This window comes from Rutidosis leptorrhynchoides, chromosome 4 (assembly GCF_046630445.1).
Source record: "Rutidosis leptorrhynchoides isolate AG116_Rl617_1_P2 chromosome 4, CSIRO_AGI_Rlap_v1, whole genome shotgun sequence".
NCBI lineage: Eukaryota > Viridiplantae > Streptophyta > Magnoliopsida > Asterales > Asteraceae > Rutidosis > Rutidosis leptorrhynchoides.
This window is the reverse complement of record NC_092336.1, coordinates 70,179,778-70,251,866: the sequence shown is the minus strand read 5'-3', so window position 1 is coordinate 70,251,866 and position 72,089 is coordinate 70,179,778. Positions and strand designations below refer to the sequence as shown.

The 72,089-nt window shown below is 32.3% G+C and overlaps 2 long non-coding RNA genes across 14 annotated transcripts; one reads left to right on the top strand and one right to left on the bottom strand.

The window, feature by feature from the left end:
• Positions 1-33,282: 33,282 nt before the first annotated feature.
• Positions 33,283-36,042, bottom strand: LOC139840057 (uncharacterized). 9 transcript variants are annotated; one of them, XR_011757207.1, is made up of 6 exons: positions 35,824-36,042; positions 34,758-35,709; positions 34,357-34,540; positions 33,735-33,848; positions 33,522-33,633; positions 33,283-33,439 (listed from the first exon to the last, which is right to left on the bottom strand). It is a non-coding gene; the product is annotated as an uncharacterized lncRNA (long non-coding RNA). The 9 variants fall into 9 exon arrangements; XR_011757206.1 differs by having other exon boundaries at positions 33,522-33,630; XR_011757208.1 differs by having other exon boundaries at positions 33,522-33,571.
• Positions 36,043-38,677: 2,635 nt separating this feature from the next.
• LOC139841811 (uncharacterized) lies at positions 38,678-55,396 on the top strand. Of its 5 annotated transcripts, none has more exons than XR_011757431.1 (8): positions 38,678-38,832; positions 39,530-39,618; positions 39,807-39,883; positions 40,016-40,096; positions 40,453-40,532; positions 41,161-41,330; positions 54,346-54,774; positions 54,909-55,396. It is a non-coding gene; the product is annotated as an uncharacterized lncRNA (long non-coding RNA). The 5 variants fall into 5 exon arrangements; XR_011757430.1 differs by having other exon boundaries at positions 39,530-39,641; XR_011757428.1 differs by having other exon boundaries at positions 39,530-39,883; positions 54,346-54,523; positions 54,713-54,774.
• The last annotated feature ends 16,693 nt before the right edge of the window (positions 55,397-72,089 follow it).

Here is a 72,089-nt window from a genome sequence, read left to right as displayed (position 1 = left end):
AAAATGCTAAGAGGTTGTCCAAACCATGGTTTGGATACCTTTCAAAAAGTCCAAATCTTTTACAAGGGTTGTGATGTTGCAACCCGAATTTCCATTGATCAAGCGTCCGGAAGTTCACTCATGGACAAAACCGAGCAAGAGGCTTATGAGATAATCTAGAAGCTAGCCGATTATTCTCATGAGTGGCATCAAGAACGACCAATTACTCGTAATGCTCAAGTCGAAAGCGCCGGTGCTTATGATGACCTTAGTTCCCTAAGTGTGAAAATAGACGGAGTTGCTCGAAACATGGACAAAATCACCAAGGAAATTCATAGTATGAAAGTAGGTTGTGAATACTGTGGTGGACTCCATTTAGGGAAAGATTGTGATGCCGGTCTAACAATGGCTCAAAAAGAAGAAGTGGCTTTCATAAGCCAAAGAAATAATAATCAATTTCAAGGAAGAGCCCAGTTTAACCGAAACTTCAACAACCCCTACAACCCTCAAGGTCAAAATTCAAATTACCAACAAGGGTTAAGTAGTGGGTAACAACAACAAACTCTGGGTTTTTATCAAAAACCCTAACAAGAAGAAAAAAAGTCAAATTTAGTGAGTATGTTAGAAAAGTTGATTGCCTCACAAACCCAGCTTGTTACAAACATAAATCAAACGAACGAGAAAAATGAACACCAATTTAGGAACCAACAAGCCTCAATTCAAAATTTGGAGAAGCAAATGAGTGGTTTAGCTAGTTTACTTAGTGAGAGAAAACCAGGAAGTTTACCTGGCGATACCAATAAGAACCCCGAAAATGAGCACGCCAATGTTATTTTCACACAGAGTGGTTTAGCATACGATTCTCCAAGAATGCCCGAAAATTTTGATTTTAGTGTTCCGCTGAACCAAAATGATGAACCGGTTAAGGAGCCGGAACAAGTGGTTGAAAAGGAAGAATGGGAGAAACCCGTAGTGAAACCATATCAACCACCGCTCCCATACCCAAGAAAGCAACAACAAGAAAGGCTAGAGACCGAAAGGTCAAAATTCCTAGATATGTTTAAACAAATTAACATAAATATGCCTTTCATTGATGTAATCTCAGGTATGCCCAAGTATGCTAAGTTCTTAAAAGACTTACTTACTAATCGGAAGAAAATAGAGGAACTTTCATCCGTCACCATGAATGCTAATTGTTCCGCAATTTTGATGAACAAAATACCAAAGAAGTTAGCAGATCCTAGAAGTTTTACCATACCATGTCTCCTAGGAGATTTGGAATGCATTAAAGCATTAGCGGATTTAGGGGCTAGCATTAATTTGATGCCTTATTCATTATATGTTAAGCAAGACCCCGGGGTATTAAAACCAACCCGAATGGCAATTCAACTAGCGGACCGCTCTGTTAAATTCCCTCGTAGAATTTTAGAAAATATGTTAGTAAAAGTGGGTACTGATAGTGCTCCAAATAAACATATATTTAGTAGTAATATCCTCCCAATATGTAAATTATTTAGTTGTAATTGTCCTATTTTAAGTTGTAATCGTTTATATTAAATAAGTGCTAAGACAAAAGGCGAAAACGACGATTTGAAGACGCCAACATCCAAAAAGCTCAAATGTACAAGATACAATCCAAGTGGTTCAATTTATTGATAAGAAACGTCTAAAAATGACAAAAGTACAAGTTGCGGAACGCAAAGTACAAGATATTAAATTATACGAAAGGACGTTCGAAAATCCGAAACCGGGACATGAGTCAACTCTCAACGCGCGACACAACGGTGCAAAAATTACAAGTCAACTATGCACATAAATAAGATATAATATTTAAATAATTCTTAAAATTATTTATATATTATATTATTATTTAATTACGTCGACAAGCTAAGATCCAAAAAAATTGTGAGCTGAAAAATCAAACTCCACGACTCGCAGAGTTTGAAGGCCAAAAACTCCACGACTCGCGGAGCAGCCAGATTCCAAAATGCCTATAAAAGGCCACGAGCTTCTGCAATTTTAAAAAAATATATATATACATAATAATAATAATAATAATACTCTGTAATAAATAAATAAATAAATAAATATATATAATATATATTGTATAGGGTAGTTTTATATTAGATTAGTTCGGGTTATGTAAAGGTTATTTTACGGGTTTTTGAAGTCGAAATTCTGTCCGTGTAACACTACGCGATAAATACTCAATGTAAGTTATGTTCTCCTTTTTAAATTAATGTCTCGTAACTAAGTTGTTATTATGCTTATTTAAATTGAAGTAATCATGATGTTGGGCTAAAAATATTAAAATTTGGTAATTGGGCTTTGTACCATAATTGGGGTTTGGATAAAAGAACGACACTTGTGGAAATTAGACTATGGGCTATTAATGGGTTTTATATTAACTAAACAATACGTTGTTAATTTAATATACAAACTTATAATTTGACGTATTTATATATAACCACATACGCTTGACTGGGTACGGTGGGCGGGATATCTATAAATACCAATAATTATTCATTTTACCGGACACGGAACTGGATTAATAGTTAATAGACTTGTTGAAACAGGGGTAAATTACATTCAAGGGTAATTGGTGTAATTGTTAACAAAGTAGTAAAACCTTGGTTTACACGCAGTCGATAACCTGGTGTATTCATTAAACAAAGTATTAAAACCTTGTTACAATTCGAATCCCCAATTAGTTGGAATATTTGACTTCGGGAATAAGAATAATTTGACGAAGGCTTTCGCTCTTTATATTTATGACTGATGGACTATTATGGACAAATCCGTATGGACATATTAAATAATCCAGGACAAAGGACAATTAATCCATGGGCATAAAATTAAAATCAACACGTCAACCATCATGGCTACGGAAGTTTAAATAAGCATAATATATTTTATTTCATATTTCCTCGTACTTTTATTTATTGTAATTTTAATTATTGTTATTTATTTTATATTGTTATTTAAATATCATCATTTACTATACGCTTCGCTTAAAATATAAATCGACAAACCGGTCATTAAACGGTAAACCCCCTTTTATATATTATTATATATAATTATATATATTTTATACAAATATAGTTGTTTAAAAATATAGTGTGTAATAGGCCCGCTCCCTGTGGAACGAACTGGACTTCCTAAAAACTATACTACTCTACGATTAGGTACACTGCCTATAGTGTTGTAGCAAGGTTTAGGTATATCCCATTTGTAAATAAATAATTAAAACTTGTGTAAAATTGTAGCATATTTAATAGTATTTCCTAGTAAAATATAGTACTATCACGTACCCCCACGCTACCCATCAAGTTTTTGGCGCCGCTGCCGGGGAAGTGGGCGAAACTCTATATTTTTAATTTATTTTTGTATAAATATATTTATATATATTTTTAGAAAAACAATATAAAATTTTAAAAAAAACACGTTTTTCAAACTCCACGACTCGCGGAGTTTGCAGGCTTAAAACTCCACGACTCGCGGAGCCGCCCTGACAGACGCACCCAGAACCCTAATTTGGCATTTATTACGAGTATAATTTAATTATTATTATTAAAACTTAATTAGGTTTATATTTAATATTAATATTTAGTTTTAGTTTTTAAATTAATTTGTATTTTAAATATTAATTAGTATTATTAAATATATGTTTAAATTAATACTTTTATAAAATATAATATAAAAATAATATTTTTATAAAATTTGTATTTTTATCATTTTAATTATAATTTGTATTTTTATCGTTTATTCGTTCGTAATTAGTTTTAAGATTAGTTTTTGCCGTAGTTTATTTTTATTTCTAGTTTTTTTTTTAGGCTTTGCCGTAAAACCCCTTAAGTGCTTTTTCTTGAGATTAAGATTTAGGCGCTTTGGAATTTTGCGACGCCGTTTTTCGCTTTAGTTTTAAATAGATTTTAGTGCCTTTAAGTAATTGCCGTTTTCTGAATAAAATTGCATTTACCTTTAGACCTTTAGGCGTAACTTTTTAGGTTTAATTTTTAGACTTTTAAGTTATGACGCGCTATTTTCTTATTTTTATTTTTCGACGTTTTTCGACGCACATTCTTTTTCTTTCTTATTTCTCGACGCTTTAGTTTTTAGGACTTAGAATTTTCTCTATTTCTTCTCTATAATTTCTTTAAAATTTCAACGAAAAATTATTTTAAGCGGTTAAATTGATAGACATCCAAATTTTCTGCTTCGTAGTAATAGTTGGATTTGTTAGTGGCTGAGTTGTGAGCTTCCGATTTAAAGGGTTCTGGCTCCCTGCTACATCTTTTGGCTATTCGAAACGTGGGCAAAAGCAGAAAAGTCTATTAATTTGATAACTTTAAATAATTTTTATCTTTTTATAACTAATAGGATAATTAGTGAATGCACCACATTGTAGCTAAAATTTGGCCATCGCAATAAAATGGAAAATTTTGAAAACAAGGCCTTGGAAACTCTTTATGACATCCGAAATCAATTTAATCAATACTCTCAAACGGGTGTTGATGACAATTCGTTCGGTCAATCTTGGATCACGAATGATAAAACAATAACTGGTTGTGAAATCTGTGGAGATTATCACTCAACATGGGAATGTTATTATTACGTTCCTATGGAAAATTATGCACCCATGGAACCTGAGTGGAACGATTATGAGGAATACAATTCTAATTGGGATTATTCACAAGAATATATCCAAACTCAACAACCAGAAGACGAGAAAAATTATGTGCCTGAAAATTCTTTAGATTATATGAAAATCAAACTCGAAGAACTTGATGCTCAAAATGAACAAATGAGAGAGTTTGTAAATCGGCAAGCTGAAACTCTATTAGATTACACACCTATTGATCTGAGGAGTCGTGTGCAAGAAAATCTCATATCGTCGAATTTTGATGAATTCGAGAGCTCCGAAATCACCAACTATCCCGATGATACTTTTTATTCAGCTTTACCAATTTCACAACATATCGACACATTAGCCTCTACTGATGAAATCATCAATCCATCAATGGATGATGATGAAGAAGTAAGGGTGACAAATTGGTACTCTTGGGAAAACGATAACGTTGAAAATTTTACCCCCGAGGCCAAACCGAACTTCACCATTACACAACCTTCCAACCCAATATTCTCAATAGACGAGTCATCTACCGAAAATGAACTACGAGCTGTAATAGATAATGACACCTCGGATTTCACCCAATTGGGTAATAGAGGTGAAAACTTTGATCCCGAGAATAAACGGAAGGAAATGTTAGGAATTGTTCACCCTATAGAAATATGTATGTCGGTGTATATCGATCCATTTGACCAAGAACCAGAAAAGAGACATATCCATTTACTAAAAGCTACACTTAAAAAAGAATTAAGTAGTGACGATCGGGTGAGTCTAAACTTTAAACTCATTGATATATTATACACCACCCGAGATGTAAATAACTGGCTCACTATTTTAATTCGTGGAACTTATTCGACTGACTTCACATGTCGTCAGCTAAGTGTGGGGAAGTTTAACCCCACTTAACGTTAAATTAGTGGTTCGGGTTAGTGCATAACTCGTTAATAAAAATGCATGATAATTTAGGGTAAAATACGTATATTCAAAGATTAGCAAACAGTTCAGAAAAGCAACCGTTTTTGAAGAAAAATATGTGTGATAAAATAAGAAGGAATGAACGACGAGGCACGCCATCTATCATTCGACGAGCTTTGTAATTACAAACTGGGTATTTTTAATCACTTTTCTACACTTATCACCCTCGTGAATTTATAATTATAGTCTGATTTTATGCAAATGAGGGCATTGCATGATCTCAAGTGTGGGGAAAGGTTATAAATTCTCTCGGGTTTGCACTTAGTTTATTTGCCAAATTTTGTGAAAATTTTAAAAATTTTCAAATAAATGAATTCAAAATCATGTTTATACATATTTATGAACGATGAAAATTAGGTGTTAATACCGAAATTATCGTTACCTCGGAAAGGACATAAATTGAGAAACACCCTAAAACGATTGAATTCATTTAAAATGGAATAAAGGATAATAAAAAGGCAAAGAAAGAAACTAAGTGTGGGGAGAATGTACCAAGTTATTCAATTAAAAACTATCTATCACATGTTTCTGTAAAGTTTATTGCAGGTGCTTTTGTTTTGGACTAAATTAAATGTTTTACCCGATTTACTGTAATGAAAGATGGATCTACACGATGAATCAATTCCATCATTAAAAGGAAGTAAAGTCTTTCGAAAAAGACACGCGCTTCTTGATTTAGGTCATGAAGTTGTCGTCCAGACCAGCTGTAGGTTGACGAAAAATCTAGAAAAGTCATCACTAAAATCAGCAGGAAATCCACGGACCTCGGCATCAAACAGGGTCGCCAGGTGGTCAGATTTATCCTAACCATGAGAAGGATTTATCTCGTAAAATGGGGAGGACGCCGTGCAAATTAGCTGGATAAGACTAATGAATCAGATCCCCAGAAAGGATAATCTCCTTAAAGATCAAAAATCAGCTTTTAAGACTGATATTACTCAATCCTTGAGATTGACCTTAAAGATTGAGAATTCAAACTCATGGAATTTAATGATATCTAAACTCGAGCTTGAACGAGAAAATATTTTGATCAAAATTACAAACCGATTTGTTTTCTAAAAACCCATTTTCAATGCGTTCATTACCATTGAACGTAAAATCCTAGGAATTCAACTGGAATTCATTAGGTCATCTGAACCAAATCGGGTGTCAACCGTAAGAACGGTGGTTGCATAGTATGGTCAAAGACAGGACCTTGTGCCAGACCGAAAAATTATAAGGGTGAGCTTTACTATTGCTCCTACCAAGGATAGTAATTGCGTTCGACACGTTATAGACCATAATTAAAAGCATGTCAGGGGACATTGCCTTAACAGTTGCTTGTTCATCGCTTTCCTTTACAACCGGACGGTAGTTTACCGAAAGGTAATATACGGGACAAGTAAACTGGATGTGTTGCTTTCTTAATACAAGGTTAGCAAGTGGGTGACACAAAACCATAAGTTTTGAGCTAAAATTTTCAAATCTGAAACCCACAAAACCCACAAAAATATTTTGCAACACCGGTGAAGGGTTATTCAGGAAAACTTATCTAGGGTAAAAGCTAGATTTAATTTTCAAAAGATCAAATGTTTTCATAAAGATCCAATTTCCTTAAAGGATCTAAATTTTTATAGTCATGTGGGACTGTAAACCACATCGTTACTATCATTGTTTATGCCGCCGTATCAAAATCACTAATGTATAAAGTGTGAAGAATAAAGAAGTGATTCGTGTGATTTAATTTCAAGTTTTGTATTGCTTGAGGATAAGCAACGCTCAAGTGTGGGGATATTTGATAGTGCTCCAAATGAACATATATTTAGTAGCAATATCCTCCCAATATGTAAATTATTTAGTTGTAATTGTCCTATTTTAAGTTGTAATCGTTTATATTAAATAAGTGCGAAGACAAAAGGCGAAAACGACGATTTGAAGACGCCAACATCCAAAAAGCTCAAATTTACAAGATACAATCCAAGTGGTTCAATTTATTGATAAGAAACGTCTAAAAATGACAAAAGTACAAGTTGCAGAACGCAAAGTACAAGATATTAAATTATACGAAAGGACGTTCGAAAATCCAGAACCGGGACATGAGCCTACTCTCAACGCGCGACGCAACGGTGCAAAAATTACAAGTCAACTATGCACATAAATAAGATATAATATTTAAATAATTCTTAAAATTATTTATATATTATATTATTATTTAATTACGTCGACAAGCTAAGATCCAAAAAAATTGTGAGCTGAAAAATCAAACTCCACGACTCGCGGAGTTTGAAGGCCAAAAACTCCACGACTCGCGGAGCAGCCAGATTCCAAAATGCCTATAAAAGGCCACGAGCTTCTGCAATTTTAAAAAAAATATATATATACATAATAATAATAATACTCTGTAATAAATAAATAAATATATATATATAATATATATAGTATAGGGTAGTTTTATATTAGATTAGTTCGGGTTATGTAAAGGTTATTTTACAGGTTTTTGAAGTCGAAATTCTGTCCGTGTAACACTACGCGATAAATACTCAATGTAAGTTATGTTCTCCTTTTTAAATTAATGTTTCGTAACTAAGTTGTTATTATGCTTATTTAAATTGAAGTAATCATGATGTTGGGCTAAAAATATTAAAATTTGGTAATTGGGCTTTGTACCATAATTGGGGTTTGGATAAAAGAACGACACTTGTGGAAATTAGACTATGGGCTATTAATGAATTTTATATTAACTAAACAATACCTTGTTAATTTAATATACAAACTTATAATTTGACGTATTTATATATAACCACATACGCTTGACTGGGTACGGTGGGCGGGATATCTATAAATACCAATAATTATTCATTTTACCGGACACGGAACTGGATTAATAGTTAATAGATTTGTTGAAACAGGGGTAAATTACATTCAAGGGTAATTGGTGTAATTGTTAACAAAGTAGTAAAACCTTGGTTTACACGCAGTCGATAACCTGGTGTATTCATTAAACAAAGTATTAAAACCTTGTTACAATTCGAATCCCCAATTAGTTGGAATATTTGACTTCGGGAATAAGAATAATTTGACGAAGGCTTTCGCTCTTTATATTTATGACTGATGGACTATTATGGACAAATCCGTATGGACATATTAAATAATCCAGGACAAAGGACAATTAATCCATGGGCATAAAATTAAAATCAACACGTCAACCATCATGGTTACGGAAGTTTAAATAAGCATAATATACTTTATTTCATATTTCCTCGTACTTTTATTTATTGTAATTTTAATTATTGTTATTTATTTTATATTGTTATTTAAATGTCGTCATTTACTATACGCTTCGCTTAAAATATAAATCGACAAACCGGTCATTAAACGGTAAACCCCCTTTTATATATTATTATATATAATTATATATATTTTGTACAAATATAGTTGTTTAAAAATATAGTGTGCAATAAGCCCGCTCCCTGTGGAACGAACCGGACTTCCTAAAAACTATACTACTCTACGATTAGGTACACTGCCTATAGTGTTGTAGCAAGGTTTAGGTATATCCCATTTGTAAATAAATAATAAAAACTTGTGTAAAATTGTAGCATATTTAATAGTATTTCCTAGTAAAATATAGTACTATCACGTACCCCCACGCTACCACATCAGGAACCCTAGTATTTCCGGCCGATTTTATAATTTTGGACATGGAGGAGGACACACGTGTGCCTCTTATGTTGGGTCGACCTTTCCTTAATACTGCTAGAGCTATGATAGATGTTCATGAGCAGAAATTGACCCTTAGCATTGAGGATATTAAGGTCACCTTTTCCGTTGACCATGCCCTGCAATACCCTGAGTCTACTGATGATCAATGTTATTATTTGCAAACCGTAGACACATATTCAGAGTTGTTGCAGGAATTTCCAGAATTGCAAGGTTCGGGAGAATGCATTTTTGCAGAAGGTGATGAAGAGAACATGGTGGAAGAAGTGGAGATGTTGACCGCTTTGATGGCTAACGGCTATGAGCCAAATGATGAAGAATACCGAAAGTTGGATTTAAAAAATGAGTACCGATGTAAAACATCGATTGAAGAACCTCGCGTTTTGGAACTGAAGCCACTTCCAAGTCACTTGGAATATGCTTACCTGCAAGAGGATTCTACTCTCCCGATTATCATTTCATCCGAACTCTCTGTAAGTGAGAAGTCTAAACTTTTTTCCATGTTAAAAGCCCATAAAATGGCTCTAGCGTGGAAAATTCATGACATCAAGGGTATAAGTCCTTCTTATTGTACGCATAAGATTTTAATGGAAGATAACTATAAGCCATGTGTACAAAGACAAAGGCGACTGAACCCTAATATGCAAGAAGTCGTTAAAAAGGAGATTGTCAAACTCCTTGATGCAGGTCTTATTTACCCAATTTCGGATAGTCCTTGGGTGAGTCCGGTCCAATGTGTACCCAAAAAGGGTGGCATGACCGTTATCACCAACGAAAATGATCAATTAATTTCCACTAGGACTGTCACGGGTTGGAGGGTATGTATTGATTACAGAAAATTAAATGATACTACCCGAAAAGACCATTTTCCCCTTCCTTACATTGATCAAATGTTGGAAAGGTTGGCAGGAAAGAATTTTTATTGTTTTCTTGACGGTTTCTCGGGATATTTCCAAATCCCTATAGCACCCGAGGACCAAGAGAAAACCACCTTTACATGCCCTTATGGTACTTTCTCCTATCGACGTATGCCCTTTGGCTTATGCAATGCTCCTGCCACCTTCCAAAGGTGTATGGTAGCTATTTTTCATGATATGATTGAAGACTTTATGGAAGTATTCATGGATGAATTTTCAGTCTTCGGTGATTCTTTTGACTCATGTCTTCATAATCTTGAGCGTATGTTGATTCGGTGTGAAGAATCTAATCTTGTTCTTAACTGGGAAAAATGCCATTTTATGGTAAGAGAGGGCATTGTTTTAGGTCATAAAATTTCCTCTGCGGGACTGGAGGTGGACAGAGCTAAAGTGGAAGTCATAGCCAAATTACCACCACTGTCAAATGTGAAAGGTGTAAGAAGTTTTCTGGGGCACGCCGGTTTCTACCGTCGGTTCATTAAAGATTTTTCTAAAATTGCAACCCCAATGAACAAACTTCTTGAAAAAGACGCTCCATTTGTCTTTACAGACGAATGTCTTAATGCCTTTAACCTCCTTAAAGTAAAACTCACGCAATCACCCATTCTCATATCGCCGAATTGGTCAATTCCATTCGAACTTATGTGTGACGCTAGTGACTTTGCTATTGGTGCCGTCTTGGGGCAGAGAATTGAAAAATATTTTCAGCCCATTTATTATGCTAGTAAGACATTGCAAGGAGCCCAACTTAATTACACTACCACCGAGAAGGAACTCCTGGCAATTGTCTTTTCGTTTGATAAATTCTGATCTTATTTGGTACTAGCAAAGACGGTTGTCTATACAGACCATTCAGCATTAAAGTACTTTCTTGCTAAGCAAGATGCTAAACCCCAGTTAATACGTTGGGTCTTGCTTCTGCAAGAATTCGACATTGATATTAAAGATAAAAAGGGGGCTGAAAACTTAGCTGCCGATCACCTTTCTCGCCTTGAGAACCCGAATCTTGAGGTTCTTCATGAGACTGTTATCCAAGATAACTTTCTGGACGAAAATCTCATGAAAATTGAGAAAATCGATGATCCTTGGTTTGTTGACATCGCCAACTATCTTGTAGGAGGGTACTTAGAAACCGGTTGGTCACATCAGAAAAGAAAAAAATTCTTTAGTGACCTGAAATACTACTTCTGGGAAGACTCGTATCTTTTTAGGCGTTGCGCAGATGGTATGATTCGGAGGTGCGTTTCGGGAAAGCAACGCACTCAAATTCTTCTTGATTGTCACCGTGGTCCAACGGGTGGGCACTTTGGTCCCCAAATTACGGGGGAAAAAGTCTACGAGGCCGGGTTTTATTGGCCTACAATATTCAAAGATGCCTACGCCGTTTGTAAGACTTGTGACGCGTGCCAACGGGCCGGTCAAATCACTAAACGGGATAAAATGCCTCAACAAAGCATCCAAGTATGCGAGGTGTTCGACGTGTGGGGAATTGACTTTATGGGGCCCTTTCCAAAGTCTCATTCTTACCTCTATATACTCGTTGCCATAGACTATGTGTCCAAATGGGCGGAGGCAAAACCTCTACCAGCAAATGATGGCAGAGTTGTAGTTACATTTTTGATGGAACTTTTCTCAAGGTTCGGCACGCCAAAAGCCCTTATCAGTGACCGCGGCACCCACTTTTGTAATAAGCAGTTAGAGAAAGTGTTGAAAAGATATGGGGTGACCCATAAAATTTCAACATCTTATCATCCCCAAACAAGTGGGTAGGAGGAGAATACCAATCGATCTTTAAAACGCATACTTGAAAAGACCGTTGGTGCAAATCCAAAAGAGTGGTCTGTTAAGTTAAACGATGCATTGTGGGCCTTTCGTACGGCTTACAAAACACCCATTGGAACCACTCCTTTCCGAATGGTATACGGAAAAGCATGCCATATCCCTTTGGAGATTGAACACAAAGCGCATTGGGTGCTAAAGGCATGTAATTTGGATTACCAAGAGGCGGGTCGGTTACGTTTGACCCAGTTAAATGAATTAGACGAGTTGAGGCTTGAAGCCTATGACAACTCTCTAATTTACAAAGAAAAAACCAAACAATGGCACGACAAGAGATTGAAAAATCCAAAGGAATTCATGGAAGGGGATCGTGTCCTTGTTTACAATTCTCATTTCAAGTTATCACCAGGAAAGCTTAAGTCCCGATGGTCGGGACCATTTGTTATTAGAAGGGTGTACCCTTATGGTACAATTGAAATGGTGAACTGAAAGGGCGATACTTTTAAAGTGAATGGCCACCGGGTCAAGCACTATGTTGATGGTCCCCTGGAAATCAAAGATGAGGTTAGCCTCAACTTCGAGAACAAAGCTTAAATCGAAATGGGGACGAGTTGGGTGAACGACTCGTTAAAAAAATGGTTCACAGGTGTAAATATTTTGAATTATGTGTACGATTGTTTTTAGTTTTGTGCAAAATGATTTACGTTTGGATTATAAACTGGCGAGTGTCGAAAAATTTGGTCAGAATGTTGCAGTTGATCTGAACGCCGTCCCACTCATCTGGACGCCGTCCCATTTTTAAAACCTGGACGCCGTCCCATTTTTAAAACCTGGACGCCGTCCCAAAATTCTGGACGCCATCCCACGCTTTAAAGTTGGACGCCATCCAGCAATCTGGACGCCGTCCAACGTGTCTAACTCAGAAAAAAAAAATACGCGTTTTAAACCCTATCCACCCCATTTTTCAACCACAAAACACACTTCTATCAAATTTTCTCTGCCAAACACGAACCCACTCCCAAAAACCCCAATTTCTTACTTCAAATTCGTGATTTCTTCTATCAATTCTAAGCTCCAATCATGTTTTCTAGGGTATGGTTACTTCATTTTCACACTTTCCTTTCTCAATTACTTGAATTGTATGTTTATATGTATACATTGGTGAAAGATAAGTGTGGGGTGTTTGATTTTCATGATTCTTGTTAAGATTAACATACCTTAGTTGTTTAATTGCCCATATTGTCTTGATTTTGCAAAAATTACATGTTTTTAAGGGTATGCTCATGATTATAGGGTTTGTAGTAATTGAATCCGAATTTAGGGTAATTAAGTCAAGATATTGAGTTTGTGTATGATGTTTATGAAGCGTGTGAAAGGTTTAATTGTAGTTGATGATGAAGATGTTAATTTGGCCGGGTCATAAATTGAATTGTGGTGAATTTCTAGCATGCTTTGAATTGTTATGTTCTTATGAAAGATGTATGCTAGTTTCTCACATGTTTAAGCCTTTTAAAGTGGATTGATGGTATGGAATGCTATAATGTAGTGGCGTTATAATGGTACTTTTAAGCTAAAATTGTGAAAATTTGTGTTATGATTTGTGATGAATATCATTAAAATGCAAGTTTAAATGCTATGACCTATGAACGCAACATGCTTGAGTCCTAAGTTGATGCTAAATTGTGAATTTGTGATTTTCATTTTTGAAAGTGTATTAGCGAGTTTGTGTTGACTTTGGTTGACTTTCGTTAAAAATTTTGACCATACGCTTTTACTTAAATGAATCATAATGCTTTTGAACTATGAATGGAATGACTAAGTGTTCTTGCTATCCGGTTATGTTTTTAGCTAACATTAACACAACGGTTTCTATGTTCTTTTGGTTTGGTGTTATTATGTTTTGCAGGGACAATCTAGCAGAAGAGGACAACCAAAAAGAGGGAGGACCTCAGGTTTGGTTCCACCACCACCACCACCGCAACAACATTCATCATCCTCATCTGGAGAAGATGAAGAGGAGGATCTAAATGATCCTCGAGTTTGGTTGACACATGTTCAAAATGACAACTATTACGTAGAAACATTTGAGAGGATAAACAGTAGGCCCATAAATGCAACGTGGTACTTTATTTGGGGCCCATTGGATGAGGCAAATATGCACCAACATGTTTCCCGTTTGCTACCCATCCCCTACGATAGGATCGTTACCTACGCATGGGAGCACGTTTTTAGCATCCGCGAACCAATTTTTTCGGTGTTGTTAAAAGAATTTTACTCAACTGTACGGTTTAATAATGTTCGGGATTATCTGTCGAATGATTTTCTTCGGTTTCGGTTAGGGGGCGAAAATAGAGGGATGAGCAGATTTGAGTTGTGCAGAGTGTTGGGGATTTTTGAGGAACTTACCGACAACAAATTGGGTGATTACTTGCGGGGTTCTGATTACGTTAGTCGAGAGCCCTTTAATGAGATTGCTTATTGGCGAAGAATTTGTGGGCCGAATGCATCTACACCATTCAAATCGAGCAGACACAGTGAAATGTCCCGTTCTTATTGATTAAAAACGTTCCATATTAATTGATTTCGTTGCGAGGTTTTGACCTCTATATGAGACGTTTTTCAAAGACTGCATTCATTTTTAAACAAACCATAACCTTTATTTCATCAATAAAGGTTTAAAAAGCTTTACGTAGATTATCAAATAATGATAATCTAAAATATCCTGTTTACACACGACCATTACATAATGGTTTACAATACAAATATGTTACAACAAAATAAGTTTCTTGAATGCAGTTTTTACACAATATCATACAAGCATGGACTCCAAATCTTGTCCTTATTTAAGTATGCGACAGCGGAAGCTCTTAATAATCACCTGAGAATAAACATGCTTAAAACGTCAACAAAAATGTTGGTGAGTTATAGGTTTAACCTATATATATCAAATCGTAACAATAGACCACAAGATTTCATATTTCAATACACATCCCATACATAGAGATAAAAATCATTCATATGGTGAACACCTGGTAACCGACAATAACAAGATGCATATATAAGAATATCCCCATCATTCCGGGACACCCTTCGGATATGATATAAATTTCGAAGTACTAAAGCATCCGGTACTTTGGATGGGGTTTGTTAGGCCCAATAGATCTATCTTTAGGATTCGCGTCAATTAGGGTGTCTGTTCCCTAATTCTTAGATTACCAGACTTAATAAAAAGGGGCATATTCGATTTCGATAATTCAACCATAGAATGTAGTTTCACGTACTTGTGTCTATTTTGTAAATCATTTATAAAACATGCATGTATTCTCATCCCAAAAATATTAGATTTTAAAAGTGGGACTATAACTCACTTTCACAGATTTTTACTTCGTCGGGAAGTAAGACTTGGCCACTGGTTGATTCACGAACCTATAACAATATATACATATATATCAAAGTATGTTCAAAATATATTTACAACACTTTTAATATATTTTGATGTTTTAAGTTTATTAAGTCAGCTGTCCTCGTTAGTAACCTACAACTAGTTGTCCACAGTTAGATGTACAGAAATAAATCGATAAATATTATCTTGAATCAATCCACGACCCAGTGTATACGTATCTCAGTATTGATCACAACTCAAACTATATATATTTTGGAATCAACCTCAACCCTGTATAGCTAACTCCAACATTCACATATAGAGTGTCTATGGTTGTTCCGAAATATATATAGATGTGTCGACATGATAGGTCGAAACATTGTATACGTGTCTATGGTATCTCAAGATTACATAATATATAATACAAGTTGATTAAGTTATGGTTGGAATAGATTTGTTACCAATTTTCACGTAGCTAAAATGAGAAAAATTATCCAATCTTGTTTTACCCATAACTTCTTCATTTTAAATCCGTTTTGAGTGAATCAAATTGCTATGGTTTCATATTGAACTCTATTTTATGAATCTAAACAAAAAAAGTATAGGTTTCTAGTCGGAAAAATAAGTTACAAGTCGTTTTTGTAAAGGTAGTCATTTCAGTCGAAAGAACGACGTCTAGATGACCATTTTAGAAAACATACTTCCACTTTGAGTTTAACCATAATTTTTGAATATAGTTTCATGTTCATAATAAAAATCATTTTCTCAGAATAACAACTTTTAAATCAAAGTTTATCATAGTTTTTAATTAACTAACCCAAAACAGCCCGCGGTGTTACTACGACGGCGTAAATCCGGTTTTACGGTGTTTTTCGTGTTTCCAGGTTTTAAATCATTAAGTTAGCATATCATATAGATATAGAACATGTGTTTAGTTGATTTTAAAAGTCAAGTTAGAAGGATTAACTTTTGTTTGCGAACAAGTTTAGAATTAACTAAACTATGTTCTAGTGATTACAAGTTTAAACCTTCGAATAAGATAGCTTTATATGTATGAATCGAATGATGTTATGAACATCATTACTACCTTAAGTTCCTTGGATGAACCTACTGGAAAAGAGAAAAATGGATCTAGCTTCAATGGATCCTTGGATGGCTCAAAGTTCTTGAAGCAAAATCATGACACGAAAACAAGTTCAAGTAAGATCATCACTTGAAATAAGATTGTTATAGTTATAGAAATTGAACCAAAGTTTGAATATGATTATTACCTTGTATTAGAATGATAACCTACTGTAAGAAACAAAGATTTCTTGAGGTTGGATGATCACCTTACAAGATTGGAAGTGAGCTAGCAAACTTGAAAGTATTCTTGATTTTATGAAACTAGAACTTTTGGAATTTATGAAGAACACTTAGAACTTGAAGATAGAACTTGAGAGAGTTCAATTAGATGAAGAAAATTGAAGAATGAAAGTGTTTGTAGGTGTTTTTGGTCGTTGGTGTATGGATTAGATATAAAGGATATGTAATTTTGTTTTCATGTAAATAAGTCATGAATGATTACTCATATTTTTGTAATCTTATGAGATATTTCATGCTAGTTGCCAAATGATGGTTCCCACATGTGTTAGGTGACTCACATGGGCTGCTAAGAGCTGATCATTGGAGTGTATATACCAATAGTACATACATCTAAAAGCTGTGTATTGTACGAGTACGAATACGGGTGCATACGAGTAGAATTGTTGATGAAACTGAACGAGAATGTAATTGTAAGCATTTTTGTTAAGTAGAAGTATTTTGATAAGTGTATTGAAGTCTTTCAAAAGTGTATAAATACATATTAAAACACTACATGTATATACATTTTAACTGAGTCGTTAAGTCATCGTTAGTCGTTACATGTAAGTGTTGTTTTGAAACCTTTAGGTTAACGATCTTGTTAAATGTTGTTAACCCAATGTTTATAATATCAAAAGAGATTTTAAATTATTATATTATCATGATATTATGATGTACGAATATCTCTTAATATGATATATATACATTAAATGTCGTTACAACGATAAACGTTACATATATGTCTCGTTTCAAAATCATTAAGTTAGTAGTCTTGTTTTTACATATGTAGTTCATTGTTAATATAATTAATGATATGTTTACTTATCATAATATCATGTTAACTATATATATAACCATATATATGTCATCATATAGTTTTTTTACAAGTTTTAACGTTCGTGAATCACCGGTCAACTTGGGTGGTCAATTGTCTATATGAAACCTATTTCAATTAATCAAGTCTTAACAAGTTTGATTGCTTAACATGTTGGAAACATTTAATCATGTAAACATCAATCTCAATTAATATATATAAACATGGAAAAGTTCGGGTCACTACAGTACCTACCCGTTAAATAAATTTCGTCCCGAAATTTTAAGCTGTTGAAGGTGTTGACGAATCTTCTGGAAATAGATGCGGGTATTTCTTCTTCATCTGATCTTCACGCTCCCAGGTGAACTCGGGTCCTCTACGAGCATTCCATCGAACCTTAACAATTGGTATCTTGTTTTGCTTAAGTCTTTTAACCTCACGATCCATTATTTCGACGGGTTCTTCGATGAATTGGAGTTTTTCGTTGATTTGGATTTCATCTAACGGAATAGTGAGATCTTCTTTAGCAAAACATTTCTTCAAATTCGAGACGTGGAAAGTGTTATGTACAGCCGCGAGTTGTTGAGGTAACTCAAGTCGGTAAGCTACTGGTCCGACACGATCAATAATCTTGAATGGTCCAATATACCTTGGATTTAATTTCCCTCGTTTACCAAATCGAACAACGCCTTTCCAAGGTGAAACTTTAAGCATGACCATCTCTCCAATTTCAAATTCTATATCTTTTCTTTTAATGTCAGCGTAGCTCTTTTGTCGACTTTGGGCGGTTTTCAACCGTTGTTGAATTTGGATGATCTTCTCGGTAGTTTCTTGTATAATCTCCGGACCCGTAATCTGTCTATCCCCCACCTCACTCCAACAAATCGGAGACCTGCACTTTCTACCATAAAGTGCTTCAAACGGCGCCATCTCAATGCTTGAATGGTAGCTGTTGTTGTAGGAAAATTCTGCTAACGGTAGATGTCGATCCCAACTGTTTCCGAAATCAATAACACATGCTCGTAGCATGTCTTCAAGCGTTTGTATCGTCCTTTCGCTCTGCCCATCAGTTTGTGGATGATAGGCAGTACTCATGTCTAGACGAGTTCCTAATGCTTGCTGTAATGTCTGCCAGAATCTTGAAATAAATCTGCCATCCCTATCAGAGATAATAGAGATTGGTATTCCATGTCTGGAGACGACTTCCTTCAAATACAGTCGTGCTAACTTCTCCATCTTGTCATCTTCTCTTATTGGTAGGAAGTGTGCTGATTTGGTGAGACGATCAACTATTACCCAAATAGTATCAAAACCACTTGCAGTCCTTGGCAATTTAGTGATGAAATCCATGGTAATGTTTTCCCATTTCCATTCCGGGATTTCGGGTTGTTGAAGTAGACCTGATGGTTTCTGATGCTCAGCTTTGACCTTAGAACACGTCAAACATTCTCCTACGTATTTAGCAACATCGGCTTTCATACCCGGCCACCAAAAATGTTTCTTGAGATCCTTGTACATCTTCCCCGTTCCAGGATGTATTGAGTATCTGGTTTTATGAGCTTCTCTAAGTACCATTTCTCTCATATCTCCAAATTTTGGTACCCAAATCCTTTCAGCCCTATACCGGGTTCCGTCTTCCCGAATATTAAGATGCTTCTCCGATCCTTTGGGTATTTCATCCTTTAAATTTCCCTCTTTTAAAACTCCTTGTTGCGCCTCCTTTATTTGAGTAGTAAGGTTATTATGAATCATTATATTCATAGATTTTACTCGAATGGGTTCTCTGTCCTTCCTGCTCAAGGCATCGGCTACCACATTTGCCTTCCCTGGGTGGTAACGAATCTCAAAGTCGTAATCATTCAATAATTCAATCCGCCTACGCTGCCTCATATTCAGTTGTTTCTGATTAAATATGTGTTGAAGACTTTTGTGGTCGGTATATATAATACTTTTGACCCCATATAAGTAGTGCCTCCAAGTCTTTAATGCAAAAACAACCGCGCCTAATTCCAAATCATGCGTCGTATAATTTTGTTCGTGAATCTTCAATTGTCTAGACGCATAAGCAATCACCTTCATTCGTTGCATTAATACACAACCGAGACCTTGCTTTGATGCGTCACAATAAATCACAAAATCATCATTCCCTTCAGGCAATGACAATATAGGTGCCGTAGTTAGCTTTTTCTTCAATAACTGAAACGCTTTCTCTTGTCCATCATTCCATTCAAATTTCTTCCCTTTATGCGTTAATGCAGTCAAGGGTTTTGCTATTCTGGAAAAGTCTTGGATGAACCTTCTGTAGTAACCAGCTAGTCCTAAAAACTGGCGTATGTGTTTCGGAGTTTTCGGGGTTTCCCACTTTTCAACAGTTTCTATCTTTGCCAGATCCACCTTAATACCTTCTTTGTTCACTATGTGACCGAGGAATTGAACTTCTTCCAACCAAAATGCACACTTTGAAAACTTAGCGTACAATTCTTCCTTCCTCAATACTTCTAACACCTTTCTCAAATGTTCACCGTGTTCTTGGTCATTCTTTGAGTAAATAAGTATGTCATCAATGAAAACAATGACAAACTTGTCAAGGTATGGTCCACACACTCGGTTCATAAGGTCCATGAACACAGCTGGTGCATTAGTTAAACCAAACGGCATGACCATAAACTCGTAATGACCGTAACGTGTTCTGAAAGCAGTCTTTGGAATATCATCTTCTTTCACCCGCATTTGATGATACCCGGAACGTAAGTCAATCTTTGAATAAACAGACGAGCCTTGTAGATGATCAAATAAGTCGTCGATTCTCGGTAGTGGGTAGCGGTTCTTGATGGTAAGTTTGTTCAACTCTCGGTAGTCGATACACAACCTGAATGTACCATCTTTCTTCTTGACAAACAAAACAGGAGCTCCCTACGGTGATGTGCTTGGTCGAATGAAACCACGCTCTAAAAGTTCTTGTAATTGGCTTTGCGGTTCTTTCATTTCGCTGGGTGCGAGTCTGTAAGGAGCACGAGCTATTGGTGCAGCTCCTGGTACAAGATCTATTTGAAATTCAACGGATCGATGTGGGGGTAATCCCGGTAATTCTTTCGAAAATACATCGGGAAATTCTTTTGCAATGGGAACATCATTGATGCTATTTTCTTCAGTTTGTACTTTCTCGACGTGTGCTAGAACAGCATAGCAACCTTTTCTTATTAGTTTTTGTGCCTTCAAATTACTAATAAGATGTAGCTTCGTGTTGCCCTTTTCTCCGTACACCATTAAGGGTTTTCCTTTTTCTCGTATAATGCGAATTGCATTTTTGTAACAAACGATCTCCGCTTTCACTTCTTTCAACCAGTCCATACCGATTATCACATCAAAACTCCCTAACTCTACTGGTATCAAATCAATCTTAAATGTTTCACTAACCAGTTTAATTTCTCGATTCCGACATATATTATCTGCTGAAATTAATTTACCATTTGCTAATTCGAGTAAAAATTTACTATCCAAAGGCGTCAATGGACAACTTAATTTATCACAAAAATCTCTACTCATATAGCTTCTATCCGCACCCGAATCAAATAAAACGTAAGCAGATTTATTGTCAATAAGAAACGTACCCGTAACAAGCTCCGGGTCTTCCTGTGCCTCTGCCGCATTAATATTGAAAACTCTTCCGCGGCCTTGTCCATTCGTGTTCTCCTGGTTCGGGCAATTTCTAATAATGTGGCCCGGTTTTCCACATTTATAACAAACTACATTGGCATAACTTGCTCCGACACTACTTGCTCCACCATTACTCGTTCCGACACCATTTGTTCCTTTTGTTCTATTAACCCCTGGTCCATAGACCTCACACTAAGCCGCGCTATGACCATTTCTTTTACACTTGTTGCAAAATTTGGTGCAGAACCCCGAGTGATACTTTTCACACCTTTGGCATAGCTGCTTCTGATTGTTGTTATTGTTGCGGTTATTATTGTTGTTGGGATGATTGTTGTAGTTGCTATTGTTGTTGTTGTTGTTGGGCCATTTGTTGTAGTTGCGTTTGATGTTGCGATTGTTGGGATAATTGTTGCGATTATTGTTGTAATTGCTGTTGTTATTGTATTGGTGATTCTTATCACCGTTTTCCTCCCACTTTCTTTTGACTTGCTTCACATTGGCCTCTTCAGCAGTCTGTTCTTTAATTCTTTCTTCAATCTGGTTCACTAGTTTGTGAGCCATTCTACATGCCTGTTGTATGGAGGCGGGCTCGTGTGAACTTATATCTTCTTGGATTCTTTCCGGTAATCCTTTCACAAACGCGTCGATCTTCTCTTCCTCATCTTCGAATGCTCCCGGACACAATAGGCACAATTCTGTGAATCGTCTTTCGTACGTGCTAATATCAAATCCTTGGGTTCGTAACCCTCTAAGTTCTGTCTTGAGCTTATTGACCTCGGTTCTGGGACGGTACTTCTCGTTCATCAAGTGCTTGAATGCTGACCACGGTAGTGAGTACGCATCATTTTGTCCCACTTGTTCTAGATAGGTATTCCACCATGTTAACGCAGAACATGTGAAGGTATGCGTAGCGTACTTCACTTTGTCCTCTTCAGTACACTTACTTATGGCAAACACCGATTCGACCTTCTCGGTCCACCGTTTCAATCCGATCGGTCCTTCGGTTCCATCAAATTCCAAAGGTATGCAGGCAGTGAATTCTTTGTAGGTGCATCCTACACGATTTCCTGTACTGCTAGATCCAAGGTTATTGTTGGTATGTAGCGCAGCCTGTACTGCGGCTATGTTTGAAGCTAGAAAAGTACGGAATTCCTCTTCATTCATATTCACGGTGTGTCGAGTAGTCGGTGCCATTTCCTTCAAAATAGTCAAATGGAACAAGTTAATCATACAGAATATTAAGAGTAGTTAATAGTATTTCGTAGCATAATATGAACTCATTTATAAAAGCTTTTTCTTTATATTAGCGTTTTATAAGTTTAAATTCGGGTAGTACCTACCCGTTAAGTTCATACTTAGTAGCTAATATACAATTCAACTACTACAATTCTATATGAAAAACTGATTATAATAATATTTCGCGTTCAAACTTTTATACAATATTTTACAAACTTACAATACCGCTTATTTTACATAAAGCATGAAATATAGCACACAATAACTTTGATACAAGATAGTTGTGAAGATAATTCTAGTTAGTACACAAGTCGTTCAGCAAAGGCAATAAAGACACGTAATTCATACGTCCAGAAACAAGTCATGCATTCTGGTTTTACTAGGACTACTTCCCATCCTTGGTCTTGTGGAACATAACCGTTATGGCCGTTGATAAGACAGCGTGTTGTAACGTCGTCAAAGGGACGAGGGTTACGTAATGTCCAACAGTCCCGTAACAATCTAAAAACCTCATTTCTTACCCCAATTACCGACTCCGTCACTTGTGGGAACGTTTTGTTTAATAGTTGTAGCCCAATGTTCTTGTTCTCACTTTGGTGAGAAGCGAACATTACTAATCCGTAAGCATAACATGCTTCTTTATGTTGCATGTTAGCCACTTTTTCTAAATCACGAAGTCCAATATTCGGATATTTTGAGTCAAAATAATTTCTTAACCCATTGCGTAAAATAGCATTTGGGTTCCCCGCAATATATGCGTCAAAGTAAACACATCGTAACTTATGGATTTCCCAATGTGATATCCCCCATCTTTCGAACGAAAGCCTTTTATAAACCAAGGCATTCTTGGAACGTTCTTCGAATGTCTTACAAACTGATCTCGCCTTAAATAGTTGTGCCGAAGAATTCTGACCGACTCTAGACAAGATTTCATCAATCATGTCTCCGGGTAGGTCTCTTAAAATATTGGGTTGTCTATCCATTTTGTGTTTTTATACTGTAAAATAGACAAGAGTTAGATTCATAAAAAAAATACTTATTAATACAAGCAATTTTTACATATATCTTAAAGCATAAGCACACTATATTACATATATTACACCACACGAATACAACTATCTTATTCCGACTCGCTTGTTTCTTCTTCTTCGGTTTTGGTTCATTTTGCCAAGTTTCTAGGGATATATGATGTTCCCCTAATACGAGCCGTCGTTGTCCACATTGGTTTAGAAAAACCTGGTGGTTTAGAGGTTCCCGGGTCATTGTTACAACTTAAGGACTTCGGGGGTTGACGATACATATAAAGTTCATCGGGGTTGGAATTAGATTTCTCTATTTTTATGCCCTTTCCCTTATTATTTTCTTTTGCCTTTTTAAATTCAGTTGGGGTAATTTCTATAACATCATCGGAATTCTCGTCGGAATCCGATTCATCGGAGAATTGGTAATCCTCCCAATATTTTGCTTCCTTGGTGGAAACACCATTGACCATAATTAACCTTGGTCAGTTGGTTGAGGATTCTCTTTTACTTAACCGTTTTATTATTTCCCCCACCGGTTCTATTTCTTCTTCCGGATCCGATTCTTCTTCCGGTTCTGATTCTTCTTCCGGTTCCGACTCTTCTTCCGGTTCCTCTTCGGGAACTTGTGAATCAGTCCACGAATCATTCCAATTTACATTTGACTCTTCATTATTATTAGGTGAGTCAATGGGACTTGTTCTAGAGGTAGACATCTATCACATAATATTCATATGTTAAAAATATATAGTTTCCAACAAAAATGTTAAGCAATCATTTTTAAAGAAAATACGGTCGAAGTCCAGACTCACTAATGCATCCTAACAAACTCGATAAGACACACTAATGCAAATTTTCTGGTTCTCTAAGACCAACGCTCGGATACCAACTGAAATGTCCCGTTCTTATTGATTAAAAACGTTCCATATTAATTGATTTCGTTGCGAGGTTTTGACCTCTATATGAGACGTTTTTCAAAGACTGCATTCATTTTTAAACAAACCATAACCTTTATTTCATCAATAAAGGTTTAAAAATCTTTACGTAGATTATCAAATAATGATAATCTAAAATATCCTGTTTACACACGACCATTACATAATGGTTTACAATACAAATATGTTACAACAAAATAAGTTTCTTGAATGCAGTTTTTACACAATATCATACAAGCATGGACTCCAAATCTTGTCCTTATTTAAGTATGCGACAGCGGAAGCTCTTAATAATCACCTGAGAATAAACATGCTTAAAACGTCAACAAAAATGTTGGTGAGTTATAGGTTTAACCTATATATATCAAATCGTAACAATAGACCACAAGATTTCATATTTCAATACACATCCCATACATAGAGATAAAAATCATTCATATGGTGAACACCTGGTAACCGACAATAACAAGATGCATATATAAGAATATCCCCATCATTCCGGGACACCCTTCGGATATGATATAAATTTCGAAGTACTAAAGCATCCGGTACTTTGGATGGGGTTTGTTAGGCCCAATAGATCTATCTTTAGGATTCGCGTCAATTAGGGTGTCTGTTCCCTAATTCTTAGATTACCAGACTTAATAAAAAGGGGCATATTCGATTTCGATAATTCAACCATAGAATGTAGTTTCACGTACTTGTGTCTATTTTGTAAATCATTTATAAAACATGCATGTATTCTCATCCCAAAAATATTAGATTTTAAAAGTGGGACTATAACTCACTTTCACAGATTTTTACTTCGTCGGGAAGTAAGACTTGGCCACTGGTTGATTCACGAACCTATAACAATATATACATATATATCAAAGTATGTTCAAAATATATTTACAACACTTTTAATATATTTTGATGTTTTAAGTTTATTAAGTCAGCTGTCCTCGTTAGTAACCTACAACTAGTTGTCCACAGTTAGATGTACAGAAATAAATCGATAAATATTATCTTGAATCAATCCACGACCCAGTGTATACGTATCTCAGTATTGATCACAACTCAAACTATATATATTTTGGAATCAACCTCAACCCTGTATAGCTAACTCCAACATTCACATATAGAGTGTCTATGGTTGTTCCGAAATATATATAGATGTGTCGACATGATAGGTCGAAACATTGTATACGTGTCTATGGTATCTCAAGATTACATAATATATAATACAAGTTGATTAAGTTATGGTTGGAATAGATTTGTTACCAATTTTCACGTAGCTAAAATGAGAAAAATTATCCAATCTTGTTTTACCCATAACTTCTTCATTTTAAATCCGTTTTGAGTGAATCAAATTGCTATGGTTTCATATTGAACTCTATTTTATGAATCTAAACAAAAAAAGTATAGGTTTCTAGTCGGAAAAATAAGTTACAAGTCGTTTTTGTAAAGGTAGTCATTTCAGTCGAAAGAACGACGTCTAGATGACCATTTTAGAAAACATACTTCCACTTTGAGTTTAACCATAATTTTTGAATATAGTTTCATGTTCATAATAAAAATCATTTTCTCAGAATAACAACTTTTAAATCAAAGTTTATCATAGTTTTTAATTAACTAACCCAAAACAGCCCGCGGTGTTACTACGACGGCGTAAATCCGGTTTTACGGTGTTTTTCGTGTTTCCAGGTTTTAAATCATTAAGTTAGCATATCATATAGATATAGAACATGTGTTTAGTTGATTTTAAAAGTCAAGTTAGAAGGATTAACTTTTGTTTGCGAACAAGTTTAGAATTAACTAAACTATGTTCTAGTGATTACAAGTTTAAACCTTCGAATAAGATAGCTTTATATGTATGAATCGAATGATGTTATGAACATCATTACTACCTTAAGTTCCTTGGATGAACCTACTGGAAAAGAGAAAAATGGATCTAGCTTCAATGGATCCTTGGATGGCTCAAAGTTCTTGAAGCAAAATCATGACACGAAAACAAGTTCAAGTAAGATCATCACTTGAAATAAGATTGTTATAGTTATAGAAATTGAACCAAAGTTTGAATATGATTATTACCTTGTATTAGAATGATAACCTACTGTAAGAAACAAAGATTTCTTGAGGTTGGATGATCACCTTACAAGATTGGAAGTGAGCTAGCAAACTTGAAAGTATTCTTGATTTTATGAAACTAGAACTTTTGGAATTTATGAAGAACACTTAGAACTTGAAGATAGAACTTGAGAGAGTTCAATTAGATGAAGAAAATTGAAGAATGAAAGTGTTTGTAGGTGTTTTTGGTCGTTGGTGTATGGATTAGATATAAAGGATATGTAATTTTGTTTTCATGTAAATAAGTCATGAATGATTACTCATATTTTTGTAATCTTATGAGATATTTCATGCTAGTTGCCAAATGATGGTTCCCACATGTGTTAGGTGACTCACATGGGCTGCTAAGAGCTGATCATTGGAGTGTATATACCAATAGTACATACATCTAAAAGCTGTGTATTGTACGAGTACGAATACGGGTGCATACGAGTAGAATTGTTGATGAAACTGAACGAGAATGTAATTGTAAGCATTTTTGTTAAGTAGAAGTATTTTGATAAGTGTATTGAAGTCTTTCAAAAGTGTATAAATACATATTAAAACACTACATGTATATACATTTTAACTGAGTCGTTAAGTCATCGTTAGTCGTTACATGTAAGTGTTGTTTTGAAACCTTTAGGTTAACGATCTTGTTAAATGTTGTTAACCCAATGTTTATAATATCAAAAGAGATTTTAAATTATTATATTATCATGATATTATGATGTACGAATATCTCTTAATATGATATATATACATTAAATGTCGTTACAACGATAAACGTTACATATATGTCTCGTTTCAAAATCATTAAGTTAGTAGTCTTGTTTTTACATATGTAGTTCATTGTTAATATAATTAATGATATGTTTACTTATCATAATATCATGTTAACTATATATATAACCATATATATGTCATCATATAGTTTTTTTACAAGTTTTAACGTTCGTGAATCACCGGTCAACTTGGGTGGTCAATTGTCTATATGAAACCTATTTCAATTAATCAAGTCTTAACAAGTTTGATTGCTTAACATGTTGGAAACATTTAATCATGTAAACATCAATCTCAATTAATATATATAAACATGGAAAAGTTCGGGTCACTACACACAGGTATAATGAGATTGCGTCCCGGGATGATAGACTTCTTCATCGACTTATTGCATGCACTTTCAATGCAAGAGTCGAAGGCAACGAAAAGGTTAAAACGTTGGATCTATGGATAATGGATCAAATAAAACGAGGTTACTATACTGATATTCCTGTATTGATAGGAAACTATTTTCTGGCCATCGCTACCGAGACACGGAGAGAAAAGCCACTTCTTGGAGGCTACTATATCACGAGGATTGCTCGTCGCTTCGACATAGATTTCAGCCGATTGATGGAGTGTACTAACGTCATGAAACCATTAAAGAAAATTTCTTATATCAACGCTAAAATTCTCATGAAGGATGCAAATGGGCATTTAGTACCTTTTGTGGCAGGTGGCGCAGGTGGCGTGAGTAGTAGTGGAGCAAACGTGCAGCAGGAACAGCAGGTAGAGGAATTAGCAGAAATGGAAGCCCAGACAAATGTTCAAGGTCAAGGTCCTTGGTATCCGTCTCAATCTGGTTGGGATGATTTGGTCAACAGTATGAACAGTATTAGGTTGGGTCAGCAAGATATGGAGCAACGCCAGATTGCTCAAGTGCTTAACCAGGGATGGAACAGTTATGGTATTGACTGGAATAACCATAACACCGAGTTATATTATTCCAACCCCGATCAGTACTATGGAACAACACGTCTGACGCCCCAATAATACACTGATCCGCAAAACCCACCTCCACCTTACCCAATTTATGATACTAACGCTTCAATGCAGGATGCCAGGAGCCGATTTGAGCAGGAATACCCCCGAGGACGCCGAAGCAGAGATGGCTCAGAAAACTACTTTTGGCCTTACAACAACTGAAGGCCTGCGAGCTCATGATCATTTTGTTGAAACATTTTCGAATAATTTATTTGTTATGGTGTGTTTTTAAACAATGTTTGGTTTGTAATATTAACTAATCGTGTGGTTTGATCAACGGTTGTGGTTGTAAAAACACCGTTATTTTTATTATTATGTGTGTAGTTTGTTATTTTGTGCAGCGTGGTTGAACTTCAAATACTGGCATTAAGTTCAGCAACATTTGATATTATGATGTATGTATGTTGATAATCGAGGAATGGACGATGCTCTTATGCTAGCAGTAAGTTCAGCGGCATTCGTTTACATGTTTCACGATTTACAGGTCAAAAATTTGAAAATTTCTAAAAACACCCTATCACTTTGCCCTCTAAATTTAATCATTTTTCTGATTTCATGCAATGAGGGCCTTGCATGATCTTAAGTGTGGGATGGGAGATAGAAATTTATCGGGAATTCGTTTAAAAAAAAAAAATTAAGGCGTTTATGATAAAAAAATTTAAATTTTTCAGGTAGCCTTAGAAACGAAATTTGTCCAAAACCATTTTTACATACATTGTGTTCTAAAACTAGAAAAGAAATGTTGAGTTATGTTTTAAATTATTAATAGTCTTTGAAGTTGCACTATCATTCAATTATTTGGATGAAAATCCTACTAGTTTAGTAGAGCTAACTTGTAGGTCACTTATACCAAAACGAGTGTAAACCGTGAGAGAGCGGTGATTGTATAGCGTGGTCGGAAACCGGATCTCGCGCCAGATCAAAAACCCTAAGGACGATCCTCATTGTTTCTCCTAACAAGGACAATGTTGCGTCCGACTATTTCTTATGACCAATAGGATGTATCTATTCCATCCTCAAGGAAGTAAAGTCTTCCGAATGACACGCTTACTGATTCAATTCAGAAGATGTAGTCTAGACCAGTTGTAGAGTGATGAAAAATCTTGTAAAGTCATTGCTAAAATCGACTGGAAATCTACCAGGCCTCAATATCAAACAGGGAAACTGGTAGTCGAAGCTTTTCTCAGTGAGGGAGAATTGCTGGCCAAATGGGAAGCGCACCATGATACACAAAATGTTAGTGAATTGATCAGATTCCCAGTGGATAACCTCCGGAAAGGTAAGATATCAGCTTTTAAGCCTGATGAACCTCAATCTTTATGGTTGATTTAACGAATTAGATGATTACCTCATAATTGTCAATGATGTTCGGACGTAATGTGTATCCTCCTAAGCACATTATTTTCTTACCGACATCTCATGATGTTAGGTACCGTGGGAGGGATTGGCTTGACCAGTAGCGGGAAACCCGCACTCATTTTTCAAAATTCAGAAAATCCGACAAAATCGGAAAACGTGCCTAGTATTAAAACTAGCATGATATTTTCAAAACCATAAAACGTTTTCATCAAGGTACTGATTTCCCTAGGATCAAATTTTTCGGATACTTGACTCTAATCTCTCAAAAATGTGTGTGTGTGTTTTCATTGTGTATATAGCGTGAGTGTGATTATAATATATGTGTGTGTTATACTTAAAGCGTGTGTTAATATAGCGTGAGTTGCGTTTCAAAAGAACGTGTGTGTTTCGTGTGCTTCGAGTAATTTGTGAAAAGTTTGTAATCTATATTGTGTAAGTATGTGTGTGATATTGTTCTACTTTGTAAAGAAAGAATTGCTTGAGGACAAGCAAGGTTTAAGTGTGGGGTGTTTTGATATTGCTCAATAACAATATATATATCTATCGCAATATCGTATAAAATACTCTCGAATCAAGGTTAATGAAAGCATTTCTACAAGTGATACGCCAAGATATGCAAATTTATATCGGAGAGTGATCTGTAAAGAGTTTTGATGATTTATAACCGTGGTTGATCCCGATACAAGTTAAAGTCTAATTAGTGCTCTAAAATAGTAAAACAAGGCTTCAAATGATTGGGAATTCGGCCAAATGAAAGAAGATTGAAAAGAAAACGAGACAGTCAATTTTAGTACAATGGGACGCCGTCCAAGGAAGTGGGACGCCGTCCAGGTTTTTTTTACTTGGACGCCGTCCAAACTTTTGGGACGCCGTTCAAGCCTTAACAATGGGACGCCGTCCAAAAGCTAGGACGCCGTCCAGAAGTAGGTTTCAGCGAACTTTTGACTTTCTGACCTACTTTCTCCACTTTATAACTCATGATTGAAGGCCAGTTTTAGAGAGTACGAACCAGAGAATACAGAGACGAATTTTGGGAGCAATATTGGAGAACTCCAAGCTCTTGGAAGAGGCTCAACATCAAGGCATCAAAGATTAAAACCTTCTTCATCCAAGAACTCATTGTTCTTGTAGGTTATTTCTTGTTTTAAAGCAATAATTTCCATTGATAATCTGATTATTATGTTGTCTGTCACAATGATTGTTGGCTAGTTTCTATAATGTTTGTCTAGATTAATAACCGAGGTATTGGATGTAATCCTATTGATTGTATGTATTATGCGTGAAAGATTGAAGCTTGAATTAAAGAACCATGCTTATTGATGTTTAATCATTTGTATCTAGTTAATTGATATGTTGTTTATAAAGAGAACTCTTGTTGATGTATCATATTGATTTACAATCAACTTGTCTTAGATTGATTGTTTACTAAACCGAACCAAGGGGGTAAATTAGATCAATACGATTAAACGATATAGGAATGAATTGTGTAGAGCGAACGCAAAGACAATTGTTATTTAAGTCTTCGATCTTGCTAATCAACTAGTCACAAACGAAAAGGTCTAGGTAATAGAAAACCCTCACTTAGTACTTCTAGTTTGAGTACTCACTAAAGAGAACTCTTGGCGGGTCGATTTAGGTGATTATCATATTTCATAGTTATTTGATTACAAACACAAGAACTTTAGAGAAAAGGGAACCCTTGATCTTGTAATTGTGTTTGCGTGTTTATTTAAGAGAACTCTAAGTGAACCTATTAGATAACTTACACACATAATCATTCAATCAGGCCTTAATAGCAAAACTTACATCCAATACCGAGGGTAAAATATCTAGACGAACATTTCATTTCTTTGATCCAAATCAAACTATCTTACTTGCTTTCTTTGCATTTGTTTTCATTATAAACTTAAAAGACCAAAAATATTGTTTTTACTTTTTAACCTTCTTTGATTTGGCTAAATCGTTAAATAGCCACAAAAACATAATATCTTGTACTTTTAAGTTTCATTTACTTAGTTAATCATAATATAGTTTCTAATTCTAGTTTGGCTAATATAACTGTCCATGGAACGATACACGGAACTAAACCATTATTTATACTACTACACGATCGGGTACACTGCCCGTTAGTGTGTAACAGTCTTTTTAACCGGTATTTTTCCATACATTAATTTATATACCCAATTTCGCACATCAATACCTTTCCAACGATATAAGATACATGTCTTAAGTGTTTTCGGTTCATAAATTGCGTTTGATTGAAGTTTGGCTCGACACTTAGAAAATTTTCAGCAACTCATCAGGTCTGTTATTTGGACGTCGTCCCACACTGAAACAACCCAACCCGTATTAAACAAGAGTAAATTTTTTTTAAAAGTAATTAAACATTTACGCGCCATTCAACGATGTAAACCATTCCATACGATCCATTAAAACAATACCACAAGTTTAATGTTTACAAAAAGGCACGAAGGCCATTAATCAAAGGTAATACAATTCGACCCACTTAAAATGATAGTTTTAATCCAAACTACACCTGAGCATGGTTTGGGGCTAAACTACCCAAAACTCTAGGTCGGCTTCAAAAGCTTCAACACAAATCCAACATGGGGAACTAGTATCCAACAACCCCCTTTCCCTTCTCCGCACCTGCATCTAAAAAGATAAACAACGAGAGGGGTAAGTTAACGCTTAGTGAGTGCAATAAGTATACACATGCATATATAACCTACTTACTTGCAATCTCAAACACAATACCGCATACAATCTAGCAATTCGACAACCATACAAACATCATGCCACTACAACAAAAGTGTACATATAGGACACCCAAATTGGTCCTATAATGTCACTTTATAGGACCTTTTGGCCTGATAGGACCAACATGAGGTGTGTATCAACTAAGGCGGTCGTATAAAGTATAGACGCAAAAAAGTGTCGTAAAAGGTAATAAGATTGTGAAACCAATTATCGGGTCCTATAATATAATTAACGACCACACAGAAAAGTCCTTACAAGTACATATCGAGTGACTTTTATTTAGATTGAGACATACAAAAGGGTCCCAAAAGTAAAAAAAAAAAATACGTTAGTACCAACAAAGGGGTCCTAATAAAATTTTATATTTCTTAAGGACTAACAAAAATGGTCTCATTATAAGTATATAGTATATTAGTACCCAAATAAAAGTCCTATTATAAAAAAATACTACAAAAGTACTAATAAAAAGAGTCCTAATATATCGACATATTCGTTTAGCACCAAGAAAAAAGGTCCTAATGCAATGATTTTCAAGGTTAGTACCACTAAAAATGGGTCTTAATATAACGATATAATATCAAATTTATTATGACATAATTATATGTCCTATAAAGTCATAGCAGTTCTGGATCCAGTTTGGATATTCGGTTCCGGTTCAGATATTAAGATCCGGTTCGAATATTTGGGTCTGGGTTTTGAGTCCGGTTCGGATAATCAGATCCAGATCAGACATTCTTGTCTGGTTCAGTTAATCGGGTCTGGTTCCAACATTCAATCCGGTTTGGTTTTCAGATTTTGAGCGGTTTTATTGAATCCGGTTTTTATTTAACATGATCATGGACACCTAATTAATAATTTATACTAAAACAAATATAAAATAAAACAAAATTATTTTTCAATAAATTATTCTCATAACACAAACAAAACTAAACATAAAAATTCACAATTAATCCCAATATATAAAGACTTCGAATAACATTTAACAAGAACGTAAAATTAATGACAAGCAGCGCATAACGTCATATGTCAACATCTATCTCTATCAATCTCCACGTACCACCTACAAATAAACCATCCATGTATAAACATAAAGGTACACGTTGAAATTAATGTTAATTATTACAAGTTTAACAAGGACATACCGATATAAACAGACAAGGCCAAGTGAGAGATGTACCAATAGCGTCTCCAACTATCACAAATAAACCATATAGTCCAATAATATATTCATCTAGCATAGCATTTAGGTTCCTACTATAACGACAAATTAAACATCTACTACAATAACTAATTTCACAAAATTTGGAAGTGAGAAATAGGTAACTGATTAAGCAGAAAAGAACACAATTATATACCTTAGGGATAAAGGGCGATGGAGGTTTCAGGCAATGATGAACACTTATAGTTAATAGCTTGACATAGCAATAGCATAGGTCGCTGAAACAAAGTAGTAGGAGCAACTGTTGCAGCTGCAAACAATAAAAGAACATGAAGTTGCAAATTTAGGAAACATACAATAGAGAATGACTAGAACTCATAATTTAAATGAATAAAAAGTTAATACCAGCTGTTGAATGGTGATTCTCAGGAAGTAATCCAAATGAATATATGAAAACTAAATGTGTAAACTAAAAAGCTACATGAAAAACTAAACTATAATCTCAATCACTTTTATTAAAGATCTCAACATGGTATTTAAACTGCCATTCTTTTCCAAACACAAAACAGCCACAATACGCCTTGTATTTTTTCATTCCTGTGATCATTAGTTAGACAGTCAGCTGGTACTATTTAGTGATCCTAAATTTTGTATAACAGGTTTTAATGTTTAATAAAAGAACAATTTATATAACATTAGTTGTGTATACAATTAGAAACAATGGTATTGGGCCCGCGCTTCATGTTGTTGTTTGTTACTTGGAATGATATGGATGCATGAGACTTATTAGTGCAACTGATTATAACTCTTAACATAACCTTTGTGGTCTTTACATGGATTTTGTGTTGCCTTTTGTGTTGCTGGCCAGTGTGTCTGCCGTTGGTGTTGCGGCTGTTGTTACATCGAATGTGTGATCAATGATAAATTCTAGTGGTGTCCTTGTGGATGAGCTGTTTCGGAACAGTAGAATTGTTTTTTGGTGTTCGATTCTCTTGATGATACCTGGAAATTTGAACGAAAAATGAAATCAAAATAACTTTTATAAAAGATAAATATGATTCAGATTGGAACTATGAACTATATGTAATAAAGTCTAAATATAGAACTTTATATCAACTGAAGTTAACAAACCTCAAAGATCATGACTACAACAGTTATGCATACCAAACTTTTTTAAGATTTTAAGTTCTATTTTACTGGAAGTTTTATAGCTTCATACCAGGGATATCTACTTGACCTTGGTATCCTGTTGGATCTATGAAGGTGTTGTAGTTATAAGCAACTAATGAATCTCGAACTTCACTGTTGGTCCGAAGTTGCAAAGTATTGAGTAGAATTTGCTTTTCTGTTTAACTTTAAACTGCTAAACCTCTAGTATATAATATAATCATTCTTGAATAAAAATACTCCAACTATTATCAAACAAAATCAAATGCGGTAACAATATTTATCGAGAGAAAGGGGACGGATGTAAGTGGGAATGCCCAAGAGGACCAATGATTAGAGTTAGTATACTAAATGTATAGAGCTAATTTATACTAAATGTATACTTAGTTGACCACATTTAGTACACATAACATTAGCTCCAAAATGTTGGTGACACGATTTAAGAAACAGAATATCGACATAAAGTGATATGCAACTGACTGCAAACGTTTTATGAGTTGTTACTGTGTCTTTTTTTTATGAGTTGTGACTAAATCTTTGGTCTTGCAAACGATAAATGCAGTACTTGAACTGCACATCAAGAACAATACCTATTTCAAAAATGAAGTGATAAGTAAAATGGGAAGCTCAGTGAACTGCACATCAAGAATAATTTCGTCTAATTATAATTGTAAATTCGTCCATAAACCCATTTTTTATGTCAGTTGTACTAAATTAAACATACAAAATATTATCGTTTGGTGTAAAATTTACATCACTTAATAATTAAAATTTTGATAATATTTTTACATCACTTCATAGTTAAACATAACAAATCAACAACCATAACCCTAATTCCACCCGATTAAGCATAACAGTTATAAATTTATAAACAGTTAGTATGCAAAATTCAGTGACATACCAAATTCAAACGGGATAGTCGAGTTAACGAAAACAGCAGCAATAGCAGGTAAAACAACGGCAATCGCCAACAATTAACAGTTTGAAGTCAATAGCTTTAAACCCTAATCTCCAATTTAAAATATACGTAAGCAAGAAAAAAGAGACACCTATTAAATCAAACAACAATTATATATCAAAACTTAGAATGAATTATAAGGTATTGATATGATACATACCATCGGCGAAGATCGTATTGTAATTGCGGAACAAAGGATTTTTGGAATTAGGTCAAATAGATAAGGGAGAATAAACATCGAATAATCGTATAAAAATAATCGAAATAACCATAATCATACTGATGGATTGACATTCAATATCTGATTATTGAATAATAGGATCAGAAATCTATATACCAGTGAATTTAGGTAGATAAAGAAAGAAGATAGATTAAGGAATATTAGTGACCTTTTAGGAAGTTAGAAAATTAAGGAATTTAAAATGTTTTAGAAAGATGGGAGGGAATACCCAAATAATTTTGGCCGCCATTATTTTCATTGATTATTACTCTGTATTATGTTAATATAATTTATAATTAATTAATTAATTACCATATTATAATTATAATTATAATTATAATTATAATAAATATATTCAATTGAGATTTCATACGAGTACTATTCAATTGGGACCCAAGTGTAATTACCCACAAACTCCTTGGCTAAAAAAACTATGGCTGCTAACCATGAGGGTGGTGGTGGCATGGTAAGACCCTGACCTTCCAATGTGGAGGTCTAGGGTTCGATTTCTTGCACTCACAAAGTTATTCCCCCTCATGGCCACGGAGGTTCGCCTGCAATGACTCTGGGCTGCTCGCAAAGCGGGTAGACACCCTGGGATTAGTCAGTTAAAAAATGTTGGATACCCATGTTACAAAAAAAAAAAAAAAAAAACACTATGGCTGCTTTTGTCTTCTTTCAAAAAAACCCAGCTTTTACAAGCATTATTTAATTTAATGAGTAACACACATATATAAATACAATGTTGATGGAGTGGTTAGGTGCTATGATTGGTTTCCTAGTGGTCTTGGGTTCAAAACACGGAAGCTTTTTTTTTTTTTCATCCAACCATCCTCAAAAGTAAAATATTTTTTTTATGCCCATCCAACCATCCTAAAAAGTAAACTATATAATGTATATTACGAGTAACTGTTTCATGTTAAATATATTATACATATATTCAAAGAGAACATGATAACCGGAACTCTTCAATTAGGATATAATTACAATAACAATCACTTCGAAGGGTAAAAAACAACTGTTTGGCTAATTTAAAAATGAGATTTCTTAGGTTAAATACTAAACATTGTAAATTCAAAACAAATGCAACAATGGCTTACTGGCTAACCATTCGAGGTATATACCGAAGGGTAAACCGTTTGATTCTTGGCTCCCCCTTCCATGTCTCTCTTTTTATTCTTTTTTACTTTTCACCCATTATTCTCTCATTTTATCAATTTTTTCATAATGCACCCCTTAACGTTTTTTATTTCTAATTTAGTCATCTCACTCCGATTCCACTATTTTTAAACTCTTTTTCCAAACTACATTTTCTTATAACGCGTCGGGGGTAAGGGACGTTGCTATCTATTCAGAATCTTCAAGCCTATCGCAGATGACAGTAATCCTTTTTGCAGCAAAACATTGAATGCTGCAAAAAGGTTGACCTTTTTGCAGGTGGACTGTTCATGATTATCTGACCTATTGTTACTACTCATACACTGAAGCATTAAACGCGTTATAGTTTTGCAACAATCGAGACGTAATAGTCCCGACTATTTATTTTATCAAGTGATTCGCATTTAAAAGAATACTCATCGCATTGACAATAAGTGCTATGGAGACCTCTTCATACAATTTTTCATGACACGACATGTTTTGTTGCCGATAGTATACGTATGGAAGTCACAACGATGGATCTTGACGAGTTAGATATGTAGTGCCTCAACGTCAGATTACTCTAAAGTGACGGAACGGAGTTTAGGGTTTAGGGTTTACGGTTAACAATCGCACCGTTGCTCCCTTATTTTGACTTGTTTTTCGTTGTTTATCCGAATATTGGACTGTAGTTTGGAAAATCCCTACTTGCAACAATTGATTAACTTCCGCGTCTAATGTGTATTGACAAGTTACACTGCCAACAACGGAATGATATTGGCAGACCTCTTCATAATTTATGCTATGATTTAAAGTTTCGCATGATAAACCCTAAACCCTAAACCCTAAAATGAATAAAATATCATTTTCGTCATCTAAACGAACTCTAATCGCAAGAGAATTTCCACCTAAACTTATTAAGTGTGGTAATTATATTTATATTAACCATTATATAGGACAAGAAAATATAATACTTAATTAGGATGTGAAAATATATTTCATCCGTCCTTAATTAATTGCTCAGTATTTGATTTTTGAATGTCTCAAATTAATTGTTAATTTTCAGAAATAGATAAGAATAAATATGTAAAGTTTTTTTTTATACCCCTTGTTTTGTGTATACAAGATAAAAAAAAAATAGGTAAAAATTAAGGAGTAAACTATAATGTAATAAAAATTATAGTGTAATAATAAACTTTCTTTAACTGTAACAATTAATATGGTAATAATATATATTTAACTACTCCGTATATTATAATAAATTAATAAAAAAATAAATCTTAAAAAAACTGATTTTTTAATTAAGAAAAGATATACGCCTTCCTTCCCATATTAATTGTCCCAAGACAAAAAAACATATAGTTTAAGAAAATGTTAGAAAAGTACTGTACTTTCTGTTTAATTTTCAGTTTTACCCTTACTTTTTCTTTCTCATTTAATCATATCCACATACATTAAGGGTATAATATAACTTATTCTTCTTATATTATTATTTATGAAAATAGACAATTAATTTGGGACATTAAAAAATGGAATACTGGACAATAAATTAGGGACGAAGTGAGTTTTAAAACAGTATACTTGTCGACGCACTAGCTTAACCGGGAAAATATTTATTTTACGCGCTGAATGAAAATATTGAGCGCTACCACAAAACCCTTAATTCAATCAAACACATTTCACCTACACCTGCTCACCCCACCCCTTTTCTCTCCCAACTGCCGACCCATCTACCAAATCCGGGCATAACTTTAGTAACTTGCCATTTTTCAAAGACTCAAGCATCAATCCACACTCCTAAAATTATCCAAGGTATTTACCATCTAAAATTCTTACTTTATTTCAACTTTTAGCTCTATTTTGTTCTAGTGGTTTTAGGGTAAAGATTATAAAATTTTTGTTATTTGCTTGTATTTATGAATAATACTTGGTATATCCGTACACAATAATTTTGATACAAGTTATATATAAAAGACCCAATGATGTTAATGTTTTTAAAAATTTTAGTAACTTAAAAGTCTGAATGACGTTTTCAAACAATGAGTTATGTGAATTGTTAGCTTTGTCTGAGTTCCTTAAGGAATTTTAGTAACACTATAATTTAGGATTTTTTGAAACAGTATAATTTGCTGAGTTCTTTTTCTGAGTTTTAAAAAATATAGTAACATAATAATTCAGTAATAGTATGTATGAAATTACATGCTTTTTTGTTGAACAAGAATTTGCCGAGTTCTTTTAGGATTAGCATGTGTAATAATTTAGTAACAGTATGTATAAGTTATCACCCGTTTTGTCCCTTTCCCTTTCTAACTCCAGTTGTTTAGTGTATAACCCGTATGACCTACAAGGATATTGTGGTACAATATTTTTTGAATCCCATAATCATAAGTTGTGTATTTATTCTTGACTTTGTATAACTGTTGTACAACTGATGACAATCATACCCCCATTTACTTATGAATGGGTTGATTGGGGTTATGATATTAATATCATTAATGTATCCCTTTAGAGATGAGCAGATTAACCCTAAAGCTAGGGTTGCTGTTGAACTCGGGGTGGAACTCTTAATCGGTACTGTGGCTTCAAGAGTTGCATAGGGTAATGTTGATGACATTATTCAGGTTACTTCACTTTTATCCATTCTCATGTTTGCAGGACTCGAGTTTTTTTTTTTTTTTCCTGTAAGAGTTGGCATATTTAAAAATAGCCAGTAGTTTTTCACTAATAATATGTTTTTTTGAATAAAATGATTCATGATGCTTTACACATCACGGAAAACACTTTAGGGTGAAAGCTAATGCTCAAATCATTCAATGGCGGGTTATGATTTAGTCAAGGAAGATTTTTGCTGATGAAACATAAAGTAAGTATTATGTTCCTGAATGCAAATTTAACTGGGTCAGGTAACTATCTGTATTATTTGAAATTAAACATGATGTTCCTTTAAATTTTCAGCTAAGTGATGTTTTTGTGTTTGCTCATTGTATGTTAACAGGGCCTACGGAGCATTTTGACTATTTTGTTTTTAAAATGCGAGAGCTGATAAGAAAGAATCTTGTATGTTCGTTAGAAATTTGTAAGTGCATTATGATCGTGTTTAACATTACTAATCAATTAAATCAGTTGTTTTCATATTACTTAAGTGCAACATGCTATAATAACCGGAAGTGAAAATTCTGTTTGTTGCGTTGAGTTAAGGTGAAATTGTGTTTACCGTATATGTATAGAGGTGTTAAAACGGGTGGGTTCAGTGGTTCACCAAATTTAGTACACTACAATTTGTCCAGTTGTACACTTTCGGGACTGCATTTTGTACAATTTTGGGCAGTTTGCCCACTTAATTTAATACACTATAGTTTGTCAAAGTGTAGATTTTGACCTAACTGTTATGCAGTGTTATTTTGACCCAACTTTTATGCTTGTGTTTGTTAGGGTTCTAAAAACTAATTTCCAGTGAAGAAAAACGAGAAGAATGGAAGTTTGCACTTGTTTAGTGTGGTCAACAAGTTGAGGTATAAAATGATAAGGATTGAATGATGATGATAATTAGGGTTACTATATTTCTATATTTGTGTATAGATATGTTAATTGTTTGCTATTTAGCTCTCGTTTGCTCCATCAGTTGCGATTTCTCTGCTCTAATGTCATGATATACATCTATACTTGTGGTTTTCATGAAACCAGTTGGATCTCAATAGGATTTTCTGCTAGACATGATACTTTGACTGGTTATTTCTATTAAGTTCACTAATAATCCAATACCATGGCTATATGCTTTAGAAAGTATAGATACATATTACCATCATTTGTGTATTAAAACATTTCATACATCATTTGTACATTATAGTTGATGTGATATAAAAATTGTAATGTTTGATAATGTAATTTACGTGTTCAGATTATAGAGGTGTAGTAACTTGTAACTAAAACACTCAAGAGTGATTTAAAACTTATAATCAACATTGTTCTAGGACATGTCTACTTCCTGCATAAGTGTTATGGTAAATGGATAAAGGATTTTCTTTTTCAGACTACCCGAGAAAGGGAGTATTTTCTACTGTTGATGATGATCTCAGCCGTTTCTAAAGTGTATTTTCTTTGTTGATTTAGTTTATTCAATTTTTACTGTTTTTGTTTCAGATTTCATATAGACCACCAGGTTTTCCTTTCAACTCAAATCGAAATTTTATATTGCATTTGAAGAGGTGACCTGTGGTTCATCGGTCTTTATGAGGATGGTTATGATGGCGATCATTTTGGTGGTAGCTATGGCTGGCTTCATGTCGCCTTATTACGACGGTTATTGGTAGGTGTGTGAAGACCCGTCCTAATCCATCCGGACTAAGTCCATATCGATTATAAACGATTCGCAACAGTTGATTACATCGCGAGGTACTTGACCTCTATATGATACATTTACAAACATTGCATTAGTTTTTGAAAAGACAATCTTTCATTACATCGAAAATTGATGGCATGCATTACTATTTCATAATACATCTAACTATAATTGACTTAGTAATAATCTTGATGAACTCAACGACTCAAATGCAACGTCTTTTGAAATATGCCATGAATGACTCCAAGTAATATCTATAACATGAGCAAATGCACAGCGGAAGATTTCTTTCGTACCTGAGAATAAACATGCTTCAAAGTGTCAACCAAAAGGTTGGTGAGTTCATTAGTTTAACATAAATAATCATTTTATAATTTTTAATAGACCACAAGATTTCATATTTCCATTTCTCATAAACATACGTCCCATGCATAAAGATAAAATATCATTCATATGGATTGAACACCTGGTAACCGACATTCACAATATGCATATAAAATATCCCCATCATTCCGGGATCCTCCTTCGGACATGATATAAATTTTGAAGTACTAAAGCATCCGGTACTTTGGATGGGGCTTGTTGGGCCCGATAGATCTATCTTTAGAGTTCGCGTCAATTAGGGTGTCTGTTCCCTAATTCTTAGATTACCAGACTTAATAAAAAGGGGCATATTCGATTTCGATCATTCAACCATATAATGTAGTTTCAATTACTTGTGTCTATTTTGTAAAACAGTTATAAAAACAGCGCATGTATTCTCAGTCCCAAAAATATATATTGCAAAAGCATTTAAAAAGGGATTAATGAAACTCACGCATATAAATATTGTAAAACAGTTAATAAAGCATTTGCATGTATTCTCAGCCTAAAAACGTAAAGAGTAAAAGGGGCAAATGAAACTCACGCATATAAATATTGTAAAATAGTTATTAAAACATTGCATGTATTCTCAGCCCAAAAATATATATAAAAAGGGAATAATGAAACTTACGCATATAAATATTGTAAAACAGTTAATAAAGCATTTGCATGTATTCTCAGCCTAAAAACGTAATGAGTAAAAAGCGAACAATGAAACTCACCTAATGTATTTTGTAGTAAAAATACATATGACTATATTAAACAATGCAAGGTTGGCCTCGGATTCACGAACCTATATCATTTGTGTATATATTAAAACGTATAATCGTAATCGAACAAATATATATATTAATATTAGTGATATAATTTTTCTTATATTCGTAACTTTTATATTTCATCATTGATATATATTAGTTTTATATATTTAACAATATAAATCTTGTTATGTTATATGTATTAAATATTTTATTTATTTTTCATTTGTTTGTTAAGAATAGTAATTATAAAATACTATGATAATTTTTGTAGTAATAATAATAATGATAATACTGGTATTAATAATAATGATAATGATATTAATGATTATCATAAGAATAATATTAATGATAGTTTTATTAATAAATCTTATACAAATGTAAATAACAGTTTTTAAATGAAAAGTTTAATAATGTTAAATAATAATACTAATGTTTAAAAAAAATATAAATACTAATATTAATTAAAATAGTAATAACATTAATAAACGTAATCATAATAATACTCATAGTACTTAGATGATAAGATTAATAATAATGTTAATAATATTTATATAAAAATATACAAATGATAATAGCGTCCTCAATACTTATAAATATAAATATGATATTAGCAATAATAATTATAATTCTACAATCATATTAATAATCCTAATTATAACAATCTTATTACTAATGTTAATCTTAATAGAAAATACTTTTGTTACTAATAATCCTAAAATGATACTAATACTAATACTAATATTAATGAAAATAATAATAAATTTTATTATTTTCATAATAATAATAATTGTTTTAATCTTAATCATAATAATAATAGTGGTAACAATAATAATTCTTATACGATTATTAATAATAATAATAATAATAACGGTTGTAATACTTTATAATTATGGTTGTGATATTAATACAATAATAATAATTACTTTACTAATAACATTTATAATACTTACAATAACGATAATAATAATAATTACAATAATAATAAAGATAATCATAATAATAATAATGATAATAATAATAATTAATATTAATAAGAAAGCTACCTCACAAGAAAAAGTTTCCAAAAAAAAATTAGCTGATCATGCTGGGACTCGAACCCGGATCCCTCGTATACCCGTCAACACTCAACACCACTCTTCCATGCTTGCTTATCTGCTTTTATATACCCCGAAATATTTATAACCCTTTTTTAAAATCGTTCATCTCCTTCATTTGAAATCGGCCATAGCAGCATCAACACCAACAACAGGTTTATGATTTTATTAAGTTTTGAATACGAAACATAACAATACCAGATGGGAGTGAATTGGTTTATCAACACAAAATAGAAAAATAAATAAAATTAAATGGTTGTAACAACCTTCTCATGAGCACGATGAACTCGATGATCAAACTCAAAATTTAGTACGTTTTAGGTCGAGAATCCTGAATGAAAAAGGTTTTAAATCGTTACAGGAAACTTTATGGATCTTCAATTTATCTTAAAACACATAAACGAATTTGAATTTTCTTGAAGAACACCCGATTGACTTTTTCTCTTCACAACTTTGACTCTAAAATTCTCAATCAAAATAACGAATTGGAACTTGGTACTTTGCAATTAGTTTGAATGTGATATTACTAACAAGATAGCGTTTACACAATTTGAAATTAAGTAGAAAATCGAGACCTCGTGAAAAAGAAACAAGAACAGGGCCTCGTCTGTTCTTGCTTGTTTCTGTAAAAAAAATTAAATTAATACAGCGAGCTTTTGATTGATAAATGATAATGTAATTGTGCTGTTGGTTGAACGTGATAATAATACAAAGTAATTCATTTGTTTTATTGTAGAAAGAAATCGACAGCAAAAAAAAAAAAAAAAATTCAATCAGAGATATTTAAGAAAAGTTCTAACAGCTTTTGTTTGATTGTGGAGATAAAAGGAATCATTCGTACCAACTTGTATTAATAAAACGATTTGTGAAATCCATATGATGTATCAGTTGTAACAAAACCGATTCTTTTTCTTGGATTTTTATAAAATATAATATATAATAATAATAGTTAATAATATAATTATGTAAATAATAATCATAATAATTTTAATGTAACAAAACTAACAATATCAATACTAAAATAATACTAGTAATATTATAAATATGATAAAAGTAATAAAGATTATGAAATGATAACTTTAATTAAAGTTAGAAATTTTTAGTAATAACATCAATAATAAACATACTAAAATCATCATAATATAAATAATAATGATATAACAAATTAAATATATATCAACTTTATATCTATATATTATATTAACATAACAACTTAATATTAATATAAATATCAATAATGATTAATGATTAGAATAATAATATTATAACAATTTATATATAACAATTTTTATATAATTGTTTTTAATGATACAAATACTAGTGATGACAATTAATATAACAATTATAATTACACTTGTATTTACCTTTAATATATTAGTATTACCATTGATTAACTATGTAATCCAATATTATATAGTAACATTTATCTAATATTTAATATCTATACATTTTTGTATGATTGTGTTTGCATATTACATCATATAGTATATATATATATATATATATATATATATATATATATATATATATATATATATATACATTGCTACTGTGTTATCTATATATTTATTATATATCTAAATATTATATCCTCTTATTAATTATATATAATATTTAATAGTCTTATATCATATGATGTTATTTACCAAACATTTAATATTTATATATTATATATATACATATAATAGAAATCATATATAGCTTCAATATGACATTTATATATATATATATATATATATATATATTTTAACAGTAATCTAATTATTCCAATTATTATTTTTACTTTTTAAGTTTAAATAAATTAAAGTATACTTTATTATTTCAAAACATTATATATATACTTATATTTATTTTCTTTATATCTACATATGTATTTACATATTTACTTACAATGATTATTCGTGAATCGTCGGGAATAGACAAAGTCAAATGCATTCATGGAAATAGTTCAAACATTATGAGACTCAGTTTAATAGACTTTGCTTATCGTGTCGAAATCATATATAAGATTAAGTTTAAATTTGATCGGAAATTCCCGGGTCATCACAGTACTTACCCGTTAAAGAAATTTCGTCCCGAAATTTGAGTGAGGTGGTCATGGCTAACAATAAAAATGTTTTCATGACGAATATGAGTTGATAAAAATAGAGTTTTATTACTATTGAGTAATGGATAAAATAATTCGAGTACTCGAAGCGTACGCGTGAAGTTATCACCAAAGAGTGAAATAGGAAAGTAAAGATTCATCTTAACTTTTGACAGAGTCAGGGTTGAATTTAGAAAATAAGATGCATCTTAACTTATGACGTTGCCTTAGTTGAATTCCGGAATTCAAGGGATTTAGAAGAAAATCTTCGAAATCTAAAAGATTCGATTCTTCTGCGAATAAGGAAATTTAGATTTCTATTATTAAATGCGGTGATCTGCCTCGATTCCTCTGTCTGATATTTTCACTATAAATTTTACCCTTTTCCGTTCCATTAATCTTCACCACTTCAATACTAAATTTCCAAATTCAAAAGATCGTGAAATGCTTAATCCAGTTCTGATCCTTGTCCTTATCCTGATTATCACAACAATCATTCTCCTTTCCCAACTTCCACCAGAGGAATCTGCTTTCTTCTACTTCGCCCTTGGGATTATAATGTTTTTAATTCTCCCGTGTATTTATATTGCGATAAACATTGATATACACGGTTTGTAATTTATATGTTGTTATCGGGCTTTATATTCTCCATTAAATTTCAAAGCTCTATGCTTTTGTTTTCTCTTCCCGACTTCAAGTCAAGCGAATAATGGTCCAGAATTTGTAGATATAGAGTTTCGAATGATTATAATGTTCTAAGCAGGAAGGAACGTAATAGCACGATTTGTTTTTTAAATTACCAGAATCACTGAGAATAGAACTGTCAAGAAAATACTTTCTTGATATGTTCAGAAGTTAAGCATAATGAAAGAGTTATGTAAAATGGCACGTGATGACGTTAGGATCTATGAATCATCACGTTCCATTAGAAACTCAGCATGACTTACTGTAATATAATCACGTTGATCAAGTGTCATTATATTATACTAACTCATGCATCAGTTCCCAACATTACTTCAATAACATTCATATTTTAAGCTCGAAAGTTTACAGAATATAGAAACTAACAGTTTCTATATGATGTAATACTGATAGCACGAAGAGATTAATGATTTCAGATAAGTATAATTATAAAAATATCTTCAGAAATATGGAGGATATTTATAATGAAAGATACGATAATATCTTTGAATATCTAAGATCAGAGAATGATGGAAACTATTGTCTGCAAGGTTTTAGAGTAACGAGCAAGATATTCGCTAAAGACTTCAGCAGACATTGAATCATTTAGATTCTTTGAAGTCAAACTTATTCTTTGTGATTTGTCCACGGCTTTCTTCATAGTTTCGCATAATCTGCTTTTCGGTACTAAATTTTCTCTTGAATGCTTCCAATATAATGATACACATGAAGCACGAAGAGGTATATAATTTCGGACGAGAATATTTTTGAAAATATCCTCAGAAATATCGAAGATATTGATGATGATATTTTAGAATTTCTAAGTTCGATGGTTGATGGAGAAAGATTTTCCGCAAGATTTTAACATGACTTTGGAGCAAGATATTCTCTAAAGATTTCATCGGATTCAGAATTACCTGGATTCTTTGAATATAGTGTTTGGTCCTTGTATTTGTCCTTGGTCTCCTTCGTGGTTAGCTCAATTCGTTTTCCAGTTCCAACTTTTCTAAGCTTTTCCAACATACTATTCTTTTTCATCAAACTTTCGATGATTATGGTCGTTTACGGTTGTCTATGGTTTCTGCTGCTTCATTCAACTTTTTCAACATTCATAGTATTGATTTGTGACAGAGTGCTTTTCAGAATTTCAGAATGAGAGATCATAATTCTAAGAGATAAATGTCATACATATAACTGTTGATGTAGATATGATGTGAGTTTTCAAAGCACTGATTGCTGATTCCCGGTAATTGGTATGGCAGTTCTCGTTACAAGATGCAGATGAGTATATGATAGGGTTTCATTGAATAAATATAATGATTTGTCAGAGAGATCTAAGCCAAGAGGCAACGAGGTTGCTGGTATGTCTACTGATAATATGGTGGAATATAAAAGAATTCTCCGGTATCAAAAGGGTAATCGTATATATATCAAGATTATAGTAAGGCTGTTTCGAATGAAAAGTCAAAATTGACTTGCTGGAGCTGTGACAAAATTGACTACTTTGAAAAGGGATCACAAAATTATTTTTGCTAATAAATGCCAAAGGATCTAACGCGGCTACGTGTTAAACTTTTACTCAGTTGCCGAGAGTTTCTCAGGTGCATAACTATATGCATAAATCTTTCCTTCCGTAGATGAAGTGTGGTTGATTCATCCTATTGATTGCGGTGTTTTCAAGAATCATGAAAGGTTTGAACGCAGAATGTAATCGTGAAGGTACAGATGAGGTTTAAGACGAAATCAAGTGGCAAACTTGAAGAAGTTTTTAGTTTCATATGTTATAATCAATATTTTAATTCATTTTAATTGTCCAACATTATTAGTCTACAGTCGATAGTTCACAGTTAGCGGTGTACAAATAATAATTCATATATAGTTTACTATATAATATTCGAATTAATTATTACGTGTCGTGACCCGTATACGTCTCAGACTCGATCACAACTCAAAGTATATATATTATTATAGAATCAACCTCAACCCCGTATAGAGAACTCGATCATTACTGCATATAGAGTGTCTATGGTGATTCCAAATAATATATATAGATGTGTCGATATGATATGTCAAAACTTTGTATACGTGTCCCGATATTTAAAGTGCGTAAAATAAATAACAGAAACTAAATGACGATAAATAAAATTGCGAGAATATAAATTGCGATAATTAAATTGCGATAAATAAAATGTATTACAGAATTATCAGTTAGCTAGGAACAGTTAGCTAGGATTTTGTTAGTGTGGTTTCTTAATAAAATTTAATATTGTTAATTAGTCTGTTTCTAATCAATTTTTATTGTGTCCATTATTTCTTCATTATGCTACTTGTTGGATTCTTATAGGTCAAAATCCAAATATGAAATTGAATGAAAATGGTTATTTTGTGGTGAACGGATTCGTATATCGGCGGGTGTAAGTAGGATAGTAAACGACTGTTGAATCAGCTTCGTCGAATATACAGTGTAAATTATTAAAGTGAAATCTAAATATTCCTTGGGTATTACCTACCCGTTAAAATATTTTCACCATTAACAGTTTGTTCAAAAGAACTTTTAATTACAATCTTTATGAAAATATACTTGTATATATATTTTCTTCAGATGCAATCATGGATTTAATGAGTTAATATGATATTAAACTCATTTGATTTACGTTAGAACAAGAATATATAATCTCTGAAACATTAGAGATTACATATTTGCCATGTTGAACGAAGATAAATGATGCAGAACGTCATGTAGAACGAAGATCATACTCAAAGTACAGATGATGATATTGAATCATGGATTGTTGATGGTACTGGTGCTGTTATTGACGGTACTGTTGGTGCCGGTGATGTTGCTGGAGCTGGTACATTTTGTACCATATTCTCCGAATTGATTATTCGAGTGCGAAGTTCGTTGACTTATTACTCCAGGATGATTGTCGGTCGGAACGAGCGGATGAATAAAGTTTTGAATCTGGCTTGTGATATAGTCGTGGCGAGATACTCTGGAAATGAGAAAGAAAATGGTGTTACGAACAGATTCGCCGGTAAGTACTTCAGGTTCTTCGCCAAGAGTGCAGGTTGGTGGGTGGAAAGAATCGCTTTCTACTCATCTCCATTGATTAAGTCGACTATGGACCCATCCGATGAATTGAGGATGGATGATTGGTTGATTCATTCTGGGACGTTTTCGGAGCTTAGGTGAATATCCATGTCGGAATAGCTGTCGGAATAACTATCGGAATAGCTATCGAAGTCTGAGGGACTCGAACTAGTTGAGGGATTTATCTCATACGATCGGATAAAGGATTTTGGGTAAGAAATAGATTATAGGATGTAGATTAGTATCCTGCAATACATAATTTACATATGCATATATAATACTAAAATCCCATAAGTTACGGAGGAATCTACGGAAGCTGTCAGGCAAAGGTAACAATAACAGATACGCTAAGATATTAATTTTGTCTATACACTATTCACGCAATCAATGCAGTAAGATGTGTCTAGACTGGGAATGATAAGCAGGTAATTTCCTAAGGATGATAATCGGATGATTTCCGACTAGAAATGATAAGCAAAAGTTTTGACATGCAGACACGGTCGAAGTCCAGACTCACTGATGCATCCTAACGACTTATCAGTTAGACACACTAATGCAGACCTGGTTCGCTAAGACCTCTGCTCTGATACCAACTGTGAAGACCCGTCCTAATCCATCCGGACTAAGTCCATATCGATTATAAACGATTCGCAACAGTTGATTACATCGCGAGGTACTTGACCTCTATATGATACATTTACAAACATTGCATTCGTTTTTGAAAAGATAATCTTTCATTACATCGAAAGTTGACGGCATGCATTACTATTTCATAATACATCTAACTATAATTGACTTAGTAATAATCTTGATGAACGCAACGACTCGAATGCAACGTCTTTTGAAATATGCCATGAATGACTCCAAGTAATATCTATAACATGAGCAAATGCACAGCGGAAGATTTCTTTCGTACCTGAGAATAAACATGCTTCAAAGTGTCAACCAAAAGGTTGGTGAGTTCATTAGTTTAACATAAATAATCATTTTATAATTTTTAATAGACCACAAGATTTCATATTTTCATTTCTCATAAACATACGTCCCTTGCATAGAGACAAAATATCATTCATATGGATTGAACACCTGGTAACCGACATTCACAATATGCATATAAGAATATCCCCATCATTCCGGGATCCTCCTTCGGACATGATATAAATTTCGAAGTACTAAAGCATCCGGTACTTTGGATGGGGCTTGTTGGGCCCGATAGATCTATCTTTAGAGTTCGCGTCAATTAGGGTGTCTGTTCCCTAATTCTTAGATTACCAGACTTAATAAAAAGGGGCATATTCGATTTCGATCATTCAACCATATAATGTAGTTTCAATTACTTGTGTCTATTTCGTAAAACAGTTATAAAAACAGCGCATGTATTCTCAGTCCCAAAAATATATATTGCAAAAGCATTTAAAAAGGGAATAATGAAACTCACGCATATAAATATTGTAAAACAGTTAATAAAGCATTTGCATGTATTCTCAGCCCAAAAACGTAAAGAGTAAAAGGGGCAAATGAAACTCACGCATATAAATATTGTAAAATAGTTATTAAAACATTGCATGTATTCTCAGCCCAAAAATATATATAAAAAGGGAATAATGAAACTCACGCATATAAATATTGTAAAACAGTTAATAAAGCATTTGCATGTATTCTCAGCCCAAAAATGTAATGAGTAAAAAGGGAACAATGAAACTCACCTAATGTATTTTGTAGTAAAAATACATATGACTATATTAAGCAATGCAAGGTTGGCCTCGGATTCACGAACCTATATCATTTGTGTATATATTAAAACGTATAATCGTAATCGAACAAATATATATATTAATATTAGTGATATAATTTTTCTTATATTCGTAACTTTTATATTTCATCATTGATATATATTAGTTTTATATATTTAACAATATAAATCTTGTTATGTTATATGTATTAAATATTTTGTTTATTTTTCATTTGTTTGTTAAGAATAGTAATTATAAAATACTATGATAATTTTTGTAGTAATAATAATAATGATAATACTGATATTAATAATAATGATAATGATATTAATGATTATCATAAGAATAATATTAATGATAGTTTTATTAATAAATCTTATACAAATGTAAATAACAGTTTTTAAATGAAAAGTTTAATAATGTTAAATAATAATACTAATGTTTAAAAAAAATATAAATACTAATATTAATTAAAATAGTAATAACATTAATAAACGTAATCATAATAATACTCATAGTACTTAGATGATAAGATTAATAATAATGTTAATAATATTTATATAAAAATATACAAATGATAATAGCGTCCTCAATACTTATAAATATAAATATGACATTAGCAATAATAATTATAATTCTACAATCATATTAATAATCCTAATTATAACAATCTTATTACTGATGTTAATCTTAATAGAAAATACTTTTGTTACTAATAATCCTAAAATGATACTAATACTAATATTAATGAAAATAATAATAAATTTTATTATTTTCATAATAATAATAATTGTTTTAATCTTAATCATAATAATAATAGTGGTAACAATAATAATTCTTATACGATTAATAATAATAATAATAACGGTTGTAATACTTTATAATTATGGTTGTGATATTAATACAATAATAATAATTACTTTACTAATAACATTTATAATACTTACAATAACGATAATAATAATAATTACAATAATAATAAAGATAATCATAATAATAATAATGATAATAATAATAATTAATATTAATAAGAAAGCTACCTCACAAGAAAAAGTTCCCAAAAAAAAATTAGCTGATCATGCTGGGACTCGAACCCGGATCCCTCGTATACCCGTCAACACTCAACGCCACTCTTGCATGCTTGCTTATCTGCTTTTATATACCCCGAAATATTTATAACCCTTTTTTAAAATCGTTCATCTCCTTCATTTGAAATCGGCCATAGCAGCATCAACACCAACAACAGGTTTATGATTTTATTAAGTTTTGAATACGAAACATAACAATACCAGATGGGAGTGAATTGGTTTATCAACACAAAACAGAAAAATAAATAAAATTAAATGGTTGTAACAGCCTTCTCATGAGCACGATGAACTCGATGATCAAACTCAAAATTTAGTACGTTTTAGGTCGAGAATCCTGAATGAAAAAGGTTTTAAATCGTTACAGGAAACTTTATGGATCTTCAATTTATCTTAAAACACATAAACGAATTTGAATTTTCTTGAAGAACACCCGATTGACTTTTTCTCTTCACAACTTTGACTCTAAAATTCTCAATCAAAATAACGAATTGGAACTTGGTACTTTGCAATTAGTTTGAATGTGATATTACTAACAAGATAGCGTTTACACAATTTGAAATTAAGTAGAAAATCGAGACCTCGTGAAAAAGAAACAAGAACAGGGCCTCGTCTGTTCTTGCTTGTTTCTGTAAAAAAAATTAAATTAATACAGCGAGCTTTTGATTGATAAATGATAATGTAATTGTGCTGTTGGTTGAACGTGATAATAATACAAAGTAATTCATTTGTTTTATTGTAGAAAGAAATCGACAGCAAAAAAAAAAAAAATTCAATCAGAGATATTTAAGAAAAGTTCTAACAGCTTTTGTTTGATTGTGGAGATAAAAGGAATCATTCGTACCAACTTGTATTAATAAAACGATTTGTGAAATCCATATGATGTATCAGTTGTAACAAAACCGATTCTTTTTCTTGGATTTTTATAAAATATAATATATAATAATAATAGTTAATAATATAATTATGTAAATAATAATCATAATAATTTTAATGTAACAAAACTAACAATATCAATACTAAAATAATACTAGTAATATTATAAATATGATAAAAGTAATAAAGATTATGAAATGATAACTTTAATTAAAGTTAGAAATTTTTAGTAATAACATCAATAATAAACATACTAAAATCATAATATAAATAATAATGATATAACAAATTAAATATATATCAACTTTATATCTATATATTATATTAACATAACAACTTAATATTAATATAAATATCAATAATGATTAGAATAATAATATTATAACAATTTATATATAACAATTTTTATATAATTGTTTTTAATGATACAAATACTAGTGATGACAATTAATATAACAATTATAATTACACTTGTATTTACCTTTAATATATTAGTATTACCATTGATTAACTATGTAATCCAATATTATATAGTAACATTTATCTAATATTTAATATCTATACATTTTTGTATGATTGTGTTTGCATATTACATCATATAGTATATATATATATATATATATATATATATATATATATATATATATATATATATATATATATATATATATATATATGAATACATTGCTACTGTGTTATCTATATATTTATTATATATCTAAATATTATATCCTCTTATTAATTATATATAATATTTAATAGTCTTATATCATATGATGTTATTTACCAAACATTTAATATTTATATAGTATATATATACATATAATAGAAATCATATATAGCTTCAATATGACATTTATATATATATATATATATATATATATATATATATATATATATATATATATATATATTTTAACAGTAATCTAATTATTCCAATTATTATTTTTACTTTTTAAGTTTAAATAAATTAAAGTATACTTTATTATTTCAAAACATTATATATATACTTATATTTATTTTCTTTATATCTACATATGTATTTACATATTTACTTACAATGATTATTCGTGAATCGTCGGGAATAGACAAAGTCAAATGCATTCATGGAAATAGTTCAAACATTATGAGACTCAGTTTAATAGACTTTCGTTATCGTGTCGAAATCATATATAAGATTAAGTTTAAATTTGATCGGAAATTCCCGGGTCATCACAAGGTGGAGATGGAGTTTGGTAAGATTAGTATCTTGGTTTATATGGTTTGTTCAGTCTTATTTTCTTATGGATGACATGAGATATGTAACATCATTAGTTTGAACAAGAACATTTTATATACAAGTGGAAGCAAAAATAGAGTTTGGTTTGAAGGCTGTTGGATTTTCGAGCAGAAACCTGGTAACGTTGGCTTGAGTTTAATGATTTAAATTTAGAAGTAGCATATTGTTTATCTCTATCTTGTGCTTGATTTTTTTTTTCTCATGTTGCCATTTAAAATTGGCATGTGATTGTGAGGTGTTTATATTATTCTTGGTTGTTTTTTCTTTTATTTTTGTGACAAGAACTTACCCTTAGTTGATTTTTTAGAATGGTCAAAGAACATAAGATGGCTACATGTGTCAATGTTATGTGTCCATCCTTTAACTCGGGTAAGTATCAATAAAATTGTGTTCCACAATTAACCATGTATTCTTGAAAGTATAACCAAATTTGAATTTTTGAAGAGATACTACACTTTGTATACGTTCGAAGTTTTCAAATGCCCAACTTACCTATGTTGCAGGTGAAAGTATATCCACCTGCGCATTGCTACCATTCTTTGGTGATTTGCATCAGGTGTAAGGTCAATATCTATGAGAAATGAAGTTCATTCATTACACCCCCGGTACAATTGGCTGTGAAATCGTTATTACTTTCGATTCAAAACTAGCTTTTGGTTGGAAAAGATCATGTCTCATGGTCAGGCCCACTGTTCATGTATAATGAAATTTTGGTTTATGGATCCATTTTCTTATTTTGTATAAATTGATCTTGTGACATATTACCACTACAACTTCTGCAAATTACGACTTATGGGTGGTACACTAAACTGGACCTGAGTGCGTTACTTAATGTCAACATAATCCAGCTATATAGTTCATTCGAGTATTTGGGAATTCGTCAATGGATCTGCTATAGAAGACATGTAAATAACTAAATACATAAGGATTAGGTAACCAATTTAAATGCATAAGTCATACGTTAAAGAAATCAAAGACATAATGTAAAATTTGTTTAATGACCAACTATATTACAATTGTTGTTGTACATCAGTGACTAACATAGTAATGAACTAATGATACAAATGTTACTTACATTCCGTATCATAACTATTTTCAGTTTCAGATATCAGGTAATTGCTTAGTTTCACTTACTATCGACTTAATTCGCTAGGTTATTGTTAATTGATTTATCACTTGTAATTGGTGATGGAAGTTTATTTACAAAGGGTGTAATAGTATGTATAGTCGATGGTTATGTATGTTTGGATGATCTTATGATTACTTAAATAAGAAAGGACGTGTTCATCATTATAAAAAATTAGTATTTTCTTTTATAAAAGATTTTGTATTATATTTTTAATTAAATTAATATAAAATAATGATATCATCAAAGATGTTTTAAAAATTTTCTTTTTTATTTTGAATTATTTTTATACTTAGAAATGTTTATTTATGACATTATTATTTTAGAATTTAATAGAACTTTTATATATATATATATATATATATATATATATATATATATATATATATATATATTCAAAAATCTCATCGTGTCATATTAAAAAGTTGAAGTCTTCTATAAAACTTAATATGATATGATATGACTTAAGTAGTAAATGTCCTGATATGTCCCACTATAATAAGACCTACGCAAATAAATATCTTATGAAAGTTCATTTCATATGACCTTAATATCAAGTGTCCTGTTACATTAACACATAATGCGACATGAAATCGTCGAATGTATTATAAAGTTCCGTTTAATGATTACCAATTAAAGTGTCATATGAAATAATATGATAATTAAGACCTCAAATAATCATTCGTCGTATTAAAGAATTAAAGTGTCCTATAAAATTTACAGTGATACGACATAAGTATAACATGTCCTATTAGTTTATGATATAATACGACTAGGACAAATAAATGTCCTATGATAATTTATTTCATGTGACTTTTATATAAAGTGTCTTATTAAAAGAACACATAATGCGACATTAAACCGTTAAATGTCTTATAAAGTACTATTTTATGATTCACAACTAAAGTGTCATATGAAATCATATGATAATCATGACCCCAAAAACTAAAAGTGTCCTATTATATGTATAATACGATTCACACAAATAAATGTCTTATAAAGAGTAAGTTTCATATGACCGTCATATCACGTGTCCTATTACTCTACCAAATAATAAGACACACACATTTAAATGTCTTATAAAGTCCCTTTATATGATACACAATTTAAATGTCGTATTATATCATATTAACTATTATGACAATTGGGACCCCAAAAACTCATTCGTCCTAATAACATACATTTATAGGACATAATTACAAAATGTCCTATTATGCTACAATATAATAAGACTCTCGGAAATAATTGGCCTCTAAACGTATATTTCATATGACGTTCAAAACAAGTGTCCTATTACATAAACACATAATGTGACAATAATGAATAAAGATTTTATAAGCTCCTCTATTAGGATCCACTTTCTAAGTGTCCTATGAAAATATTTGATAATAGGACACACAAAAATAATGTGTCCCACAAAAGAGCTCTTTAGGACCTCACTCTAAAAGAGTATATCATAATAGGACCCTAAATATGGCCTGGTCCTATCTAAGTAGCTTTTACGACCTTATTTTACTAGGTCCCAGAATAAAAGGTCCTATAAGTGCACTTTTGTTGTAGTGTGCATAAACTACTATCCGCGATTCACAATAAGCTAGCAATAACAATAGCATATGGTTCACAATTTAATATGCTAAATACAAATTCACACAACCATGGTTAACCAATCGAACAAGGGAACGGTACTTGAAAGACCGTCGGAGTTCATAACATCCATTAGTGTACATTACTCCGTGTATTCACTAATCCCCCGGGTGATGTCTTGAACACCGCGACTAACTCACCCCCATGACAATGTGGTGTCTTGAACACCGTGACAATTCCACATGTCAATCAAACCAATGAGTGGTGTCTTAAACACCGCGACAATTCCACTCCCATGACAATGTGTTGTCTTAAACACCGCGACTATTCCACATGTCAATCAAATCAATGAGTGGTGTCTTAAACACCGCGACAATTCCACTCCCATGACAATGTGTTGTCTTAAACACCGCGACTATTCCACATGTCAATCAAATCAATGAGTGGTGTCTTAAACACCACGACAATTCCACTCGTTACGTAGAATGTGGTGTCTTGAACACCGCGACAATTCCACATTCCACACTACACAAATAAATACATTATATACGTACACGCATAATTATTCCACTCACCTTAACACGTCGTTAGTGATTAAACACTTATGTATGCTTCAAAGCAAAGTACCTAATACATTAAGTACACATTCAATACACAACTTTTGGAACTAACCACAATACTTACACTTGAGCATTTAATGACCCAATTGCATTAAATAACTCAACTACACCAAAATCGCCCATAAATGGCCAAGACTCATCTTTAATCACTAAAGCTAGTGATTTGAAGTCTACTAACTCTAACTAACACCAACTTAAGGTATTTCATTCCCATTTCACCCAATTAGGTTAACCATTACTCATTTGACCCATTTTAACACTTAGACTCACAAATCAAGTCAACTTAAATCATTAATAATTCTTTCATCATTTACAAGTGTAATGGTGACTAACACACCATTTAACACATACAACCTCAATTCATAAGACCAAAACCCTATATTATAGCTATTAGGGTTTTCTTACATCAATATAACCCAAATTCACCCATTAAGTCCCCAAATGGGTCTTACAAGACTCAAATGGCCAAACCCTAGCCATAAAAATAACTAAAACTCAAAATACGGAGTTAAGACTTACCAATACTATCCACTCGAAGCTAAGAACGAGGGTAACAATATTACTTCTTGCTCCAAGGATCAAATCTCAAGTCTTCACTCTCAAATCTCACTTTGAATTCAATTGGGTTTTATGTTTTGAGAGAAAATAGAGAAAGAAAAGAGAAAAGAAATGAATTAAATGAGATAAGTGGTGGAGATTAAATGCCCCAATCAGATCTACACGCAAAAGGATGAAATTGCCCTTGGACCACTTATTTTAAAAACAAATTTCGGAACCAGGCTGCCCAGATGGTCGCGGCGCGACCCTGTTTTGCCGCGGCACGGCGTTTCACGTGGAATTCGGGCTGTTTGATCCACCTCCTGATTCTGGTTTGCGTTGTTTATCGCAGCGTGGCCATCACCATCGCGGCGCGGCATTTGCCCACAACTGACCCGTTCGACAATTTTAAACAAACTATAGATTTACGCGACTTTTATGCTTTGTTCTCGCTTCTCAAATACACCTAATCTTCATCCTAAGGCCTCGCCCAACTTAACACCATCAAAAACTCATGCATATACTTATACATGCATACATTCTTAAATATATATAGATATATATATATATATATATATATATATATATATATATATATATATATATATATATATATATATATATATATATATATACATTTACACAACAACTAACACTTTAATTTGTTTATCATATAACGAATGAGTTATAAGCGTACTAACGGTTAAATATGTACCTTAAATCACGTGTGAGAAAAATGGAATGTTACACACACCTTGGACGCCGTCCAAGCCTTCATTGCTGGACGCCATCCAGCCATTTTGGACGCCGTCCAAATGAACTGCAGATTTCTGCTTTGCTTGGTCATTTACCGTTTAATTCTAACTATGCTACGCACCTCCGATTAACATGAAACTTGGCCAACATGGTCATATATGATTATATAACTTAGAAAAATAGTCGGATACCTGACCCGAACCCGTTAACTTTGACTTTGACCAAGTTTTACTTTTAGTCAAACTTAACCAAATACTTATGCAATCGTTCTAATCTTTCTTTTATACTTGATTCTTGCACGAAACTTGACAACGTGACTCACATGCTATATACTCGAGTCGTAACGAGCCATATAACTAATTGAACACATTTCGCCCGACTTTATGTCGTAACCGTTAATTGATACAACTTATATGTTTAGGTCAAGGCTAAACAACTTTCATTTGCACAACGTTAAATTTCAAGTACTTTGGCATGCAACTACGGTAAGATCATAGTCCCATCTTTTCAACAACTTTTATTCTTTAAATCATGGGATGAGAAACATATACGTATCATACTTTTATGCTTTGAACACAAGTACGAAAACAAACATTCCACAGCGAGTTAGAACAAAAAGCCTCAATTCAATTATCATTAGTTACACTTGCAGGGTGTAAACGTGAACTTATGTTATGTGATCACATGGGCTTGACGAGCCCTCATTCGGACGGTTCGCTACCATTAGCGGATGAAATATATTTTCGGGTATAGTGTATGTTCTAACACTACGTAACAGGGTACAAAACAATTAAGTCTTGATAATTGGGTGCTCGCGAACGTACTTTTGGAATGTAAATGATTTGGATAATCAACTTTATGGAAATACTAAATCTTGTGGTTCAAAACAACGTTTACAAATACACCTATGATTTCACCAACGTTTTTCGTTGACAGTTTTCTATATGTTTCTCAGGTTCATACTTAGCTACTTGATACTTGCTTCCGCATACTTTGATTACTTGCTTGGGGTCAAGCATACATGCATACGCTAGTGATAGCACCTTTGGATTCAAGCATATTTGTTTACATACTTACGCTTTTTATAGCAACCGTGATTTTCAACTTATTATGTCGCGAGTTATCTCATTCAAACATTACTACTTTTGTAAATTTAAACTTGTTGTCGAACCGTTTGGTAACTTAAAACTTTGCAATTCATGCACGTTTCAAATGAATGCGACATAATTTTGGTCAAACGTGTCTCATTTAGGGACTATGACCACGTAACGGGACCTAAGTTAACGGTGCCGTCAAATGACGATTTTGTCGGGTCGTTACAGATGGTATCAGAGCGTTGGTTATAGGGAACTAGGATATGCATTAGTGTGTCTGACAGAGTCGTTAAGACGCATTAGTGAATCTAGACTACAACCGGGTAGTTAACCATTGCATTCTGACTTGCATTTGTTATAGATAGCACTTACTTGACTACTTGTGCATTTATACTTGAATCTTTCTTAGGCGAACTTCTTAATGGTACCAAATTTTCCTTATGCGAACTCGTACTCTGCCACTTTCTGGTAACACACGTAAATTCAAGATTCGTACACGTAAGGATGACGACAACTTCATTAGTTATAGTAGTTCGGGAACTCTGTCTTCTCGGTTGTTATTCGCCACCGTCTCAGCTTACTATCCACGAGCGCTGTAAAGTTTCCACCACCATGGCAATCACTAACCACCGATGTTACACCGGTGTTCTTCACTATCTACCACTTCTTGTTACTACCACCACTACTCTAGGTGAGTATCGTCGTCACTACTTATCACTACGGTTGAGTGCTACTCGTTATCGAAATTTGTTACTCTTTTCGTGGCTAAAGACATTATTGTTTGACTTGAACCGCATTGATGTGAAAAACCATTTATACACTTCCCTCGGGAAACGTTTCTTCAGAGTTGCACAAATTCTTTCGATTCGATACGAGTGACGTTAGAAATGCCGTTACACTTTGTTCATTTTAAATCTTCACGATTACACGAACTTGATTCTATGGAGTGATGTGGGAATGGAGGTATGAGTTATCATAATATAACGACACTCGATCAACGTAGTTATATTATGGTAAGTCATACCAAAGTTCTAATGACTCGTGATGGTGATTGGACTCGATCAACCTAATCACCATCATGTGCCATGTACATGACTTTATTTTTCCTTGTTGCCATCCGAAAACTTCGAGAATATTGATAACAACCATACCAGGGACACATCTTGATATTGCCAAATCATATTTATGCTTCTGAACGAATGACCAATTCTTTCAACTTCAATACATATGTTACACGTGTAGTGACCCGAACTTTTCCATGTTTATATATATATTAAATGAAATTGTTATTTACATGATTAAATGTTTCCAACATGTTAAGCAATCAAACTTGTTAAGACTTGATTAATTAAAATAGGTTTCATATAGACAATTGACCACCCAAGTTGACCGGTGATTCACGAATGTTAAAACTTGTAAAAACTATACGATGAAATATATATGGTTATATATATAGTTAACATGATTTTATTATAAGTATGTATCTCATTAGGTATTTTAACAATGAGTTATATACATAAAAATGAGACTATTAATTTAAGAAACTCGAAAACGATATATATAACGATTATCGTTATAACAACGTCTTACTAGGTACATATGAATCATATTAAGATATTGATACACTTGGTTAATTATGTTAAATGATAAGTAAATATATTATTAAGTGTATTAACAATGAAATACATATGTAAAAATAAGACTACTAACTTAATGATTTCGAAACGAGACATATATGTAACGATTATCGTTGTAACGACATTTAACTGTATATATATCATACTAAGATATATTATATATCATAATATCATGATAATATAACAATTTAACATCTCATTTGTTATAATAAACAATGGGTTAACAACATTCAACAAGATCGTTAACCTAAAGGTTTCAAAACAACACTTACATGTAACGACTAACGATGACTTAACGACTCAGTTAAAATGTATATACATGTAGTGTTTTAATATGTATTTATACACTTTTGAAAGACTTAAAGACACTTATCAAAATACTTCTACTTAACAAAAATGCTTACAATTACATCCTCGTTCAGTTTCATCAACAATTCTACTCGTATGCACCCGTATTCGTACTCGTACAATACACAGCTTTTAGATGTATGTACTATTGGTATATACACTCTAATGATCAGCTCTTAACAGCCCATGTGAGTCACCTAACACATGTGGGAACCATCATTTGGAAACTAGCATGAAATATCTCATAAAATTACAAAAATATGAGTAATCATTCATGACTTATTTACATGAAAACAAAATTACATATCCTTTATATCTAATCCATACACCAACGACCAAAAACACCTACAAACACTTTCATTCTTCAATTTTATTCATCTAATTGATCTCTCTCAAGTTCTATCTTCAAGTTCTAAGTGTTCTTCATAAATTCCAAAAGTTCTAGTTTCATAAAATCAAGAATACTTCCAAGATTGCAAGTTTACTTCCAAGTTTTCTAAATTCATTCCAAGTAATCATCCAAGATCAAGAAACCTTTGTTTATTACAGTAGGTTATCATTCTAATACAAGGTAATAATCATATTCAAACTTTGGTTCAATTTCTATAACTATAACAATCTTATTTCAAGTGATGATCTTACTTGAACTTGTTTTCGTGTCATGATTCTGCTTCAAGAACTTCGAGCCATCCAAGGATCCGTTGAAGCTAGATCCATTTTTCTCTTTTCCAGTAGGTTTATCCAAGGAACTTAAGGTAGTAATGATGTTCATAACATCATTCGATTCATACATATAAAGCTATCTTATTCGAAGGTTTAAACTTGTAATCACTAGAACATAGTTTAGTTAATTCTAAACTTGTTCGCAAATAAAAGTTAATCCTTCTAACTTGACTTTTAAAATCAACTAAACACATGTTCTATATCTATATGATATGCTAACTTAATGATTTAAAACCTGGAAACACGAAAAACACCGTAAAACCGGATTTACGCCGTCGTAGTAACACCGCGGGCTGTTTTGGGTTAGTTAATTAAAAACTATGATAAACTTTGATTTAAAAGTTGTTATTCTGGGAAAATGATTTTTATTATGAACATGAAAATATATCCAAAATTATGGTTAAACTCAAAGTGGAAGTATGTTTTCTAAAATGGTCATCTAGACGTCGTTCTTTCGACTGAAATGACTACCTTTACAAAAACGACTTGTAACTTATTTTTCCGACTATAAACCTATACTTTTTCTGTTTAGATTCATAAAATAGAGTTCAATATGAAACCATAGCAATTTGATTCACTCAAAACGGATTTAAAATGAAGAAGTTATGGGTAAAACAAGATTGGATAATTTTTCTCATTTTAGCTACGTGAAAATTGGTAACAAATCTATTCCAACCATAACTTAATCAACTTGTATTGTATATTATGTAATCTTGAGATACCATAGACACGTATACAATGTTTCGACCTATCATGTCGACACATCTATATATATTTCGGAACAACCATAGACACTCTATATGTGAATGTTGGAGTTAGCTATACAGGGTTGAGGTTGATTCCAAAATATATATAGTTTGAGTTGTGATCAATACTGAGATACGTATACACTGGGTCATGGATTGATTCAAGATAATATTTATCGATTTATTTCTGTACATCTAACTGTGGACAACTAGTTGTAGGTTACTAACGAGGACAACTGACTTAATAAACTTAAAACATCAAAATATATTAAAAGTGTTGTAAATATATTTTGAACATACTTTGATATATATGTATATATTGTTATAGGTTCGTGAATCAACCAGTGGCCAAGTCTTACTTCCCGACGAAGTAAAAATCTGTGAAAGTGAGTTATAGTCCCACTTTTAAAATCTAATATTTTTGGGATGAGAATACATGCAGGTTTTATAAATGATTTACAAAATAGACACAAGTACGTGAAACTACATTCTATGGTTGAATTATCAAAATCGAATATGCCCCTTTTTATTAAGTTTGGTAATCTAAGAATTAGGGAACAGACACCCTAATTGACGCGAATCCTAAAGATAGATCTATTGGGCCTAACAAACCCCATCCAAAGTACCGGATGCTTTAGTACTTCGAAATTTATATCATATCCGAAGGGTGTCCCAGAATGATGGGGATATTCTTATATATGCATCTTGTTAATGTCGGTTACCAGGTGTTCACCATATAAATAATTTTTATCTCTATGTATGGGATGTGTATTGAAATATGAAATCTTGTGGTCTATTATTATGATTTGATATATATAGGTTAAACCTATAACTCACCAACATTTTTGTTGACGTTTTAAGCATGTTTATTCTCAGGTGATTATTAAGAGCTTCCGCTGTCGCATACTTAAATAAGGACGAGATTTGGAGTCCATGCTTGTATGATATTGTGTAAAAACTGCATTCAAGAAACTTATTTTGTTGTAACATATTTGTATTGTAAACCATTATGTAATGGTCGTGTGTAAACAGGATATTTTAGATTATCATTATTTGATAATCTACGTAAAGCTTTTTAAACCTTTATTGATGAAATAAAGGTTATGGTTTGTTTTAAAATGAATGCAGTCTTTGAAAAACGTCTCATATAGAGGTCAAAACCTCGCAACAAAATCAATTAATATGGAACGTTTTTAATCAATAAGAACGGGACATTTCAACACGTGTATACTATCTCGTCTTCGCACACTTTTATCGACGAACTACGAAACGCTTGATATGCTCACATCGAGGTGGAAACTCCTCTCGCATTACACTCGTACTTCCATGTAAGAAAAATCTTTATCTAAATTCTCAATGGAGAGAGAGACTCTTCACGTTATACTAATATTCCCCACGAGGGTGAATAGTCCTGACAAACATTTTCAGAAACCGATAAGAAACTTGTCCCAACAAATGTTTTTCAGAAACCGACAAGGTGTAAAACTATACATTATAGGAATTCTATCTCGACACGGTGTGCCTTTGTCATTTATTTCGGATTGAGATGCTCGTTTCACTTCTAGATTTCGGAGTGCCTTACAAGAAGCCTTGCGAACACATTTAAACATGAGTACCGTGTATCATGCACAAATCGACGAACTAAGCAAACATACGATTCAAACCTTGGAAAACATATCATGAACTTGTATTGTTGCCTTTAATTGATTTCCTCTTACAACGATAGTTATCATTCGAGTATTGACGCCGCACCTTTTTTGAAACTTTATATAGCCGCAAATGTCGTTCTCCTATTCGTTGGACCGAAGTAGGTGACAAGCAAACCACCGGACCCGAACTCATTTATGAAATAACCGTTAAGATCGTTCAAATCCAAGAAAGACCCAAGACGGCCCGTAATCTCCACTATACCAATGTTAGACGTAAGCCTCTCGAATTCCTAGTGGGTGACCACGTAATATTAAATATCACACCTTGGAAAGGTGTAATCCATTTCGGAAAACGTAAACGCTAAATCTGTGACATTTGGATCCTTTTAAAATCTTGGAGCGTATTGGACCCATTGCTTACAGTTTTGATCTTCCGACTCAATTAGACTCCATTCACCCTACATTCCATGTATCAAATTTAAAGACGTGTCTCGCCAAACAAGAACTTGTTATCCTTTTCGATGATCTTACTATCGATGACAACCATCACTTCCTAGGAGAACTATGAATCGTGAAACCAAACTTTAAAACAACGTAAAATCCCGACCGTCAAAGTTCGTTGGAATGCCCACGGAAGTACCTTCACTCATTCGTAGAATTAGCAACGCAAGATTTCGAGGAAGAAACAACGACTACTACTTCCAAGTAAATTTCGGGACGAAATTTCTTTTAAGGTGTAGGTAATGTAACATCCCGCATTTTTCCGTCAAATTATTTTAACGCCCGTATTTTTTTTAGATAATATCTTTCGTTATATAAATTCGTATCCCCCGTTAATAAGTGTTTCCAATATTTTTCGTTATTTAATTTTAACATCTCCCGTTTATTCTCGCGTATTTAAAATAATTCGTTTGGTTAATTCACGCGCCCGTTTTAAACTCGAGGGACCAAAGTTGCCAAGTGGGCAAACTAGTTGACTAGGTCAACTAGTCAACCCACCATCTCCACCATTCATTCATTTCTTCCACCTCCCACCTCTTTACTACTTCCATTTTCTCTCATTTTCTTCAAACAAAGATTCATCATCCATTTCCAATCTAGCAATCAAACATCAAAACGAATTGTACTTTTGTGATCCTTGCATCATCCTCTTCAATTTGGTACCAATTTCACTACTTGGGGTAAGATTTCTAAAAACTCTAGATTTCTCTAATTCGATTTATGAACTTGAAATGGTGTTAGTTAGTGTCTATGGCTCAAGCCTAACATGGATATGTGAATTGTTTGCTCGATTTTGTTGTTTGAGTAACTAGCATGAACACTTGAAATGGGTTAGTTTAATCCTTGATTTTGGTTGATTAAATGTTGTTAGATGTTAAACCTTATGTGTTAAAAGTGTTACTAGCATCATTAGTTTCGTTTTGGTATGTTAGATGAGATGAAAATCTCACATTAACATGATTATTGAATTGATGATTCTTGGTTAGGGTTTGGTGAAGTTTGATATGAACATTTGAGGTCTTAAACGATAATGAGCGTTGTTGGTAAATGGTTATTTGTGTTGTGTGTATGATTACCTTCAAAACAGCATGCTATATACGTACGTTTAACATCCAAATTGTTAAATGCAAATTATGAACTTTGAACATTTGATAATGAACATTCAATGATCTTTCGATGCGAATTTAATTGTTGTAAATGCTAGTTTTGATTGATGATATGTGTTTAGTTGTATTCCTTGTCAAAATACCTGTAAAGACCCGTCCTAATCCATCTGGACGAATACATTACATTTGGTTACATCGCGAGATACTTGACCTCTATATGATACATTTTACAAACATTGCATTCGTTTTTAAAAGTCAAACTTTCATTACATCAAAAGTTGACGGCATGCATACCATTTCATAATATATCCAACTATATTTGACTTAATAATAATCTTGATGAACTCAACGATTCGAATACAACATATTTTGAAATATGTCATGAATGACTCCAAGTAATATCCCTAAAATGAGCAAATGCACAGCGGAAGTATTCTTTATTACCTGAGAATAAACATGCTTTAAAGTGTCAACCAAAAGGTTGGTGGGTTCATTAGTTTATCATAATCAATGATTTCCATAATTTTAATAGACCACAAGATTTCATATTTCCATTTCTCATAAACATCATGCATAAAAATTCATTCATATGGATTGAACACCTGGTAATCGACCTTAACAAGTTACATATAGAATATCCTCATCATTCTGGGACAACTTCGGACATGATAAATTTGCCATCATTTCGGGAAAACTTCGGACATGATAAATTCAACATCATTCCGGGAAAACTTCGGGCACGATAAATTCAACATCATTCCGGGAAAACTTCGGACATGATAAATTCGCCATCATTCCGGGACAACTTCGGACATGATAAAAAGGGCATATTCGATTTTGATAATTCAACCATAGAATGTAGTTTCGATTACTTGTGTCTATTTCGTAAAACAGTTATAAAAGTAGTGCATGTATTCTCAGCCCCAAAAATATATATATTGCAAAAACATTTAAAAAGGGAGCAAATGAAACTCACGCAAAATTAGTTTTAGTAATTGTATTCATTTCATAAAATAGTTATAAAACAGCGCATGTATTCTCAGCCCAAAAATGTAAAGAGTAAAACGGATCAAATGAAACTCACAATACTGTATTTTGTAGTCAAAATACATATGACGACATTGAACAAGTGTAGGGTTGTCCTTGGATTCACGAACCTATATCATTTGTATATTTATTAATATATAGTTGTAATTGGACAAATACATATAAAAATTTATTAGTTATATCCTTTTTATATTAATAATTTATATATGTTCCATATATTCATTTTGCTATATACAAATATTAATTTTTGTTATGTTATATGTATTAAATATATTTTTTAATATATATATATATATATATATATATATATATATATATATATATATATATATATATATATATATATATATATATATATATATATATATATATATATATATATACATCATTTGTACATTAATAATAGTAGTTATAATAATACCAAAATAATACTAATAGTGGTAAAAATGATAATAATTTTAATACTTAATATTACTTAATAAGGTGATAATGTTAATAATTCTATTAATGATAATAATAATGATATTAATATTTATAATTGTAAAAATATTAATTTTTACTGTTAAAGACAGTTTTGATAATGATTTTGATAATTATATAATAATAATACTCATGTTAATATTAATAATTATACTTATGTCAATATTAATAATACTGAATATTATAAAATGATAATAATACTAATAATAAATAATGATAATAATCATAATCGTAATAATGATAATAATACTATAATGGTAAAATTTATATTTATAGTAATACTATTGTTAATAATAATATTAATAATAATTATTCTCACATAATCCTAAAAATATTAATAAGTGATAAATAATAATAATAATTATTATACAATTTGATATTACAAATAATAAATGATATTCATGATATCTATTAATAATAATAATACAAATAATAACACTAGTACTTAATATTAATACTAATAATAACAATAAAAATAACAATAATAATAATAATAATAATAATAATAATAATAATAATAATAATAATAATAATAATAATAATAATAATAATAATTAGAAAAACTACCTCATAAAGCATTTCTAAAAAGAAATGTCCCAGACTAGATTCGAACCCGAGACCTCTCAATCACCCATAACACCTCATAACCACTCAGCTACTTCTGTCTTTCTAGAAATAAACACACTCGACCCAATATATCTCGTTTAATATTGTTCATCTTCTTCTTCAACTTCAAACTGACCAAAGCATTTAACCATCCAAACAAACAATTGACTATACCATATATACTCTTCAATTATAATAGAATTAACCGGTGTTGATGAATTGGATCAAATAAAAAAAATATCAGTGTCTGTGTTCATAAAAAAAAACGAAGAACACAATTTTGATTTGTGAAATGGGGATGTTTACAGACCTCGATACCTTCATGAACTTTCTTCCAAATCATCATTATAACATGCTAGGATCCTCAATTGAACTTGAATTACAACAGATAACACAAATTCGATTGGAGAACCAAATTTGACTTTTTATTTTTGAAACTTTGACCTCCAAATTCATCCTTGATTCTAAGAATTAGAAATTAAAATTTTGCAGAAAGATCGACCACAAGGTTCATAACACTCCTACATTTATAGATTTCAAAGAATGATTCGAATTTGAGGTTTTGATAAAAATAAGAAAAACAGAGGTATCGGTTAATATATCTGTTTCGTTTTCCAAATTGCAGTTATAATTGATATTGGTAAATAATGGTTTGAATGATTTCTTTCAAAAACACTGAGAAAGTCGTTTGGTTTATTGTGAATGGTAGTCGACAGAGTATTTCAATCACCCAGATAAGAACAGAAATAAAAAAAATAAAATAAAGAATATTAGAAGTATGATATCGATCGATTTTTGGTTACATCTGAATTGAGATAGACTGGTAACAACTTTGTAGACAGGAAAACAAATTTCGCACAGTGGGATTGTGATGTCAATCAAATTCGCTTGATATATGTATATCTGTTATTGCCATTTTAATATAAATATATTAATAACAATATTGTTATTAATAATTAATAATTAATAATAATAATAATAATAATAATAATAATAATAATAATAATCATAATAATAATAATAATAATAATAATAATAATAATAATAATAATTCTTAATGATAATGATACTAATGACTATAATACTTATAGATATGATAATAACAATTATAAATATAATACTAATAATAACAATAATAATAATAATAATAATCATATTAATAGCAATTAATAATAATAACCATAATAATAACAGTAATAATAATATTAATAAGATAACACTAAAAATATTGATATAACAAATTATACTTGTCAAATCACATATCTATATATTATATATTAAAATAATATTAGTATCAGTATTAATTATGAAGGTAATACTGATATTGATATTAATAATAATAATGTTACAAATTATAATAATACTAATACTATTAATGATAATAATAATAATATTAGTAATGATATTACTACAATAAGTTATATATCAAATTCAGATCTATAGATAACATATTTAAACTAATAATATACATAACAGTATCATGTATATAAATTTTAGAAATACTAATGACATTATTATAACAACTATTTTTTTTTAAATATGAGTATTACATGCTATGTGATATAACCATATGATAGACATTATATAATAACTTATTTGGAATATTAAATGTTTATACAATTTAACATATATTACAATATACATATAATTATATATAGAATTCATATATTTATATATAAAGTTATATTAATTACAATTTAATTATTATTTTTTATCTTATTTTACATATTATATTTTATTATTTCGAAATATTATATATACATACATTTGTATTTATACATTTTATTTACAAACAATAGTTCGTGAATCATCGGGAGTGGTCAAAGTCTAATGGTTTCATAGAACAGTTCAGAAATTTTGAGATTCAATATTACAGACTTTGCTTATCGTGTCGAAACATATAAAGATTAAGTTTAAATTTGGTCAAAAATTTTCGGGTCATCACAGTACCTACCCGTTAAAGAAATTTCGTCCCGAAATTTGATCGAGGTCGTCATAGCTAACAATAAAAATGTTTTTATGGCGAATTTTGGTTAAAAAATAAAGTTTTATCATTATTGAGTAATGTAAATAAAATGATTCGATTATGTGAAGCGTACGAGTAAAGTTGTCACAAAAGAGTGAGATGATTAAATGCAGATTCGACTTAACCGTGACGTAGTCACAGTTGATTTCCGGAATTCAAGGGATTTAGAGATAATCTTTGTAATAAGATTTGATTCTTCGGTAATTAAGGAAATTAGAATCCTCTTTGGTTAAATGCGATGATCTGTTTTGATTGCTCTGTCGGATATTTCACTATAAATTCATCCACTTTATTTCCTTGTTTCCATACTCCCATTTCTATTTCGGAGTTTCATTCTTTTATTTTCTCTTTTTGCCATTAAGCACAGTAAGTAATGATCCAGAATTCGTAGATATGAAGTTTCAAATGAACATGACTAATGTTCTAAGAGAGAGATTGTAATAGCATGATCTGACTTGCCAAATTAACAGAATTCAAGAGAAAAGATGGAACTATCATAAAATTATGTTCTTGATATGATTATATATTAGATAGAATGTAAGAGTCGTGTAAATGGCACATGATGACGTTAAGATCTGTGAATCATCACGTTCCATTAGAAACTCAGCATAACTTACTGTAATATAATCACGTTGATCAAGTGTCATTATATTATACTAACTCATGCTTCAGTTCCCAACACTACTTCAAAAACATTCATATTTTAAATTCGAATTTTTCAGAATTTAGAAGCTAAAGCAGTTTCCTTTCAGATGTAACACTGATATTGCGAAGAGATAAATGATTTCAGATAAGAATAGTTATGAAAATATCTTCAAAAATATCGAGGATATTTATAATGAAAGATACGATGATATCTTAGAATTTCTAATATCAGAGGATGATGAAGAATATTGTTCGCAAGGGTTTAGAGTCAGGAGTAAGGTATTCGTCAATGATTTCAGTAGATACTGAATCATTTAGATTCTTTGAAGGTGGGTTTAGCCTTTGTGATTTGTCCACAGCCTCCTTCATGGTTTGTTCAATCCGTTTTCCAGTTCTAACTTTTCTGAGCTTTGCCAACATACTATTCTTTATCATCAAACTTCTGATGGTTAA